The sequence below is a fragment of the Salvia hispanica genome, chromosome 5 (assembly GCF_023119035.1).
Source record: "Salvia hispanica cultivar TCC Black 2014 chromosome 5, UniMelb_Shisp_WGS_1.0, whole genome shotgun sequence".
Lineage (NCBI taxonomy): Eukaryota > Viridiplantae > Streptophyta > Magnoliopsida > Lamiales > Lamiaceae > Salvia > Salvia hispanica.
The window spans coordinates 12,416,984-12,487,096 of NC_062969.1; the positions used below are offsets into that span (position 1 = coordinate 12,416,984).

The following is a 70,113-nucleotide window of genomic DNA, read 5'->3' on the forward strand; positions in this document are numbered from 1 at the left end:
TAAAATTGGTAAAGAAAATGATTAATGAGAAAATGAATCCCCGTGAATATGATTCCTAATAAATTTATCTGTGTTTAAACAATATCAAGATTTTAAATTTTATATATTTAAACCAAACTAAAATTATACTCCTGCTTATTATTATTTTTATTTATAAAGAAGAGTAATAATATAAAAATTTTAATAAATTATTAATTACAAATAATAATTATTATATTATTATATTTATTATTAGTTTAAATATGGATTATCAATCATAATATATAATAATATAATTGTAATTATAGTTACATGGAGTATTATAATCAATTATAATTATAATAATAAATATGATTATTATAATTATAATTTACGGATATTATAACTGAATAAATTTTATAATTTGAATTTTCGGTATGACTTTATTGATTAATTCTAATTTATAAATAATTATTATTCTATAATTTATATTATATAATTATATTTTAATTATTTAATAAATTATTTATTATTATTATGATAATAACAAATATGTATAAATATTATAATAATATTGTTATAATTATGATAATTTTAATTATAGTAATTTATTATGCCATAATAAAGTGTGGTTTATAATTTAAAATTAATTTTAATACATTGTAATAATAATAATTATTAATAATAAAACTATATTTATATTGTGTTAAATATGTAAGAATCCTAAAACTTGGAAAATGAATACCTAAGGAAAGTTAGGATTCAGAATCCTGAAAAGTTGTACTAATTTTCCTTGTCTTGGGATTCTGATTACTTTTTCCAATTAGATTAAAAACCGAAACAAACACAAGATTTTAAAATTTAAGGAATCAGCTTACTTTCTCATATAGAAACCTGACAACCAAACATGGCCTAAGTCACAGATGTAATTATTTGCGGTTGTGAATGAAGTGTGTGTTCATTTTCCCATAAATGGCTAGTTTTGAAGTTATTTTTTTGCTAATATGGCTATTAAATTTACGATAAATCATTTTTTTTGGCCCGCTAATTTTCCTAAGACCCGCACTATTCATCATTAATGTCACAAAATCAAAATTGGAAAGGAGCGTGGTTTAGCAATTCTTTGTTGAAAATTGCACTAAGAAACGAACGTCATTTTCCTAATTTATCATTTCCTAGTTTTATAATATAATAATGTGAGTGTAAATAGTAACAAAAATAGGGTCCATTTACCAAAATTAGTTAAAAAACAAAGTGGACAACTTTTTAGGGACGAACTAAAATGGCAAAACTAGACAATATTTCACGGATGGAGGTATTAATTTATTTACTATAAAATTTAATTAAATTATTTTTCAATTTAATTAAATCACAAGATTCATTAAAAATAAAATATTCACATATGAATTAATTTTAATTAAAAGTTTAAATTAATATTCAAACGGATCATTGTGAGTTATAGTTTTAAAAACCAATTTTTTATAATTAATAATCAAATTTAATAATATAATCTATTTTTAAAAATAATTTTTCAATTGGACAAAAGAAGCCCACTCACAGGGGGCGAGTGGGCTTCACCGCCATGTAGGAATGTGTCATGTGGACACGAGATGGCTCGTCAGTTTTCTATCCGAAAGGAAACACTTCACGGGACGAGACGGGATAGATCATCTGCAATGCCAGCTCGCCGTCGTCTCATCCTAGGAGACGAGCTCGAGGTAGTGACGAGCTGCATTGTGGATGTTCTTATGAATATTTGGTCTCTTGCTAAATGTACTTTTATAAAATCAAAAGGTTGTGCGTTCAAATTCCAACTCCATCGTATTTTAAAATTTTGATTTGATTGTCTTTTTTCTTTTTATTATTGTATATCATTTCTTTTTATTATCTTTTCTAATTTTATTATTGCATATCATTTTAATTTTTTTTTCTTTTCTTTTTAAATTTCATTATTGCATTTCATTTCATTTTATTGTCTTTTTAACTGTATTTTTAGGACATCAACAATTTCAAGCAAACTCCATTTAGTAACATGCAAAACTTTTCATTTTAGCCACAAAACATAGTTAAGCTAGTTTCATTTTCAGTCACAACTAATTTCCAAAACTTAAAATAAATTTAAGCATATATACTAGTATAAGTTATTATTATCATTTTTTCCTTCACAAACACAAAAACATACGTCGGAGCGTCTGACACAGGGACAAATGTAATGCTAGTAACAAGGGGCAATTGCCCTAGCTCAATTTTCCATCCACATGTATACATATATGCATAATATTATTATAATATATTCTAACACTAATTTGTCCCCCTCCGTTAGAAACCAATAAAACTCATTTGCCCCTGACCCTGAATATTCACGCCACTTTTACACACTAATAAAATAGTACTCCTAGTTCTTTTCCCTCTCACCAAATTGAAATACACAAATATTTTATAAAAAGCCATAAAAATTAGAAAAAAAGTTGTAATTGTTAACCATTGAATTTTTTTTGTCCCTTATTATTATTATTATATTTTATTTTATTATATTTTTATATTATTTATTTAAAATATTTTTACCCCTCCTATTATAATTTTTTGGATCCGTCCCTGGTCCGACACCTCTAGCCACTGAGGAAGAGCATAACCGAGACACCTTTATTTTTTAAATTATTTTATGGGAAAATGGTTGGATTTATATCCAATGGGTTGGAGATATACATTAAATTGGGTTACTATTATTTTATTATAATCAGTATTGCTATACACAGACTATGAATATTTTAAAATCTTAATTTTTAATTTTTAATTAATTAAATAAAATTATAATTAATATTAATAATGAATTAAATGTGTATAAAATTTTAGTTATATAAGTATTGAAAATATATTAAAATCAACATTGAAACAATAAATTTAAAACAAATCACATTTTCAAATACAAATTATGGAGTATAATATAAAAATCCATCACAACAAAGAATTAAACAAAAGAGTACTTTATACACTACATTAATTTTAAAATTAAAATAACCATCAATATTGTCATTCCAAAGTAAAACCTTTCATTCTTTAGTACTCATCACTCTTCAACAAAACTCAAAAGAAAAATAATTCATTACCCTGGTTTAAAATAACTTGTCTCACCTAAAATTAGGAGTAATTAAATATTACTATGACTCAGATTTATTGTAAATGGAAACTTAAAATCTAAGGTGGCTGAAACTGAAACGCGAAACCTAAATAAATTTAATTAAAAAAATTGGGCGAGCTACTATGACGTTTGTTTTTTCAATACTATTTGATATCATTTTCACTTACAATTCAAGAATCATGAATAAAGATTTTTCCTCATTGCAATGAAAAAAACATGAGATATTCAGTGGTCCGGACACACCACGTGGCATGATGACGTGGTGTGTCCCACTAATTAGAAGCTGACAAATGGAAGTAGTAGAAATATATAAATTACACTATATAAGGTATCTAGTTCTTATAAATAGAATAAAATTTTGAAATTTAAAAACTTTTCAAATTACAATTTAAACTATTAATACATATATACAATAATAATAAATTTCATTTTTTTATTTATCTATTCACATCGTCATCTTGAGAGGGGACACACTAAATTTATCTATTTGTAAGACTAATTTATGTAAGTGTGTATCTATTTTTTATTAATCTATTCACAATAATAGTAAATTCCATTTTTTTATTTGTGAGCTTCTAATTAGTAAACTAAATTGTCAGCGTATAATTATTTGTCAGCTTCTAAATAGATCCACTAAATTGTAAGACTAATTTATATAAGTATTTTTTATATTGTGTGATGGTAAAATAAATTTATATAAATATTTTTAGTTTCATGCCTGTAGTATTAATATGATTAATTATGATTTAGTTTATTATTTTTTTATTTTTAATTTTTTTCATATATAAATGCAAAATGAAAAAATAGTAACTGAAGTTATTGTATTGTGATTATTTGAGATACATACATTACTAAGTCAATTTTTTTTTTATTTTGTGTAATGGTAAAATAAAATTATATATATATATATATATATTTTTTATTTTCGTGGCTATAGGTCTATTACTTATGATTTAGTTTATTACGGAGTATTATGTTTTTATTTTTGATTTTTTCATGTATAAATACAAAATTGAAAAAATGGTAAATTTAAATTAACGTATTGTGATTTTGGAGATATATATATAATACATTCACATATATAGATATACTCCATAAAATTGAAAAAAAAAGAGAATAATCTCATCAAATTTTTAAAAAATCATTCAGAATAATGTGAATACATAATGAAAGAAAAGATGAAATATAAATATATGTGTATTAATAGTTTATATTGTAATTTGAAAAGTTTTTAAATTAAATTATTTTATTTTATTTATATGAACTAGATACCTTACATAGTGTAATTTCTATATTTCTACTACTTCCATTTGTCAGCTTCTAATTAATGGGATACACTACGTCATCATGCCACGTGGTGTATCCAGACCACTGAATATTTTCTCAAAAATCATAGTTCCATAATGGCGAATTTGGTATTTTAAAACTTTACATAATTAATCAGGTAGCAAAAATATTCCATTGGATATAAAAGTCCATATCTTCAAGACCATCTCGGGAAGGGATGCCTACATAATGTATTTTGGATTTTGAGATGGATTAGCTGGAGTGGTTGTGTTCAAGTGTGATCGGTCTTCATTCTGATGTAGTGCTCCCGCAGGATTCACTGGAACTTGCAAGCTCGTCTGGCAAATCCCAAGTTTTTTTTTTCAGAATTATTGCATTTTTTGAAGGGAATTTGTGCAACTGAGATAGCAGAGAGTAGAATGTAATGTGGAAGAAAAATATAAAAGAATTTGATGTTCTTGTGCATCTATAGTCCATTTATAAGATTCTTCAATAAGCTCTTAACAAAATTGTTGCCACTTATCTAAGTTTAGCAGCCATTGAATTGCATTTCTCAGATGTGAAAAACTCTATTACATTCCCAATATTAACAACTTAATGAGAATTAAAGCGTTGAATTCCAAATACAACTCAATAAACCTGAACAAACATAAACTTATTTTATACATCAACTCAGTAACATGAATAAGCAAAAGACAAAATACTTCCTAAATCAGCATATCTCATTCTCAGTCACATAAACTTATTTCAAGCTAAAATAATTTCACACACCCAAACCCACAGTTGTGAGCGCATTTTCAAGCTAAATAATTTCATAGAGAGAAGATGGCCACCCATTAAGGATTAAGGAGTAGATCAATCCGCCGTTCCTCTTTTCCGCCTCTTCGTCGAACGATTTGGAGAGCGATTCGTGCTTCGGGAACACATTTTTCTCTATTCTCACAATTTCTTCGCCCAATTGAGGGAATTCTATCTCGCAGTTCGCCATAGCCTCCACGTTCAATTTTAGGTCTAATTAAATGAATGTAACTATCAAATTGACGTATTAATTTGGTTAAAAAACTGATAGCCTCCCTCTTCTTCATACTCGGCGCCTCCAATCTTCTTCTCCACACTAATGAACGATCTCTTCTCCAACCTCCCCCTCACCCCCTTAATCACTTTAATTATATATTTTTAATTTAATATAATTTAATTATATTAATTGCATTTACATTCCTCGGCATAAAATATTATTCAAAACCTCTCAAAACTCCCTTTTATATATTGTATAGATTATTATTCCGTATTAAATGCTCAAATTTGAATATAGAAACTTTTCTTTTTTATTTCAAAATAAACCCAATGTAAAAAATTTGTTATTTTATATGCTTTGATTTAATTTTATTTTGAATTTTAATAAAAACTCAAAATATAAATTTCAAATTTTTAATGTATCATTTTAAAAAGGGCAAACTATTGCAGAAGTCGCCATCTTTTCCATTTTTTCATATAATTTTTAATGAATTTCATATAGCACTAAATACTGTTTACTAAGTACTCCGTACTTTTTAATTTTTTCCATAAAACATGAGAAAAATCATTAAGATTTAAAAATTTATGACATTTGGTACTATGTTTGAAATTCTCGAGTGATTTTGGAAAAATGAAAAGTTCATGATTTTTGCAGTAGTTTGCCCTTTTTAAAAAAATACTATTATGCTAATTATTTACAATTATGTATTTTGAAAATAATAATTATTTAAATATGTATACTATTCTTGGGGATAAGATGAATAGAAATATGTTTCAGACTATTTATTAAATTATTGGGACCCATTAGTTTAATACTCTATATGTTGTCATTATGTGTATCATTTGATAATATGGTGTCAAGTCAATGTGTCATTTGAGACAAATATATTTACGAGAAATATGATAGTTGAAATACCTTATCCTATTTAAATACACTATAAATATTTTCCTAAGCATTTTATAATTTGATGAAATAACTTTTTTAAAATCATTTGTTTTAGTAATAAGATTTTACTATTTCAGTATTCACCATGTAACATGTAAAATTACATTTTAGACGGACTTTAAAATATTTTTAAAATTTTAAATAGTTAGAAAATTTATATCCATGATATTTTTAACAAAAGTTACAAAAAATAATGAACACGGTGATAAAACGGTAATATATTTGGGAAAGTGCAAAATTTTATTAATTTTAAATTTTTTCTGAACTTTTTGTAAAAAAATTGAAGTTACAAGACGGGACGAGACACCCTCCACACCGAGAGTCCCCACGGGAACGAAAACCCGCAACAGACTCTCGTCGCCGGCAGGGGTGGTCCAAGCTCTCGGCGGGTTGTCGTTGCGGGTGATCTAATGAGAGATATTGCACCTATGCAAATTTATAAATACAGACTATTTATGTCACTGATTTATTTTAATCGGTAGAAAGTATTATGCATATCTCTAATATAAAATATGCATTTGGCTTTTGATCATGCATCCTAAGTTGTGTTAACTAGTATAACAAATAAATTATATTATAACATATGCTTTGTATCCTCTACCATTAGTTTAATATATATGGTAATATACATCATCTTTCTAACTATCTCTCGTAACCATGAATCCTATCAATTTATTATTATTGAAAATGGCAAACATTTTTTTAAATACCATATAATTAATTTAACGTATATTGCGGTAATATTTATTAAAAACATGCATATAAGATTTTCAATATAGTTCGAACATTAGATATTACTAGTATCAACCCCGTGCGTTGCACGACCTATGGAGTTTTCTTTATATAAAATTGAAAATGTTATTAAATAAATTATGATAAAAAGTAAAATTATATAAAGTTTTTAAATCACTACACTAATACAATAAAAACCATTGACATTTACGAAGCAATCTTAATTATGTTATTAATATTTTTTGGAAATGTTGAAAAATTAAAATATTTTTCAATATTTTCTTGTTTATTTAATAATGTTAAAATTTCAATCTTATACTTATGTTTAAATTAATTAAATTATTCATCAATCCATTTAATTATTAATCATATAACATTCAATAATTTCACTAATAGAAAAAAATTGATTGAAAATAGAAAATTAATCAACTTTATTAATAAAACATTATAGATCAGAATGCAATAAAAAATGAAGAAATCGGTAAAAATAGTAGAATCCAGAATCAATGCTCATGCAGCTCTGGCCATCACACATTAGCATCCATCTATCTCCAATAGCCTACATCTTCTCCGCTCATCGTCTCCAACACTTTCATCGTCCTGCGTCGACACCATTTTCTTCATCATGTCAGTTTGCCATATGTAGATAAAAACTTCAAACAAAAGTCAACTAAATACCCCATATTACAATTTCAATAAATATTTTCATTCACGAATAATGCAAAAATAACTTTGTGTTTTGTACTATAAAATTTTATAAATTACTTACCAATTTCAATATCAAATTTGGCAAGGGGAATGCTTCCATGGTTTCAACCATCCTCTCTGGTAAGAACAAAACAACAGATATTACTAACATAATAATCACACAAAAAGAATGTCTGAAGTGGTTAAATATAAAAAAGATACTATTGATAAAGAGCAAGAACCATAGTGAAAACAAATTCTTTTTGTAGAAAATTCAGTGATGCAATAGATTATAGGTGAAGGTAATGAGAAATTGGGTAAGAAGCTTGCAAATGACACATATATATAGACAAAAAATATAGAGAAATTATAGTGTATTAAAATTTACATTAAATTATTATTAATACAATTAATAATAATGTGGCAGTTACAAAGTCAACTACTTATTATTGAATATTGAAATTTATTCAAAATTATTAAAAATTTGTAACTCCAAAAATTTATATTCAAATGATGTTTATAATTGATGATTTGTAACAACTATATTAAATAATTGAATTAATTTTTTATAGACCAACCAAAATATCTAACATTAACAATACAATCCAAAACTTATAAATATTTACAATTAAGGCTAAAACTCGCCTTTTATATATGTATAGATTATAACTCAATTATTTTGTTATAAGTTATATCCAAAACTGTTTTAATAAACATAAATGTTTATGTTATTTTAATTTTAACTTTTAACTTATTTAATTTTATATTTTTAGCTGTCTAATAAAGTTTTACTATTATATACACATTTCTAATTTCTAAATTCCATGTAATAATATTTTTTTCTTACTGTTTTTATTGATTTATTGTGAATGTGCATGAAAGCTATTTGGTCTGTGCATCGGGTGATTAAACTAGTTATAATTATATCATTATTATTACTACTTTTAGTAAATGTGATGTGCACAGTATTAATTTTAAAAAATTAATGTGTATTTTTATAATTATATTATATGTATATGTATATTATATTTTTATACACATTGAAAATTGAAATTTTTTAAAAAAATTGTAATGTTTTGTTCGATTTGAAAATATCAATTAACTTAGATTAAATATGATGTTAATGAGTTGAAGGGAAATTTGGGAAAGTATAAATGGAGAATGACCTTAAATGCAATTAATGATTTTCCAAATACTTATTGTGATATTTTTTCGAGTTCGGGAACCTTGCGCGCGGACCGCATTTTTCAAATACCAATTTTGAAGGTCACCCTATAACTAAAATTTAGCGATTCTAATGGCAATTATGTTATCTTCTCTAATACTAACTTTTTCTTCTATATATGTATAAATTCGATTAAATAATATATTTATCACGATTCGATTATATCTCATATCAAATCGTACCACATTCATTGAAATCTCAAAACATTCCACAATAACTACTACTCATTCTCCAAATCATATCACAATTTAATCATCTTTATAACTAGTAGGAGTATCCAATTCAAAAATTTTAAAAATTTACTATTTGTGAAAAATTAAATAATTCAAAAATTAAAACTTTTTTAATCAAATTGTTTAAAATTAATTTTTTTAATATTGTAGGATTTTTTTAGATTACTAAAATAAAAATGAATAATTCATATATGAGCAAATTTGAAATAAAAAAACATGCACATTCTTCAACGACCCCTATTGTGGTGCGATCCAACAGGCTACTACAACGTAGCCATTTAGGACCTCTCCAGCGGCCCATAGCCAGCCGGGCCAGTCCCGCTTGTTCCGCCAACACCTGCAACGCACGGGATTAGACCATGTCGTCATTTTTGCAGTTCAATTCTATTTAAGGTGCATGGCGAGGAGGCTCTAACATAGTCTAAAGTGTTATAGTAGTGTATGTAAGGATGCTTCAAATTTTGCGATTGTTTTTATTTGGTTATCAGATAGGTCATTTCTTAAATATCACATTTTACTTTCTCACTATTTCATATTAACTTCGGACATTAGGAAAATATATACAATTTCAATTTTAGAACTTCGTACGTACCAATAGCTATCAAAACAACATACTTGTCATCTATTAAAAAGCGACTTCTCTTTATTTTATTTTTTAGAAGTTTCGTAACAACGGAGAGTGACGTTATTTTGGGAAAAAACTAATCATGAACTGTAAAAAATAAAATATTTTTGAATTATTGGGCAATTTTAACATTTTATAATTTACTACTACTATAATATTTATTATTGTTATTATTTGACGCGTTAAAGCTGTATACAGAGTTTTTGAGTTGGATTAATGATATTCCAACCTGCAACATAGTAATCAACCAAATACAAAAGAGCATTTAAATAAATCCGAAATAGTAAATGAATGTGAGTTTTGAAGTGCAATATATACTTGGAGTAACTAATTTCCGATTTTTTAGCAATCATCCTACATCGTTTATTTATATCTTCTATTAAGTCTTACTCCACATTAGTGGATACGTCAAAACTTGTAGTAATTATTTTAAGCTTGAGTAAAATAATGGTCATTTTATATTAAAGGTTATTTATTTCTGTCTTGTACATCAATTCAAGAAGTGTAGTAATTCAATACTCTATTATTTATCAAGGACTCTCATAATTGATGCATAAAAATAATGAGGCACATTCCGATAATCAAATTCTATATCGCTAAAAGTCAATATTTTAAAGCGGTAATTATTGAGATGCAAGACCTTGATAGTATCCACTTGTCAATTTTTTATTAGTCGGTTATTTTCCTCAGATAATTTTCAATTTCCAAACTCCCCTGTTTTACCTCGAGGCTTAAAATTCCCACAATTGCTCTCAGCCAGAGAGGGAGAGAGGAGTAAAGAAGAGAGGGTGAGTTAGTTACTCCATATGGGGGGAGGCACATTCGTGGACGGAGTTCGTCGCTGGTTCCAAAGACGAGCGATTACCAATCCCAATTCCAATATTAGTAATAATGATCATCAGCCGCATGCATCACAAGACCCCCTTCCCATTGTTCAACACTTTGATATTTCGGGCCTCAAGTTCATTAAAGTCCCCAAGCGTCTCGATTTCCCACTTTCTAACCCCGCCATGGATTCCCACAAAAAGGTTGAATCTTTTTCCCCTTTTCCCTCTCTTTCTATTTGTGAATGATTGCTCATTTGGCGGTTCGAGTGAATGGGGCTTTTACAATCTCTGCCTTTCGCATCTTATGATGCTGAGGTGCTAATTTGATTTTTGGTGATTCTGCTTTATTACTGTTGCATTCAACAAGTTATTGTCGATTTTGGTTTGAGTAATAAAATAATCCAACTTAATCAAATGTTTGGTCTGTATGATTCATCCAATTGGACTATTTATCATGTCACTTGCATTGGATTACAACGTTCAGGAACAGAGCTTTAGCCTTTATGCCTGATTTTGATTTGTGCAGCATCTAATCTTTGTTTGGTCATGTGATTGGACAAGAATATTCTCTGTCTTTGCAATATTAATTGATTGAAGAAATGAAAAATTGGGTTGGGGGATTCTTATCCAGTGACTAATTTATGTAATTCTTTGTGGAATGCTGAAGCACCCAAGTTTTGATTGAGAGTCTGTTTTGACAGGGTAATCTGGAAACCGAATTTTTTACAGAGTACGGGGAGGCGACTAGGTATCAGGTCCAAGAAGTTGTTGGCAAAGGTAGCTACGGCGTTGTAGGTTCTGCCATCGATACTCACAACGGAGAGAGGGTTGCAATTAAAAAGATCAATGATGTCTTTGAGCATGTCTCTGATGCCACGCGGATCCTCAGAGAAATCAAGCTTCTTCGTCTGCTTCGCCATCCTGACATTGTTGAAATCAAGCACATAATGCTTCCTCCTTCTCGGAGGGAATTCAGAGATATCTATGTTGTTTTTGAATTGATGGAGTCTGATCTTCACCAAGTGATTAAAGCAAATGACGACTTAACACCAGAGCATTATCAGTTTTTCCTCTACCAGCTCCTGCGTGGCTTGAAATACACCCACTCAGGTGAACCCTGTTCTGTTGATGTATCTTCGAGAGATGACTATCCTTTGTTAGTGACATGTTTATTTCTACATCTTCAGCAAATGTGTTCCATCGGGATTTAAAGCCGAAGAACATACTTGCTAATGCTGACTGTAAGTTGAAGATATGTGATTTTGGTCTAGCTCGTGTGTCGTTTAATGATGCCCCATCAGCAATATTTTGGACTGTAAGTGTCATTTCTATGCACATGTAGTTTTCTCATGAATTTCACCTTTAAAATACATGTTGCAACTCTCTAACCTTTCTGTTTGATTTGTATTTGCTAAAGGATTATGTTGCAACTCGATGGTATCGTGCTCCAGAGCTATGCGGTTCCTTTTTCTCTAAAGTAAGCTTATTTTTCTTTGAAGGCCTCAGTGCATTATTTATCTCCACAAACAGTGGTGCTGCTAATATGGTACTTGCCCTAGTATGAGTTGGATGTATTGTAAGCGTTGAACATTGCGATATTCACGTTAATAAGATTCCTTATCTTGACTAAAAATCATTACTTATTCAAATACTATGCTTATATCGTACTTTTTGTTGGATACGTACAGTATACACCTGCTATTGATATTTGGAGCATCGGATGCATATTTGCTGAGATGCTTAGTGGAAAACCATTATTTCCCGGGAAAAATGTGGTGCATCAGTTAGACTTAATGACTGATTTGCTTGGCACTCCACCTCCAGAATCTATTGCAAGGGTTAGTTAATTAACCTGGGTTATTTTAGTTTTCTACTTAGATTCCTCATTATATTCGAAGAAAATCCCTTGCCACCAGGGTTATTAATAGTGATTTAAGAAGGTTATAAGAAAAGCTAGTATTTGTTTTGTTCCTGTTTCTTAAAGGAACATATTTCTTCTGAATAATCTTTTATAACACAATCATGTTGCAATTACAATGGCAGATCAGGAATGAAAAGGCTCGGAGATATCTGAGCAGTATGCGGAAGAAACAACCTGTTCCGTTCTCTCAGAAATTCCCTGATGCTGATCCTTTGGCTCTTAACTTGCTAGAAAAGCTTCTGGCGTTTGATCCTAAAGATAGACCGACCGCTGAAGAAGTAATTTTATATGGCCTCTTCATTATTTTGGCACTTGTACACTATTATGTGAAGTAAGCAACTCATGGATGGTTTGTTTGCAGGCGTTGAATGATCCCTACTTTCACGGGTTGTCAAACGGAGAGCGTGAACCATCAACTGTACCAATATCGAAGCTTGAGTTTGAATTTGAGAGGAGGAAATTGACTAAAGATGATGTTAGGGAGCTGATTTATAGAGAGGTCAGCCGTTGATCATTAGTTCTGTTTCCTAATTTATGGTTTTTTGAGTTGTCGACTCTGTCTTATTCTAGTTACTATTTTTTGTGGTTTAATAGATTCTCGAGTATCATCCTCATATGCTTGAAGAGTATCTCCAAGGTGGAGAGCAGACTAGTGGCTTCATGTATCCAAGGTTATGCCAGTTTTTATTTGTTTGATTGCGTAGTTTATTGTCTTTGCCCTTCGTTACTTCGTGTAAGTTCAAGAGATTGAATAGTGTGGGCCCATATTTTCTGGGTGTTGTGCATTACTATATTTCGGTTTTAGTATTAGTTTCTGACACTGTGCATCATTCCATACCAATCAAGTGGCGTCGATTGGTTCAAGAGACAGTTTGCCCATCTTGAAGAGCACAAAGGTAAAGGTGAAAAAAGCACTCCTCTACTGAGACAACATGCTTCATTACCTAGGTATGTAGTGATATACTTTCTTAAATTTTTTTTGTCCAGAATTGTTTCTTTCCTCCGTATATATGTAGAAGTGATCAGATAGTAACGTATATACGACTGTTCTTGTTAAATATGCAATCACCAACATGATATAGACAAAATAAAACTGAGTGCAAAATAGTTATTGCAACAGTTTATTTCTAAGCGAATGTGTTTGGAACCATGAGTGTGTATGATTTTCATTTAAATTGTTCCTTTGTTTTAGAATTGATCCAATATCTCAACCCATATTTTTCTAAAGTCTAAAATATTGAACTTGATTTTTTAAGAAAATAGGTATAGTATTGTTGCTGTTGAATCTAAAATATTCTTTTGATGTATTTATGTTTTAGTATTATTGCGTAACTATGATACGCTCACTTTTTTGTTACCCTCTAATGTGCCTGTAGAGAGCGTGTCCCTGCACCAAAAGAAGAACCCGAAGATAATGATTTTGAGCAACAAAATGCAGCTTCTGTTGCTACGACTCTAGATAGCCCCACTGGGAATGATGGCATGAACAGTAGTGCCCAAAACGGCCACAAGGGAAACGTCAGCGCTCGTAGCTTGTTGAAGAGTGCAAGCATCAGTGCTTCCAAATGCATTGGTGTCAAAGAAAAGAAAAACACCGAGGTAAATCTTATCCACGTCCGTAGTCTTCCGATTGACAAACTAAATTTGCTTAAGCTAAAAGTCCGCTTCTCAAAAGAAAGTGCCGTTGCATCATTAACTTGTCATCTTTGTTCAACAGGAAGAGCCAATCGAAGAAAACAATGAAGAAGATGTGTTATCAGAGAAAATTGCTGCCCTACATGCTTGATCGCGTTTGAGGTAGCTGATGACTTATGTTGGCTCGTTTTTTACTGTGAGATTAGGCTGCTTGGGATGAGTAATCCAGTGCAGCAGCCAGCAACATTTTTCTTAGCATTCATAGATTAGGAAGGAAATCTCTTTTTGGGTTGTACAGATGTATTTGCTCCCATTTTTGAATTTATGTAGTTATAGAATCATCTGTTTTTATGATGGTTAATTTAGCTCATTGCATTGTACTAGGATGATGTTTTTATGGATCTCAAAATTTTCTCGCAATTTTTGTTTAAGCCAGTGAAAGATCACTGTCTTTCCTACTGTTTTTTCTTCTGTTTCTCTATCATTGTCCTCATCAGCCAACCAGTCAAGAATACTTCTACTTAAAAGATAACAATGTCAAGAATAGTAGTAAATGTTAGGATATATAGTGAAAATTGTTGCATAAATTTTCACGAAAATAATTTTTGTGAAAATAATATCGATAAAACCTGACATTAATTTGTTGCATAAGTTTTCTTTTATTATTATTGTTGATTTATTTCAAGAAAATAATATCGGTAAAACCTCTGACATGCTAATTTGTCGGTAAAGTCGACAATCATTTTGGCGCGTTCACTTTGTTAAAAAGCACGTCGAAAATTTGCCGGACAGTTTAGTCCTTCGGTAATTAACAACGAATTATAATTCACCGGAAAATATGTTGGTAAAACCCGTTAATTTTTGCAGCAATTATTCCAATTGTATGTAAGATAAAAAGAGGTAGAAAAAGAAAAGTATGTAAACATTGTGATTGTCCATTTCAGTCAATTGATCAACTACTTTGTGTTAAAATTAAAACAGGTACTGACACTTCAAAAAATGACCAAATCTTGAATAGATTAGAATCATAGTAAAATCTAATTCCTGAATGCTAATTTAAGTGGAGGTGGGATTGAGAAATTTTGAAATGATATGGCCCCAAATGGACAGGCATGTCACGAGGAATTGTTCCATATGTATTTATCTACAATCTATCTTATTGATAATGATACACCAAATAATGGCAGCTCAAGTTGTCCATGTGAATGGCTTCTCTATGTCACGTCGCTATACCTATCTGCCATTAATATGGAGCTATTACTCCAATTCGACACTCATTGTAAATTTCATAAATAACATGTGACTCAACTTATTTCAAACTATAAATATTGTTGTCCTCACTTTATACAGAGATTGAGAGAGGTGATCAGTTCTTTTCAAAATCGATCTCTATACATTAATTAAAAATCAATATTAAATTTATGTTTAAAACTGCAAGATTATTTAGAAGTTGAATGCAACTGGGATTTTTCTAATAAAACAGCACATTTTGGATTAGTTAAATGAAATCTTGTAATTTGTCACCATTTATATATGTCAGGAAAAATAAGAGTAATATGGTGGCTATGATTGGGACGTTAGACTGAAATGGTTGTTAATAATATAACTATGTTTCTGTTAAAAATACTCATTATAGTTGAGTAATAATTCCATTCCTAAAGGAAATATCTAATATAACAGCTAGTTTGGTGAACCCAATTAATGGAATTTACTGCCTGCTTTTGGAATTATTACAACTATGCCCAAAAAATTATTAATTTTAGAGAATTACTCTACATGTTTTAACCAACTTTATGAAATGAAGACATTCAAGCTCCGACATGCATTATTTGTTTTTTATTAGTTAATTTTGTATTTTAATCACGACTAATATAATTGCCATCAATTTAAATTTGTTTACCTATTGTTGGTTGCGTAAACGAATTTTAAAATTAAATTCACAAAATTTAGAGTTTGTTACATTTTCTTCTAATTAATCAACAGTTCTACTAAATCAAACCTTGAGATTATTTCCTAGTACTCTGCAATTGACAGGTTCTTACCTGAGTATATGAGTAGAAAGAGACAATATATACCAACCTTAATATCATTTGTCACCGGACATAGTATTATTGCTTTTTTAGTTAATTGAAATAGTAAAGTTTGATTGCAAAGTTTTTCATATAATTAGCAAAAATCCTTAAATGTTCGTATGATCATAATTATAGAGTAGTAGTACTATTTTTTTTGTTTGTTTTTTCACTTAAACAGTTAGAAGATATGAATTCCGAACGGTCATTACTGATAGTGATATATGCACAAACATAATTGGTCTTGAAAAATGTACAACTACTATTTTAGCTATAATTTTTTGGTCACGTTGTGTTGAGGGTGGATTTTTATGATTACACCTGGACATATGAGTGGCTAAATGAATATTTGGATATACCATATTCATATATGATAACATTTGGCAATAAATCCAATAAAATGTGAGCTGGCAAATAATTTCTTGAATTTAATCTACCACGATTTGATCATTTGTTGCAATGTAAATTTTTTTACTAAATATTGGTGTCTTATTCGAAAATATCATAATAAAAGGACGAAAAGAAAAATTTAGGATGAACATTAGTACTACTAGTATTTTTTAGATTGAGAGGTGAAGAATATACAGTGAACCCACAAACTTTTCAATTAAACTGAGGTTCTCGTTTAATTCATGAAATTAAAGTCAATTTGTAAGTCTTAATAATGTATAGTATATAATAAAATATAATTTATATAAAGTCAATTTATTTACATACAGTAATCAGTCCAAAGAAGTCAAGTTTAAATATTATTACTCCATAAGTGTAAAGTCTCTGTTTATGTCATAGTACAACTTCCTTTGTTGCTCCTAAAGAAGTCACGTATTAAGCTTCATGGTAAAGTCCTCGACGCATTAATACTTCACACTCGTATATGTAACAGGCTCACTGCCTAATGAGAACACATAGCCAGAAGTAAATTTCACCAAACCTTAATTACTTTAAAAATATTTGTCAATGATCAACAAGGATTATCTCATTATTTGTTATGTTCAGTGTTATACCGCATATTTGTCATTTCAAGATTGAGATACTCAAGGGCTAGACTCCATAATCATTCACAAGGTTAGAATATTCAAGGCTCGACATTCCATTCATGATAGACATTCTCTGTCCCATCTAGTGCATACGGGCAATGTTGCCTAGCATTTTGAAAAAGCAACGACACTTCTCGTACACATTCCTCAATCGTTGAACACCCTGCACTGCCAACTTTCTTAAATACGTATCGTGTAATGCTTCAATAAGCATGTGGCAAAATTGTCTGATGACGCGCACTACTTGTCAGAATTGGAGCGCCACCGTAGCGAGGGTCACTAGGTTCGGCTCGGACCGATGCATGTCACGTGTGGGTGTCGTGCAAGAGCAAGAAGATCGTGCACACGCGTGCCGGATGAGCCGCGTTGGTGGCCTGAACCACGCAACCCCCTAGGTGTAGCTCCACATTCTAACCAACCACACGGCCCCACCCCCACCGATCCATCAACATAAAGCAGTCCCGACAAACAACATTCATTCATCATCTTCCTTCTCTCCCAACCCAAAATATTCCCACTTTTGTTTTCCCATTAAACAAACACACAAACACACCTCCCTAAACTCATTCTTCACTCCCTTCCCCCAAAAGCCATGTTCCAAAGCATCACATTCTCCCTCACTTTCCTCCTCTTTATCACACCACTCCCCGCTCTCCCCATCCTACCCGACCCGGACCCCGCCGCCGTCCAAACCCAAACCCTCCACCGCCCCCCGCCGGCCACCATCCCCGCCTTCCCGGAGCAATCCGACGCATCCGCCTGCCCCCTCGACCTCCCCGACCAGCTCTTCCGCGACATCAAATCCGCCTGCGGCCCCAACTCCTACTCGGGGCAGCTCCACCGCAGCCGCTGCTGCCCCGTCCTCGCCGCCTGGCTCTACTCCGCCTACTCCGACACCGCATTGCGCCCCTCCGCCGCCGCCAAATCCCCGCCCGCCTACGAGATGCCCGTGCTCCCCGAAGACTCCGAGACGTGCGTCGATTCGCTCGAGAAGGCGCTCGGCGGGAGGGGCATCCAGCTCCGCCGCCCTAACGACACGTGCGACGTCGTTTACTGCTATTGCGGCATCCGATTGCACCCTTTCACCTGCTCCGAGGCGTTTAGGCTCAATTCGCGCGGGAAATTGGTCGGCGGGGAGGCGGTGGAGAATTTGGAGAGGGATTGCGCCGCCGGGCGCGGCGGTTGCTCAAAGTGCCTCAACAGCCTTTATTTGGTGAGTACTGTTTATGCTTTTCTTTATTTGTTTTTTTTGGTTACAAATTTCATTAATTCAGATTAACGACATGTGAATATATAAGAAATGTTGATTTTTGCTTATTGGGAAAAACTTATGGTAATGAAATATTTGTGTGAAAATTTGTGAAAGTGGGAATTACTACTACTATTACTTTATTAGGCTTTTGCAGCTCGGTATCACATGCCTGTATTTTCTATAAAGTGACGACTTTTGGCTTTTTCTGCGTCACGCAATCATTTCATTTTTCTGCTAATTTTTCATATAAATCCGATTACTAATATTTAATTTGCATTTCATAATTACGAGTTAGTCCAAAATCATGATATTAGTATTTCTCAATTTCGGGTTATATGGATATATTGATCAAATGCATTTAAATAGATGTAGCTAAGTTTATTGATGAAGAGCAGATAATGTTCAATAATGAATAGGTCATTATATGTAACGTGTGATGCTTATATAGTCCGCATGCTGCTTGCTTCAACTAGGGTTTTAAGTCTTTTTGGCATAATAAGCTCTATGCAACATTTTTATGATAAACGTGTATAATAGGGCAAATTATTAAAAGAACCACGAAGGTAGTAGGTTATATTGATTTAGATTTGGGAGAAAATTATATACGATTTGGAAGCTAAAATATTTTAGCCTAATCTTTTGTTATATTTATCACACTGATGCCAATATATGTTTTTGTAAGTGATACAAAAAAATCATGGATTTTGGCTTAAAAATCATACATTATTTTCCTCCAAATATAAATCAATAGGATAATTGAGAAAAATGTCAAGATTATGATATGATTGACTATTTTTTGAAGTTTCAAGATTGCTAGACTTTGATTGGTTTTTGGGCAATTTGCCCTTAAAAATACTAGTATCACCACCCGTGCCATGCATGTACTGATTAAACATTCGTAATAAAGTAACCGAAAGTTCAATTACCATTGGTATTGGTCTCCATTCATAGGGGTAGGTTAACAAGAGGCAGAATTCTTATGCAAAGACTTTTACGAGGATGTGTAGGTTAATAAAACATATGGATATGGGGTTACTTGGTTTTCGTTGTTAACCGAATCATCATCCAAAGTAAACACTTCCTTTCTAATGTCGTGTGTTCGTTCTCAATATACAGCTCAACGGGGAAAGAGGCGGAAGAAGCAACAGAACAGAGCGGACGAACAAGATGCACAACCAGGACTGTCAGCTCATGGGTATCACTTGGCTTCTGAACAAGGACCGATCTGCGTACATACACACTGTATCTGCAGTTCTAAGGGCTCTCATGATGAATACAGACGACGCCTCTGATCCGACTTTCTGCAGCCTCAACAGCGACGGCATGCCTCTTGCAGTCGACTCTTCAGAAATCAACGATCAGTCATCATCAACATTTTTGAAAGTAAGCCTTCACAAGTACCTAGTGCCACTTTGTTTGCTATACATGAGCATTCTTTGGTTTGTCATTTGAGCATTAGTCGAATTAAGCCTTCATTTTGCCGTGCAAAGTTACCACTCTATTCAACGTCTTAGTGTGGGGGCGAGGGATGCTCGTCTGCTGCCATCGTTTCTAGTTTAGAGTCTTTGCATTTTGTTTGAGACTGATCTGTATATAAGACCATTGGATTAAGTATCTTTCTAAGTTTCTTGTTTGAAGCCATACATAAGCTGGGAAGCAACTAATCTTTCAAATACTCCTGAAGTGCTTCATTGATTCATGTGCTAATCGACATAGTTGGAAGTCTATGCCTCAATGATATTATGTTGTTACTTTAATTTTGCCATGGTGATAGTAATTCATAGAAAATTGACAATGATATTATATTGTCACTTCAACTTGCCATGATGATGTTAATTCATCATAAATTGAGAATAGTGTAAAAATGAGCTCAATTGAAAGTTTTGAGATATACCACGTGCAAAATCATAATTGGGGTGATGGTTCTGTGTATTTAGGTGCAATTACCTTTAAGCTTTAATTAATGGATTAGGACATAAATTGTGTAGCTTTGGTAGCAACTAGCAATGATCACTTCATCCTCGAGAAGGAAGACTTTGTAATTTTCAACTCTTTGTCATGTGCGTTGACAACAGTGAGGTTGTAGTGATGATAAAATTAACGAAAGAAGCAGAATTTTATACTCCACCCTATTTATTGATTTTGTATTTGTTTAACGAGCCCACCCTATTGTAGTGCCTAAAATTTGAAATCTAATTATGATCGCTCCAACGGGCCCCGGACTATGGGAAGCCCACTAGACTCTTTCAGTCACACGATAATTTTTCAATCCAATAGATTGACTTATGGCAATACTGATAAAATTTAAGATTAGGAACTTATTTATGGAAAAATATACTAGTAGTACCATCTTTGAGAATCATTATGCAATAGATAATGTCATACAAATTGGCAATAAATTAATGATCTTAAATGGTTAGAACTTTCGTATATTTATAAACATAGAAAAATTATAGCTCGAATAAAAGGGAGTGACTCTTCAATGTTGTATGTTGATCTTTCAGACTTTTGTTTTAGCATCAAACCTATACTCCCTAATGGTCTATAATCTTTATTAAGGTTATCTCTCTCTGTATGTATCTCCCTCTCATGCTTCCTCTTTGTTAATTATTCAATTGGAACTGACAATCCTTTTACAATTATGATATCTTTCATATTGTATCAATTGTGTGTTAGAGCATCCATAACTACGGATGGGGAAGAATGCGTTGTGGAAGAATAAAACTCATATTGTCTATTATCAAAGATTCAAGACTATTAGCAATGGATAGAACTAATATCTTTTTTCTCAAAAAAGTGTTATGATTGAGAGATTTTTTTTGAAAAAAAAATTATGAATGGAAAGGCATGTTCATTTCATGCCTCTTAAGTTGGGAAACGCATTTCAATTTCGCATCTCTACAAAAGACATGTAATAAATTACAAAAGACGTGACTAATTTTTTTTTATTGCTCATGTGATACGGCCTGAATTTAAAATCTTGTTAACCAACCAAATTACATGAATTATAAGTGATGAATCGTTATAATGCATCTGTAGGGACACAAAATTAAAATGCTGAAGCTGAGAGATGCAAAATCCTTTATTGAGAGTTAAAAATCCCCAAATATGAAATATTTTCCCTATTTGTTGAGAAAATTCCGATTACAACAGAAAAAATAATAGGTCAGCTTATCCAAATGAATTTCATACTATTAACTAAAATTGAAGTAGCAGTTGTGACATAATTATTAAAAAAAAAAATATATAGAGAGATGTTGAAATTGATGAAATAACATGGGCGCACGCTTTTCTCTCTCACAACCCAGGGAATCCTATAAATAAACATTTCCCAAATTCTGAATCCTCAATTTCAATCTCAACCCACTTTCCCAAAAAGCCAATGGCGGAGCTCAAGGAGACTTTCGCGTGCGTGCCGTCGACGGAGCGCGGCCGCGGCATTTTGATTTCAGGCGATCCGAAAACGAACTCAATCCTCTACACCAACGGCCGATCCGTCATCATTCGCTACCTCGACCGCCCGCTCGAGGTCAAGGTCTACGGCGAGCACATGTACCCCGCCACCGTGGCGCGCTACTCGCCCAACGGCGAGTGGATCGCCTCGGGCGACGTGTCCGGCACCGTGCGGCTCTGGGGGACGCACAACGATTTCGTCCTCAAGAAGGAGTACCGTGTCCTCTCGGGCCGGATCGATGATCTCCAGTGGTCTGCCGATGGCGAGCGCATTGTCGCATGCGGCGACGGCAAGGGGACATCCTTCGTTCGCGCATTTGTGTAAGCTTCTCTTCCTAAAATGTGGGTTGTCGATGTTTTCTATTTGAATGTGCGCGAGCTTTATGATTGGAGATGGAAAAATTGAAGAATAATAACCGAGAAGCTAATGGTTCTAATGATTGAACATTGTTTCTTTCAGTTTATTCACACCAGAGATATGTCTACCTAGAGGGCAATTTGACAATCAACATTGATAATTCAAAACAAACCATGTGTATTCCTCTCAAAGACCAGCCAATTAGCCGTCCTCTACTTTTCACCAAACAAATATGCATTAGGGGGTCTACCTTTCACCTGTTTCCTGTTACCGTGAAGGATGGGAGCTTTTATTTTATGAGATTTACAAGTATTATTTCAAGAACTTAGTTTGAGCTGGTATTTTATCATAAAAATTAAGTCATGCTGTTTCTGTATTACTTCTTAGGTGATGGTCTGGTTTTGGAAATGGTGAGATTTGAGCAATGAGATTTAGTTTTATCCTCAACCATTTATATATGCTTTTCAAATTGACTTTTATCACTATCTATGTGTATGTATGTATATATATTTGATAAATGAGCTCCGTGGTGATCGCTGTTTATCTTTTTAAACACATCAAGATGATAATTCAACCTTACCAGGATCTTGTAATTCATTTTGTAATTTGCAAACTGCTTCAATTTTTTGATATAGAGCAGACATTTGTACAAAAGTTTCCACTCTTTGCGAGAATCATCTTATTTCAATTATTGGTTATTGATGAATTCCCTCTGTTACTAACACTTCAGGAAGTTTTAGGTATAGGAAGATAGGCTTTTTCAGTAATAGTGAGTGGTTCATGGTTAGAAATGTGTTAGAATAAGTGATAACACACTCATAAAGTTTGTTTCCATTAAAACCTAACTTAGAGGATGTCTTTCTAGTTTCTACATATGACTTTAAATATATATGCTCAGTATTTTTTTGGCCTTAGACACATACTTGAAATAATTTTCTGATACTAAGGAATCAAGTGTGGGTACCTTGAGAATTTCTTTTCAACTGCAACTGAATACAATTTTCCTTGAAGTCAAACTATTTTAAGACAGATCCGACTACCTTTCAAATTTATTTTAATTCTGAATGAAACTTGAATTTGTTAGTTCCATGCTAAATGCCTAAATCTGAGTGTATTTGCAGGTGGGACTCAGGAAGCAATGTTGGAGAATTTGATGGGCATTCAAAAAGAGTTTTGAGTTGTGCCTTTAAGCCAACAAGACCTTTTCGAATTGTATCATGTGGCGAGGACTTTTTGGTTAACTATTATGAAGGACCTCCATTTAAGTTCAAGATGTCACACAGGTTTTGCATCTGTGCTTATTCACTGAATCAGAGTCTGCATGTCATGTTCTGTAACCTGTATTGAGTATCTACCCAAACATGAAATGAAATTAGTCAAATTTTAGTATGATCCCATCCCATCATAGGCCGCGTGGTTTATATGCCCCAGAGACTCATCACGCTGTAAGCATGCTATCTTAACAGAGGTGGTAGCATTTAGGTCCCATCTGTGGTTAGCACTTCCTCTTGACTCTTCACGGCTTAGAATAATATGAGGTTCACTGAGATATTCTGTCATTACAGGATTATCTTTTCCCTTAGTGAGATAAATGGACAAAGTTGCTTTTAGGCTACTTTTTTTATCCTCTGCGTAAGCTGAATTTTCTGTCGAATTATTTGTTCAGAATTATAAGCAAGCAACTTCAAAAACTCAGATGGCGATAAGGGAAATAAAATGTGTGTTATAACTATTTGAATTAAAAGCTATATTTTGTTGTTTTAGACAAGCTTTTCACTAGATAAAAATAAATACTAGTATATCTCACTTGATATTTAGACAGTTCCTTACCTAATATATAATCTAAATTGGTCCTTTGAATAAGACTGCACATATCTTTTTTCATTGACTACCTGAGTGACAATATCTAATTTTAAGTCTATCAAATATGTTTTGTTTGTTTATTGTTTATTGCTAAGATCCATGGAGGTTGTCAAAATGTTAATAACTTGGAAAAATTCCTCCTTATACACTGATAAATATTAATTACTTCAATTTGGAATTGTAATTTGAATTTTATTGTGGCAGACCTTTATGGTTTAAATTACTCAACTAGCTAAATGATTTTTTTCCCCTTCAAACCATGCTTGAGAATGTTTTTATTCTCATTTTAAAATTATGTAGATCTCACACTGCGATATTTTTTAACATATCAGGTGTTTCAAAAAACCATTTATTATGAAGTTTATTTTCAAGCCGTTTGTTAGTTTAGGGATATGCCTGGGCTTATTATAGGGGTTATTGATATGATTCACTATAACTATCTTAGCTAGGGTCTCCATTATTTTTCTAATATATCTCTTGGTTTGCTATATGATATCCTTGCATGTTAATTGACCTTCAGGGAACACTCAAATTTTGTGAATTGCATTCGCTTTTCTCCTGACGGGACCAGATTTATTACTGTAAGCTCTGACAAAAAGGGTGTACTTTATGATGCAAAGACTGGAGAAATGAATGGGGAGCTGACTTCTGAGGATGGTCACAAGGGCAGTATATATGCAGTTAGTTGGAGTCCTGACAGCAAAAGGGTAATCCCTGCATAAACTAGTACACTGTTGCGGAAAATCTTGATTATTTACTACGGCATGTACTTATATCATGATTTCGTTCACATCACAAACGAATTACTACATATACCCTGTCCTAGGATTTGTTTTATTATTCGAAAATGAAATTTTGCACGAATTTCCTCTTTTTTAGTGATTATTAGAAAACTTTAGAAATTTTAAATGGCATAAAAGTTATAGAACCATTGGGTCTGGGATTGGTTGTAACTACTTCTCTGCTCAGAAGAAGTATTGTTTCTAAAAAGGTTTCCTAATTACCACAGTTGACTTTGTTGTCTCAAAGTCGCTGACTTTTATTTATTAGTACTACTTTATACTGGAGACTTTCTCTAATGAGTTGAATGAAACCTTGAGAATATTATATTTTGTCTTGAAACATGTAGTTGCCCTTAATCCTGGAAATTTATAATGACCAATGTCCGCATAAACATTATGGGATGTTTGTTTGCTCTGATTACTAAGTCAGGTTTTCAACCCTAATTTCCACATATTTATACTACAAAGCTAGATTGTACAAGGCTGCAGAAACATATGAGCTCCTAGAAGATAAATTATAAAAGTATTAGAGTCTAGACTACATAAATTTTCCCGGCACCTCTCAGGAATTAGTGTCTAATTGATGATATTATTGCGTGCCAGAACTTTTATTTGGTCATGTCATTCATGCATACATGCATGTGTGCGTGCGTGTGTACGTGTGGAATGGTTTTAAGTCAAATTGAGATGACATGGAGGATCTGATGCCAATTTACTGTAATACAAGAATGTTAAATCCAGTATGAATATGACATTCATTATTAAAGTAGCCATAATAATTTGTAACTGGCCAGAATCAAAACCAAGTATCTGAAGTCTTGTTAAGTTGAATAGCAAATTGTAAAACAAGCAAAATACCTATTGGGCTCCTATCCTGTGGTTCAATTTAGTTGAGTCTGCTTTTACATTCTACATTCATTTTGTTCTCCATATTCTTTTGCTCAATTATTACCAATTTCTCCAAACTAAAACTTTCTAATGTGATAGTTTGTGGTATTTGGTAATACAATGCGCTTTGTGTGATAGGGTGTGAGCACGAGTGCTTGATCATATGGAGCTTTTTTATTATAAGGACCACCTTCCCGTAATTGAGTGGGAGAGGGATTGTCATCTTAATTGATCTTGATTCTTGTGATCATGGGGAACTACCTACGTATGCACAAAATGTATAGATATGCATGGTTTATGTGTGTAGCAAAATATGCAAAATGGAGATGGGTGGAGGCAATTAGGGGAAGGTGGTACTTATAATAAAAAAGGTCCATATGATCAAGTAATTGCAAGGCAATACTATTGTGTTCCATTTTCCATATCAACAACCATGTATTTTTCTTTCTATTGCTAATGACTTATTTTAAGCAGTGAAATGCAATATGATGGTTTTAATAGGCAGCTCCGAACCTGCACCTAGGCCCTCCCCCCAACATGCAAGTGGTTAGAACCATCACATACATTCTGGAAAAATTGCATCTTTTGACATTGTATATGAAAGATGCATTGAACTAAAATCAATTATAAGTCTATGTGGTGAATATGCTTGCACATAATTGCTTAATTATATTCCGATATTCTAGCTTCACTCTGATGATTGAAAACAAGTTCAGCTGACCCTCCCCCCAACACACACCTAGCTGTGATTTCTTGTATTCTTGATATTTGTATTGTTGTGTTTTACACTGAATCCCATTTCAGGTCATAACAGTGTCTGCTGACAAAACTGCCAAGGTGTGGGAGGTATCTGCTGATAGTAATGGAAATCTGGTAAAAACATTGACGTGTCCTGGATCTGGTGGAGTAAATGACATGCTAGTTGGTTGTCTATGGCAGAATGATCACATAGTCACTGTTTCTCTTGGTGGCAGTATTTTTCTGTACTCTTCCACTGATCTTGACAAAGCTCCTCTAGAATTATCTGGACACATGAAAAATATTAATTCACTAGTACTGCTGAAAGGTGTCCCCCAAATTATACTAACGACAAGTTTCGATGGCCAAATAATTAAGTGGCTTCAAGGTAAAGGGTTCTCTGGAAAGCTAGAAAGGAATGTTAGCACTCAAATTAAATGTTTTGAAGCTCTTGAAGGAGAAATAGTGGCATCAGGATTTGACAACAAGGTTAGAAAATAATACGTAGTATAATATTTCTCATCATTATAATTCAGCAATAGCTCTCATTTCACTTTGTGTATAGTAAATTTTATATTTCATATTAATCTCATGTATACTTAATTTTAACTTCCTCGACCTAGACTTGCACAACTTTCTCAGCATCTTTTAGCCATGTAATTCCTCCAGCGAACATAACTTTATCAGCAACTTTACAAGTATATTGACGGAATAATGTGCTTTCATGGAATTTTTTATTAAAATTGGACTTTGTCTTGGAGCTTAATGCAATCTGCATATCTTTACATCTGTTTACTGCCTGATTCTAACACTTCTTAAGCTCCATCAGATAATCAATCAACTAATTAGTTTTGTTGTTCAAAATTATAGAGCGAATATGTGGCACTTGAGCTATTATTTTGCATGTAAGAGCCTCTTTTATGATTCAATTTTGCATAATTTTTGGTTGAAAGTTGTTAAATTCTTTGATGTCCTTGTGCAATATATAAATGAGTTTATATTCTGTGTTATGTTTCTTAGGCATCTCTTGTATTGATGCTTTGGTTTGTTTTTTATTTTGTGAAGGTTTGGAGAATTCCTATGCTTGGAGACCAATGTGGGGATGCAGATAGTGTTGATATTTCCTGTCAGCCCAGTGACTTGAGTCTTGCCATTCTTTCTCCTGATCTTGTAATGGTTTCACATGATACTGGTGTTACACTCCTCCATGGTACAAAAGTTGTATCCACTATTGATCTGGGGTTCACTGCGACAGCATGTAGTATTGCACCTAATGGAAATGAAGCTGTTGTGGGTGCTAAGGATGGAAAATTGCATGTCTACTCTGTCCTGGGTGATACACTGAAAGAAGAGGCTGTACTTGAAAAACATCGAGGTCCTATCACTGTCATTCACTACTCACCTGATATTTCCATGTTTGCATCTGCTGATTCTAATAGAGAAGTTGTCGTTTGGGATCGTGCTACTCATGAGGTATGTTAACATTAATTTATGGTTTGGGTCTTTCAAATTCAATACTTTTGATTTTGGAAAGATATAGTTTGCTAAATATTTCCCAACCTTTTTGACCTTGTTGCAAATTAGACCTAACTTTAAAACGTTTTAGCAATGTCCCCTCCTTTTTTTTTTGTGTGAATTTGGACTTGAGATTTATACATCCATTTGAGTCTTTGACATCTTAACTCGAGAATGATGGATGACTTTTTTGAAGTCCTCATGTGTTGTCAATTTTGTCATTGGACATCTGACGACTGAGTTATTAAGTCTAGAGTTGGTGCGGGTGAGTTAGGGCTTCCCGACTGTTCGACTTGTACTCCCTGATGTCTAATAGCAAAATTGACTTAGAAGAGGACAGTCAATAATACAATGGGCTTCAAAAGCCCTAATTTTCCAAGTTTCAGCATCTAATGGAAATATAATTCTCATCTTTAGTTGAAGATACCTAGGGGTAGTAGTAATTCTCTTCATCTGTGTAGTTGCTATTATGATGATTTACTAGTCTATTGCTGTAGTCACATTCTCTTTCTTTTGCTTTGTTAATGATGTTATTTAACATTATCATCACTATCCCCAAAATGAAGAATGTATCATCGAGCCTTTTTTTACCTTGATATTGACAAATATACTTATTGACATTTTCTCAGATAAAGCTTAAAAATATGTTATACCATACGGCTCGAGTAAACTGCTTGGCCTGGTCTCCTAATAACGAGTTGATTGCAACTGGATCACTCGACACATGTGTCATTGTATATAAAATAGATAAGCCAGCAGATCAGCGGATAACTATCAAAGGAGCTCACTTGGGTGGAGTTTATGGATTGGCTTTTAGTGATGACAACACTGTAGTTAGTTCTGGTGAGGATGCTTGTGTCCGCATATGGAAGGTGACACCGCCACAGTGATGTTTGAATTCTGTGCTACTGGTTCCTTGATACTTTGTTTCCTGTAAATTAGATGGATAAGTTTAAGTCTGTTATTCTACTTTTGGAAGGGAAAGACATTATAGCTCGCTTGAGATGTCCTAAACGGATTTTGCTCTCTTGCTGCCATTTTTGGTCGTTTGCTGACAACTTCATCTTATTGATATCGGAAGCTAGCTACAGAGCTGTCTGGGCTTTTGTGATGAATAAGTTATTGTACGCATGCCTCTCTTTCCATCTCCATCGTTAGAGCTTGTGAAACGCTGCGTGTGGTGCTCGTTTTTGAAGGGCTCCAAGATTCAGCATCTTGGATTTGCTTTGAAGGTTAGATCAAATAATATGTTGATGCCTTTTGAGTTTATTTTTGTTCTTTGTCAGTTCGTTTGTGAGACTTTTGTCTTTGTTTTGAGTTGTAATGAGTCATTTTGGTGATGTTATTTGTGTTATGTAATTAGTTTTGGTTGTTTGGGTTTTGTAATTGTTGGCATATAACTTATATTACATTCAACTTAATGTCATCTCTCTTTTCAATTTATCGTAAGAAAATATTCGTGACAGATCTATGCATATTGTCATTAAGGGATGATTGTATTAATTTGCCTCGAAATATCTTTAACGTCGATTATTCATATGCATTAGACGATGGTTAAGAGTCACTAAAACTGATTTCATTTACGTTGCTTAATAAATAATGGTTGAAAATTTTGAATTCTTTTTGTGATTTTTAACCTCTTGATTTCACTGTTGAAAATAAAAATTCTAGATAAACATCACTGAAAATACATCGTAATTTTCATAGAAAATGTAGATTTGATTTCGTAATTATCAAAATTGATTATGTCCTATCTATTATGCATACGTACACATACAAAATGTAACCAATCCGAAATATGCATATGTACACACAAAATTAATATACAAACACAAAACGTAACCAATCCCAAAAATGCACATATACAATTCTACACACAAAATTAATATAACAATCCAAAAAAATGCACGCCTATACACACACACAAAAAAAATACTCCTTGTAATTTATTTTGATCATGTATTGCAATACCTATCGTGATATTTAGCACTCCCTCATCTCACATTACTTGAGTTTTATTCTATTTTGAATTGTTCTATATTACTTGTGTTATTTTATTTTTTGACTAAATTCAAAATCCAATTTCTCTTAATTGTTCACTCATCTACTTTACCATCTTTAATTTTATTTTATTATTAATTAATTTATTAAAAACTCATTTTTTTTAATTCACGTGCCAAAATGAAATACCTTGATGTACTATTTAAGTCATACAAAGTTGAAAAAAATGTGTAAAGGCAATTATGGGAATCCTAGCTTGATCTTGGTTGAGAATGGCAATCTAATTAGTTGAAGTATATTGGCAGCTAATTTGATCCAGCTAACAACAATATTGATCATATAGAAATAATGAGGCAGGGCTGCCGGCAATACTCGGAATTTTTAGAATTTGGTATAAGGTGCTAAACTGCTAATATAATGGTATCAACTTGCATATTTTTTTATTTGTACAAATTCCAGAATACATATTGGTTACTTATCCAACTTTTACAAAAAGGAAAGGATTTACTGACTTTGCTTCAAATTTCTCATCACGTCACTTAAATAGGTAAAATAATTCACAGCGATGATGTTTAACTACTAAATGCAAAATTTTGTGTTACACCAATTTGAGAGGATCAAATCAGTTCATGCCGGATCCGGAGCGAATCTCCTAAACCACCTTTCCTACTCCATTCCTAATCCACACTCACAACTTAATAAAATAATCCTACCATCACTCAACCATCACTTACATGTTAAGATTACTTTATTAAGTTGTGAGAGATGGATTAGGAATGGAGTAGGAAAGGTGGTGTAGAAGATCCACTCCGGGTTCCATATATTCCCCTCACAAAAAAATGTTTTATTTTGAGTAAATTTCAAATTTAGTCCTAAACGTATGAGCAAAATGTGAATTTGGTAAAAAACATTCACTTTTTGAAAAAAAGATCCATAACAAATGAAATCCTTGTTGGTTCTTTTTTGGTCGGTTCCATAAAAAAACTAATAGTTATGTTACTGTGTAATTAGCGTTGACCATTCGTTTTTTGACGAAACTATCAAAAAAAGGACTACTTCATCGACATTTTTATTTATTATAGATCTATTTTTAACAAAATGAATATTTTAGACCAAATTTATATTTTAGTCACATGTTTAGAACTAAAATTGACTTTTTAGTCTTTTATTTTTCAATGCAACAAATTTGAAGTAATTTATACTCTTCAATGCACGGGTTTAAAGCTATAAAAATGAGAGTAATAAATAATGACTTGGATTTTTCAAGTATAAAAAAACTGAAAAGAAGTATTAGAGGCCCAATTCTTCGAATTCAGTTAGGTCTCATCTTCTCAACACAGCAAAGCCCGCCCGCCTCTGCCTCTGCCTCTGCCTCTGCCTCTCTCCCTCTCCGGTAACCAAAATTCCCTCATCTTTTTCTTCTTCCATTGCCGGCGATAGTCTCCCTGTCTTCTCTTTCTTCTCCTCATTTCCTCTCCTCCCGCGGCGAATCGCATCCATCGCATCGCCGCCAGGCCGCCTCTGAGTCTATCCTTAGCTCTCCGCTCTCAACTAAAACTATAAATTTGCCACTAAACTATTGAGTGGAGCTCACATACAGATACAGCTGGAGAATCTATTGGCTGGAATATCTCAGTATTTTGCCTTGGCGGGAAAATAGCCAAATCGCAATAGATTCGAAAGCTCCCCCAGCTCAAAATTACTCGAGATGCCGTCGTCTAAGGAAGAAATCTCTGATTCAGACTCCGACGATGGATTCAGCGAAGACATGGAGGCGCTAAGAAGGGCTTGTCAGCTAATTGGCGAAACACCTACCTCTACAACCGCCGCCTCCGGCATTGCTAGTCTAGGTTCCTCTTCCGAGGGGGGCTCTGACAGTGAGGGAGACGATGACCTTCAATTAGTTCAGAGCATTCAGAAACGGTTCGCCTTTCCTACGGATTTGGGGGAAGAACCTCTCAAGACGAAACCGTCGTGTACCGTGTTACCTGATTGGTCTGACAGCGATGATATTGAGGATGATTACGAAACCCTCCGAGCTATTCAGCGGCGGTTTTCTGCCTATAATGATGGTATATGCTGTCCGTTACTTCAACTAATTGAATCGATGCGGTTTAGTTGTTTAATTGTGTTAAATTCGTGTTCAATTCAGTGAATTGGCGCATTATTTTTCATTTAATCCTCTTTTGTTTACAGAAGTCTACTTACGTATTGCCGGTTGATTTGAAATTCTAGTGTTTTTCTCTTTCCTGTTGGTATTTGTTTCTTATAGCATCATTGTTTGGGTTATTTGATGCAGGCAGCTTGAAGGACAACTTTGAGGAATTTTCGCACACACATGAGCAGGTGGGTGCTACTATTATAGACTCGGAAAAGGAAACTTCGAATAGCTTTGTTGAGAGAACTAATGCTCGAGAAGGGTTTCTCAATTGTGTAGATACGAGCGAGCCTACTGGAAAGAATGTAGAAGCATGTGATAATACTGGTGGGAGTTCTGATATAGCTGAATGGAATGAAACAGGTGTTGATGATGAGGCTGAATTGCCACTCAGAACTTCTCAATTTCCTAACTCAGCCCTAGCATTTGTTGATGCTATCAAGAAGAACAGATTGTGTCAAAAACTTATAAGGAGTAAGATGATGCAAGTGGAAGCCAGGATGGAGGAACTTGATAAGCTAATAGAGGGTGTCAGAATCCTTAAAGACTTTCAGGTTGATAGCAAGAGGAGGATTGGGAGATCTTTTTCACAGAAAAAAGATCCTCGTGTTCGGTTAATTTCAGTGCCAAAGCTGAAGGCAAACATGAAGGTCTTTTATCCTCCTATTCTACTTACGTGATCTACTTTAGAACTATTACTATTATGTTGGATATGTTGTTCTGTATTGCTGGAACTCTTACCATTTTCTATTTTACACACTTTACTGACATGTGCAGACCAACGAAAATAATGTTCCTGCTTCGTGCAAGGGACCTCCAGAGAATGTACATGTTCCCAACTATAAGGAGGCAATGGCAACATTTTCTATCCCTTGTAATAAGGAGAAGTGGTCTAAGGAAGAGCGGGAGAATCTTTTGAAGGGTGTGAAACAACAGTTTCAGGAAATATTGCTCCAGCAATGTGTTGATCGACTCAAGTATGATTTCACTTGTAGTGTAAATATTTACTATACAAATGACTGGATTGTATGTTTACCTGGCATGCATTCATGCAGGAGTTATTGCATGGTCTTTTTCCCTGGTATACGAAGCACATGCTTTTTAGATGTATACAGCTTTTCCTTCTAAATTAGCAAGATACTGCTTTGGCAAAATGAGTGATAAGATTTTAGAATGTCATGTGTGCTTGTAATGATTATCTGACACATTATTTTTGTACCATTATGCTGATTTGATTTCATGGGTTTTTTTTTCTCTTGAAAAGATCTGGTCAGTGCATTTGCCTCAAAGTGTAAAACCACAAAACTCTTTTGTGTTTGGTTTCCATTCACAACAGTGAACTAAAGGAAGAGAAAACACACCTGTCTCCCTGGCAAGGGCTTCGAAGATAATGACTGCATGAGATACTCACATGCTTGAGAGTTTTTTTCATGTTCTTTTTGGGCTATGAACTACTTAGCTGTCATTATGTTGTTAGAGAACAACTAATTCTTGAATAGTGTCGTCCTCGTGTTGTTTAGTTTTCACACTTCAATGAATGTCTTGTCTTTGGTTATTTAATCATGGCTGCATACAGGCCTAATTTTTTGATTTGTGGATGATGACAATGAGTTTGAGATGGATGATTTTAATGAATTCAGTGGGGGATTTTTTGCCAATCAGGATCTGAGAAATAGATGCAATAGGCATATTGGTATACTCTGTTATTTTTTTTTTTTTACATTAATATAAAAACACGAGGGAAGGGGGTGCATGGAAATAAAGACAAGTTAAACTTCGCAAGCAAAAGAAAGAATGGAATATTTTAAAAGGTGTTACGAGAGAATTAGATAGTGAAATGTGTTCCTACTTTTGGTGCTTGCTAGTTGGCCTTCTGAAAGTCTCTGTGTGTATGGTTCTGATTAGCTCTAATTCTTAATTGTTTCCTTCTGTGTCATTTTTTTGGGAGAGGGGATGGGTAGGCGTAATTGATCTTTAAACATGTTAGTTTCAGTCTTATTCAGTATGCTGTTTTTTTTTTGCAGTGAGGCAGATGGATATTATGAGTCAAGTAATGTTGACAGCATCATGGAATCAATTAAAGAAACTGATCTAACACCTGAGAGAATGAGACAATTCTTGCCTAAGGTTAACTGGGAGCAGCTAACTGCTATGTATCTTCCTCGACGGACTGGTGCAGAATGCCAAGTGATGTAAGTTGGTGTAGTTTCTTTGATTTAAGATGGTTTCATGAAAAGACTTGTACTCTCTGTTTAAAGCTGGAATTGTTTGGAGTAGTAGGGAAATAAATGTTGTGTGATAAGTTTGCATTTATTAATATAAATCCTCCACAAGAACTCTTGATAACATTGATTATGTCGTTGAATGTTGGTAGAAGATCATAAAATGGTAGCTTTCAGGTGTTTGTTTGTATCAGGCACAGATTGAGTATGGAGATTGGATTCTAGCTATACTCTTCATCTGATCTCTTTATATTAATTTTATTTTTATGGCTTTAGGTGGATATCTTGTCTAGTTTACAAGTGTCTTTATGGAAGTGTCATGAGCGTCAAGACAGAGTATAGTAGACAGCCCACATTAGGTCGTTTCAAACTTTTGAAATCCAAATTGCTAGATCATTTTTCCTAGAGGTGGCTACTTTTCATTTCTCTTTTCACTATGTAATTAGGAATAATATATATTTTAAATTTGTTATATCTATTCTAGTTGTCTAGAAAGGTGACTGCCAGATCATTGAAGCATATGGATGAACACTATGCATGTACCTTTTAAATGATGAGCCAAATGCTCATACTTTGCAGGTATTTAAACCATGAAGACCCCTTAATTAATCATGGCCCTTGGACTGCGATGGAGGACAAGAATATCTTGCACATTATACAAGATAAGGGTTTTATTAACTGGATTGATTTTTCTGTAACACTTGCGACAAACAGAACCCCGTTTCAATGCTTATCACGCTATCAAAGAAGTCTTAATGCTTCAATACTCAAAAGAGAGTGGACCACGGAGGAGGACAAACAACTTCGAGCTGCCGTAGAGACGTATGGTGAGAGCAATTGGCAGGTCGTTGCTAATGCATTAAAAGGAAGAACAGGTACCCAGTGCTCTAATAGGTCAGTTACTATGCTTAACTCTAATTTTAATATTAAGCTTCTGATTAAGTCGTGAGTTTATGTATAATGTGATCAAATAACCAAATTTCATATGTTTAAACTTTAAAGGTTGTTTGAGCTTATAAGCCCATTAAAACAGCTTATAAGCTGTTTATGAGCTTATAAGCATTTGTTTGGAAAAATAAGCTCCAAAACAGCTTATGAGCTTATGAAAAGTGCTTAGCAAAATAAGCTTCTAAACAGCTCATGAATGTAAAAATAAGCTCCCCACAAAATAAGTTCTTTAACTCAACTTATATTTTCATTATCCTATAAGCAACAATTAATTCGCAAAAACAGTCATACTATGGGTTGTTATCTGCAACAGATACCCTTTCCATCTCATCTGTCTTAAGTTTTCTCTCTGATTAGGATTATGTCTCTCCAAGTCATAATTATCACTCTAGCTTATAATCTCAATTATCCACTTTGACAACTTATAAGCTCTTGACATATTACATCTTGAACATCTTATAAGCTCTATAACATAAGCTTAGCCTAACACCCGAGTATCTTGAGTATGTAATCTTAACTGTTGCTCTTTATTTGTTTGTTATGTTGGGGATTGGGGCGTGGCGGGCTATAATCATGCATAGAAGACTTGATGTATTATTTTGATAAAATGGTTTGTTAAGCTCTTCAACTTCATCATGTGAAAGCAGATGGTTGAAGACCCTTCATCCAGCCAGGAAAAGATCTGGAACATGGACTCTAGAGGAAGACAAACGCTTGAAAGTCGCTGTAACACTTTTTGGGGCAAAAACATGGAGAAAAGTAGCCAAGTGTGTACCGGGTCGTACACATGTACAATGCAGAGAAAGGTATTATTCCTTCATTATACATCTCTGGTTGTGCGTGTGCATAATAGATAAATGTAGGTTAGAGATATAGTATATCTTAATTTTATGTGCGTATAATCGTGGGCCTTGAGTGCTACAGATGGGTCAATTGCTTGGATCCGTCCATCATTCACGGCGAATGGACCAGAGAAGAAGATTTATTATTGCAAGAGGCTATTGCAAAGCATGGATACTGTTGGTCCAAGGTTGCTGCCTGTATTCCTCATCGCACTGATAACCTTTGTTTGAGGTATCTCTCTTACTGCCAGAGTCTGTTTAGAGTATTTTTTTAATCTTTGTAACGGATAGGATCTCACATCGGTTTCACACTTACGTGTGGAATAATATATGAGAGGGAGTCTAACTCTTTACCTTTGACCATGGTTTTGGGTTAAGTTAGGGCTTCCCATCTTGTATGCTTATCAATTTGGTGCGGTGAACGTGGATCCGAATGTCTTACGGAAAGGGTCTACCCGTGGGTGTGACCAAAAGGTGCCACCAAAATATGTGGGCCCCAAGGATTGAAAAGGGCAGCAAAAGGGATGGTTGGTCCGTGGCTTTGGGTTTGCCATCCGGTGTGTGCACGGACGTCCCTCTTTTAAACCGGACGGCACACGCTAGGTGGCACGGGCCCACGTTCCTTTTGCTGCCCTTTCCCTTCGGGCGCCATTTTTCTGTGGCACCCCTTTGGTCATACCTATGGATAGGACATCTGGATCCATGCTCACCGCACCATGTTGGTAAGCATAAAAGAGAGAAAGCCCTCACTTAACCCAAAGCCATGGTCAAAGGTAAATGGTTGACTCCCTTTATATATTATTCCACACTTAATGTGAAACCGATGTGGGATTGTAACTGTTGATATGTGTAATTTTTCTGCTCCAATTCTCAAATGTTTGCATGAATTTAGGAGATGGAAGGTGTTATGTCCAGCTGAAGTTCCTCTGCTGCAAACTGCTAGAAAGATACAAAAGGTTGCTCTGATATCAAATTTTGTCGATAGGGAGTCCGAACGACCTGCCCTTGGACCTAAAGACTTTCTATTGCCAAAGCCATTATTGTGTATTACTGGAAATGAAAATGTTGATCCTTCTACGAAAAAAAAGAAAATATCAAGAAGGTATGACTCGCGGATTGTTCTTAGTCATTTTAATACAGTTTGAACCTGATACCTGTTTATTGATAATTTGTAGGCGAAGGGGGGCACGTAAACATAATGAAGAAGACGACCTTTCCAGGTAAAAGGATAATTCTAAATTTCCCGTTTCGTGTGACGCCACCATGATCCCATATACTTTTAACTTGCATTGACCTTTTTTCATGTCCCTCCTTAATGCAGTGAAAATTCAGAAGAAGTTCTGATGTTGACTGATGGGAACGAGCTTGAAATGCAAGGAAGCTCCGTTCACAGAGAAGGAACGCGTAGAAGTACACGTTTGCGGAAGAGAAGTACACGGTTACTTGATGCATCCGAGGGGGAAGAGATTACAGAGCCTCGTGATAGTGATGGTAACAATACGAGAAAATCTAGGCCACAGAAGAAGAGATCAGGGTATTCCCTTGTCCATTGCAATAATAATATGATTTTCTTTTACAAAATGATTGATGATTGTGTTTTCCGTTGCAGAAAGGATGCTGATACTACATCTGCTGCAGTTACAAGTGATGAAGCATGCTTTGAAGAGTACAAACATCTTGATCCGGTAGAAGAACCAACTCCAGAGGTTGAACTTGGAGGCAAGGATGCCATCGTCACACAACCTGCAAAGGCTTCTAAGCTGCATCCAAGAAAGCGGAAGAGTCAAGTGCTCAAGGAAGTTCAACAGACGAAGTCCAAAGCGCCAAGGCAAGCTGTGACGAAAAGACGAATGAAAATGGATAAAAAACTGACCAATGCAACAGATGATCATCCATCGTCTTTCCCTGAGCCAAACATTTTGATTGATGATACGAGAGCAACAGAAGCTGGTTCCACAGAAGGGAAGAACATTGAAGAGATGCAGCTAGCTTTGGTGGAAATAAAAGGGGACGGCATGAATCCCGCCTCATCCCTTCAGCAACCAGGAGATGATGCAACAAGTCCGTCACCAGTAATCGTTGATGACTTGCTGAGGAAGAGAGAGAAAAGTTCCCAGATACATATCTTTTACCAGTGTAAAAGGAGAAAAACTGGAGGCGGGGATAGTTCGAAGCAAACGCTAGTGGAAGAGGGATTAAGAAGAGATGATCAAACATGCAAGAATCAAGCTGAGGCTGGAGATGATATGACTATTGCTCAAATTTTGCAGCAAATTAAGCAAAAGAGAAAGTGAAAATACCCTTTGATACTAGTATGCAACCACTTTTGGAGAAGGGTGTGTTTGGAAATTCTTTTATAGGAATTTAGTCTTAGAAGCAGGTATATAGTCAAAAGACTCGTTACCAGTGATTTCATGATTGTCAACTTCTGAAACTTTTGTTAAGGATAAACATTCTTTCTAGTAATTGTCTCTATTACTTTATGAAATGGGATTTTAGTGCTTATTGTAAGGTAGCATTGGTTTCGGCGAAGTAATTACCAAGGTTTTATTCAATGTTTTAAAAACTGGACCGGAGAGCGAACCGGCAAAGCTACTGGTTCACGGTTCAACCGGTCGGACCGGTTTAACTACTGGTCGAACCGTTTTACTAATATAAATATATAAAATTAAATATGTAATATATAAAATATGTTAAATTTTGCAATAATAAAGTATAATTACAAATATATATAAAAAACATTAAATCTCTAAACTATAATTAGTTATATTTGTGAAATATAAAATATGAAATATAGTGAATTATAAAATATAATTAGTTTTTTTTTTAGTAAATATATAAGTAGTGTAGATAAAAGTTAATATTTTTATACAAAAATAGATAAAGATCATAGTATCAGTTATCATATACTATATATATAATTAAAATATGAATTGCGAGTTAGTTTTGGGTAAAAAATACTTCATTAATATTAAGAATTGGTCTATAATTAAATACTACTATTGTATACTTAAAAAAATATATAAAATTACACATGAATTATATACAAAAAACATGTTTAATGTATATGAATATATAATGTTTACATTAACACCAAAAGTTCATGGAGTGGAAGAAGTGTTGGTCTCCTTAAGGAGAACTCTTGAGTTCAATCCCTCCTAGTAGCAAATTTTAAAATTTTTAGCATTTAATGGTAAAAATCGGTTTCCGGTTCACGGTTGAACCGGTTCAACTGGCCGGTTCAACATGCTACTAGTTTAAAGAGGTGAACCGGACCGGACTGCTTGTCGGTTCGCGGTCGGATCGGTCGAACCGGCCGGTCCGTCCCGATTTTTAAAACATTGGTTTTATTGAATAGAATAAATAAAAGCTAACTTTTTAGTGCTGAAAAATAACTAATACTATATCACTAAAAATAAATTTAGAAACTGCACAAATTAATACAAAGAAAAAACACATTAGATACATATTGGCACTAAACAAAATGGGTTAAAGCTAAGTTTATGTAAATATATAAATGCCTAAAGCTATATTGTCAGCCAATATTCCTTTTTATAATTACTACACCACTGTATAGTAATTTCAGTGAAAAGCATAACTAACAAAGAGAGACGAGAAAGTTAGGCCAGGCAAGAATATTTGAGTGAAAAAAGAGAATTATCAGAAAATATTTATCCCACATTGATTTTTGATAGAATGAAAAGAGAATCTTTCATTACTATGGCTATGCATGTTATAAATTGTGAGTTTCTTGGTCCTTTTTCCCCCCACTTAAGTCTCGTATTTGGGTTGCCGAACCATCAGCCCATCTAGTTATTAAGTTTTGCTATATCAATAATTATTACAGTAATTCTTTAGTTTTACGTTCACTTTTTTAATCAATTAATTTGATTAAACCGATCATATTAAAAACCAGGAACCCGAATCCAACTGAAGATATAAAATTATGGTTATCACAGGATAATCGATAATCGTTTATTAAACAAAAGCATATAACATACACTCCCTTGTCACGTAATAATAGCTACATTTGAGATGACATTGTTAATGGAGAATAGACCCTTTCAATAGAGCTAAAAAATTACTTGAAATAAAAGTGGAGTATGTGACGAACCAAAATAAAAAAAGATAAATATGATAATTACAGTATTTACGTATTTCCACTTTCTAATCTAATTGAATTTTTATTGTTTTGTAGTGTTTAAATGAAAAGATGTTCTATAATAGTAGTAGTATTTTTAAGGAACGGCTAAAAATGAAAATAATTGAGGGAAGAGTAAAAATAAACCTACCTTCATGCTATCAAAATGAAATACTGGTACTAGCGTAACAAATTTAAGACAAGCATATAAAATGGGCCAGTGCAGTCCAAAACCCTAAATCCCAAATCTCTATATAAATTCAGCTCATCACCATTTAGGGTTTCCTATTTCCGCCTCACTCTCGAGAAAACCCCAATCCGCCGCCGCAATCCTCAATTCCACCATCAATGGCGCAGGAGCAGCTGATTCTCCGCGGCACCATGCGTGCCCACACCGACTGGGTGACCGCCATCGCCACCCCGATCGACAACTCCGACATGATCGTCACCGCCTCCCGCGACAAATCCATCATCGTCTGGGCCCTCACCAAGGAGGACCGCACCTACGGCGTCGCCCGCCGCCGCCTCACCGGCCACTCTCACTTCGTCCAGGACGTCGTCCTCTCCTCCGACGGCCAGTTCGCCCTCTCCGGCTCCTGGGACGGCGAGCTCCGCCTCTGGGACCTCGCCGCCGGCACCACCGCCCGCCGCTTCGTCGGCCACACCAAGGACGTCCTCTCCGTCGCCTTCTCCGTCGATAACCGCCAGATCGTCTCCGCCTCCCGCGACAAGTCGATTAAGCTCTGGAACACCCTCGGCGAGTGCAAGTACACCATTCAGGATCAGGACGCCCACACCGATTGGGTCTCCTGCGTCCGGTTCTCCCCCAATACCTTGCAGCCGACTATTGTCTCCGGCTCCTGGGATCGGACCGTTAAGATCTGGAATTTGACCAATTGCAAGCTCCGCTCCACTCTCGCCGGCCACTCTGGGTACGTCAACACCACGGCGGTCTCGCCTGATGGTTCTCTCTGCGCTAGCGGAGGAAAGGACGGTGTGATTTTGCTGTGGGATTTGGCGGAGGGGAAGAGGCTCTACTCGTTGGATGCTGGATCGATTATCCACTCCCTCTGCTTTAGCCCTAACAAGTACTGGCTCTGCGCTGCCACGGAGTCCAGCATTAAGATTTGGGACTTGGAGAGCAAGAGTGTTGTTGTCGATCTTAAGGTCGATTTGAAGCAGGAGAGCGAGATGGTTGCCGAAGGATCTCAAACCGCCGCTGGAAAAACTAAGGTTTATTCACATTTACATATTTATTATAGTCTATTCAAGTAATTGTTGATAATTCATGCGCTCTTTGTTAAGCTGATTGTGAAAAATTGAATCTTGTATACGAACCAGCGCTTGTTGAATTGTATAATTTTTCTATTGATATTCCTGTTCCACAATCAAGACCCTTAGTTACACCTTTGACATATCTGAAGAATGTGTTAAGGGCTGCATATTTTTTTGATTAATTTTGCACTGATTCTTAATAGAACAAATAAATTTATAGTCTTTTGAGCTTATTAATGTTTCATAGTTTTAGCATACAATCTTTCTTAGTCTTCTATTTGATTTTGTTGCTATAAAAGGATGAATGCTATTTTTATTTTGCATTGGATGTTGGTAGATTAATTGCATTATTTTTGGGGGGTTTGATTAACAAGTAGTTGATGTGTGTGATTGTGTTTGTGTTTGTGTTTGTGTAGGTGATTTACTGCACCAGTCTCAACTGGAGCGCAGATGGAAGCACCCTTTTCAGTGGATATACAGATGGAGTTGTGCGGGTTTGGGGTGTCGGACGATACTAAGTAGCACGCTCGCACACATGTAGGCTGTGAGTCGATTTTACAGTGAGCTTAATTTTACTTTTAGATTGAAGCTCAGAGCATATGGTCTCTCTGTGTTTTATTTAATGGTTTTGAGGTGGATATTTAAATTTTGAGCACTTTGTTGTTTAGTTTGTTAAACGAGAATGAATTGTTTTTGCTTAATTTGAAATCCCTTTCGAATTCCGCATATCTTGCTGTATTCTCTTGTTGGTTCATACTTGCGCAATGTCTTGTTATCAAGTGTCAAATATTTGAAATATTCCTAGCATGGATTTGGAATCCTTAAGGATTTGAGAATAAAGGAAGAAACATAGCACTTCTAATATTTTTCCATTTTCTGTATTGGGCTGAATTTGTAGTCGGTTTTTTGATTGAAATTAATCTTTTATTGGGCTGAATTTGAAGTTGACCGAGACTGATTGAAATTTGATCGTTTGGGAGATCAATTTGTAAGAAGAGTAAGAGCCACATGTGTTCTTAAATATATTCTGATTTTGGTTCTAGTACATTATGTTTTGAATTATTGTATCCCACACATTTGAACTCGGGTTGGAATCCATCCATTTTGGACGGCTTCCCTAAAAAGTGACTGATATTTAGTTGATTTTCACCGAATTAAACATTTTTATTAGAATTTTTTAATTATTTCAAAAAATAAAGTATTATTATTAGATTTCTAAATCCCCCTCTCTCGTCTTTCTTTTTTGGCCTCCTCCCTCCACCTCTCCCATGTCGGAACCCTTGACGATTACTTCTCCAAAAAAAATCGATTTCGATCTCTTGCTTTTCCTCCCACCACCTCTCCCGTGTCGGAACCCTTGACGACTACTCCAAAAAAAAATTCTATTTGGATCTCTCACTATTCCACCCTTCTTCAGGAAGCATGTCTCTAATACCACCTTTGTCGTTCTCAATCCAGATTACTGATTATCTAATTTGGATTTGGGTATACTCGAATTATCCGGTTTATTTTTTTAAAATTAATAAATTATATTTTTATTATAATTAAATGTAATTTAATTTCTTAATTATATGTGGATGGATGAAAGATGTTAATATGTCAATTTCTTATTGTGAATGGATGAAAGATGTAATTTAATTTAATTTACTTTAATTTCTTATCGTGGATGGATGAAATATGAAAAATGTAATTTAATTTCTTAACTACATGTGGATTAGTGGATGGAATAAAGATGTTAATATATAATTTAATTTTTTAATGTAATTTATTTTCTTGTTGTGGATGGATGAAAGATGTTAATATGTTACTATAACTTATGAATTTTGTATTTCTCAAAGTTTGTCGTTATTTTTCTCTTCAATTCGAAATACTACAAGAATTTCGTATGTCTAAAAGTTTGTAGTTATTTTCTCTTGAATAATACTTCAACTTTGTATTGAATTCATTCGAACTAAATAATTATTAAATAAATTATAAAACTATAGTTAATTTTCAAAAAAAAAAAAAAATCAAAATCAAAATTACAATCGGGACTGATACCCGATCAAATTCGGGTATCCACAGTTACCCAATTTGATCGGCCTAGATAACAATATTTCTTTCCCCAAATTGATAAACCTGAGTTTTTTATCTATTGGAGGAGTATGATTCCAAATTCGTCAAGAGCAGGTTGGATGATGGTAAGACAGTGTTGAATTTGGATTACCTGATCAAGGGTTTTGAATTGGGGAATCGAGATGTCGTCGCTTTTCTTCTTAGCTGGTGTTTTGTCGGTTGCTTATGAAATGGGCTGAGGGTCAGGGATGCTCTAGCTCTACTAATGGGGATATTATTCTTTGGGGAGATTGAAGATCAATATGTTTTCTTTAAAGTGTTATTGAGAATGAAGTTTATGCCATTTGTTGGAAAATATTAGATATATGTTGGAGTAATTTAGTATGGAGGAAATATTTGAGAGGAGAATGGATGGAATATATGGGAAATGGTTTAGGAGAGGTGATGTGGGAAGACTAAGAAAACTTTATTTCTCGAACTTTCTCAAGTTCTCAACTTGTTCAACTTATAGAAAATGGTACAACTATGCCATATTTATAGCCATTCATTTCCTATTTTAGAATTCTCTACTAGATTCTTAAATATTTTATATCTAGATTTTTCTCCATAAAAATCTAGATATTTTACTGGGAATTTTACTAAAAATATCTAGATATGCTCCTACTTAATTATTTTATATTCTAAATATCTATATTCTAGAGAACTCTATCTTTAGTTAATTCTACCAAAATATCAAGATATTTTGTCCTCCTATCCTAGATAATTCTACATAATATCTAGATATTTGTATAATATCTAGATATTTATAAAATCAAGTTTATATTTTAATATTCCGACACCATTTGCCAATGTAGCGTCGTGGGTGATCGGGCATGAGTGGGAGAGCACAGGGTTCGTGGCGGTTTGGTTCTTGAGCGATGTGTTACTCGGGATGTTGTTTGCAGTGGATTTTGGGTAGCCATTGTCGATTCGAGACGAGGTGGGAGGGAGATTGTGAGAGAAGGGTGTCACATGCTTGTTCTGTTTTATGCCTTGCATTTGAGATGAGATGGATGTAATTGTTTCGTTGAATCTTATGTTTTAATATATTTTATTTTTATGTATTTTATTTTCATTTCAGAATAAAAACCAGCTTAACATCCGCTCACCATTTGTTTTCTACGGTTCCGTCCATTTTGGACTGAGTCCGGCCCGAGTTTAAATGTGTAGGATGCAATAATTCAAAACATAATGTCTAGGACAAATATCGTAAAATTGTCATATGTTTAGGACCACTTTTGGTTACTCTTGTAAGAATAACAATTGTTTACCCATAACATTTTATAAACGCTGTTTTTACGTTAAGATTAAATCAAAGGACACGCTTTTTTTTTCGAAATTAAGAAAGAAAATAGAGTAGTTTCAGGGGCGGAGGGAGGGTGGGGCCGGGGGGGCCCATGGTCCCCCCACCAATTCTTAAAAAAAATTAGGGGTATTTTAGTAATTTCACGTTAATTATAATTTATAATATATATAATGTTAGGATTGTGGTTCGGTAACACCCGTTTTTTTAGTACCTTTTCACGTTGAGTTTTGTTTTGAGAACGAGCGAGTGATAGACCTTGATTAAAATACTGTCTTTGTTTTGACTAGTTGCGAATGGAAACAGTGGATGCTTGTTTTGGTCATTGATTAATTGTGTGGTGAAAATAATCGATGAGTTTGACGTGAGAGTCATCGGTGGAAAATTGTGCGTCCGTCTATGTACTTGAAATAACACCAAAGTACTTAAATAATGAAATACCACAATTTAATTAATATACTAAAATCATATATATTTTTGGGCCTATCACTTTTGTCTATTATTATTATTCTCTCCTACGCCATTTATCCTAATTCAATTGGGATACTTTAATATAGCCATTTATTCATAATCCCTATTTAATTCCTGCAGTCAAATCTTAGTCAAATAAATCTCTTCCAATCCCATAACCATACGGTTTCTTCCATATCCCCATCTCCCTTAAAAATCTCCAACCAAAATCCATTCCCTTTCATATATATATTTTCCCCAACGCAACTTCATCATCTTTTTATGAAGAAGCCGTTATCTTATTCCTCCTAGCAAAGAGGTATTTTCTTTTCTCCTCAAGTTCATATATATGAAAATCTCCCTATTTCTTGATTTCAAATTTTCGATATCACAGTTTGAAAGAGAAACCAAGAATTGTGATCTTTTGTTTCAATACCTTCTCTTCTGCAAGTTTGGCTTCTTCCTGAAGGTATACACTATACACACAAATTCTGAAAGTTTCTGCATTCAATTTCATGACATAGTTCACATGTTCACAGTAGCTCCTTTGATTAAAAACTCGTGAAAGATTAGTGATTCATAGTTCTTGATAAAGCCTCGATCTTTAATGCAAATAGAAATTGCCATTTTGTTTTCTCTATACTTTGGTCTGCCCATTAATATTAGAAACAGAATAATTAGAGAAGTTAATAAAAGTTTAGATTTGGAAAAAGGGGAGACGGGGACAGCAGCTGCGCAGCCGGCGGCTGCGGGTATAGCATCGAACGAAAGGAAGAGATTTGAATGTTGAGGGAGAAAGAATCTGTTTTGAGGATTTTGTGTTAACATGGAGATAGAGACGAGAATTTGAGGGAGAGCATTGTGCTTTTCTTTCTGTCATTTTTGAATTAAGCAGTAGGGAGAGAAAGAGTTTTACTGATTGAAATTTGAGGAAGACGAATTGGGCTGGGAGTATTTATGTAGTACAATTCCTTTTAATTGTTATATTATTTCTTATTATTCATTCTGTGATGAATGAGAATATATATTCTTTTTCTTATTATTTACAGCACACATAGACGTGCGTTGTGTGGGAGTATATATGTGTACTGATTTGGGAATAGGCTACTGTTTATTTTGATTTCTTTATTTATTTTGTTGGGTACTTTAATACTTTTATGGACCACTACTATCCAAATAATTTAATAGGGTAATATCTAATTAGTAGTGAGTTTCGGTAGATATATATATATATATATATAGATAGGATTGTGTTAAAATGACAACACCTCTTAAAGTAACACCATACCACCATTCTTAGCCAATCATTTGTACATGTGGACGAATAATAAGCTGCCATGTGGCAATCGTAAAAATTGCTCAAGGGTAAATTTTCACGGACTGCAATATCCAATACACTAGAGCTGCAATTTTTCGCAAGTGCAATATCAATACGCTAGGCTGCAATCTATAGATTGCGGTCTAGCGTTTATACTATTGCAGTCTAGCATATATAATATTGCAGTCTAGCGTGGTGTCACAGTGTCATTTTAAGAGTGTTGTCATTTTAACGCACCCCTATATATATATATATATATATATATATATATATATATAAAAGGTGTACGTGAGTTTGGCTGGGAGTAATATATTAAATGACTAATGCTATTCTTTTCCTTAGTTCTTGTTTAATAGAGTTGACCGATTGGTGTTGGGTTAGTTTATTTTATTAAGTAATTCAAACTTATGTGATTTAGAATTTAATCGCTTGGCCTCTTTTTAGTAATAACCGAGAGTTCAAGTACGTTGGCCACCATTGAGTTTTGTGCTTGATTGATGAGTCTGTTTTATTATCTGTGAACGAGGGATAAATTTTTTCACACACACAATAGGATGCATGCATTGTCTTTAATTAAATTATTTAGCAAAGTCTGATTTTTGCATATCATGTTATTTCAAAAATGGTGAAATTTTGCACGTTGTTGAGGTTGGGACAAGAAGTTTGTGGAGGAGCTAAGCTTTTGAGGTGGGCTTTCCTTTTAAATAAGGACTATGTCTTAAATGCTATTTTTTTGTGAAAGGAGGTGAAAATTGTTTGTCTTGCCATGTTTTGTGTTTGAATGAACCTATCTGAAGTGGCTATGCCATGTATGTTTAATCGAATTCGGGTCCCAGTAGGGCCGCAAACCCTGCTCGGACTAGTGTACACCCAGTAGATCGTGCGCTATCTCTTTGGAGTTGGCCGGTCTAGTGACTTGGTTCGTGGCCACGTTCCTTGTCATGTATGTTCAGATATGGTGATGGTGATGTGGATGGAAAATGGTTGCAACCAAAGTTTATGTGAAATGTTTTTTTAGTGACTTGGGATCTTTTCAATTAAAACCCCCAAGATCACTCGTTATGGCTTGACAAACTGATTTGGCATGCGTCCACTGAGTGCATCAAGTACTCAGCCCTGCATATTTGTTTTTCTTAATGTGCAGATTGAGCGACGACGGGCGTGGAGGATGTTGAGCACAATTCATGGATTATTTATGTTTGGCTTAGTATTGTTGGATATGCCGTGTCTTCATACTCGGCATTTTCCGTGTCTTGAACGCTTCCGCTAGGTGTCTTTTCTTTAAAATTGTTTTTGTATTGAGAATCTAACTCTTTTCAAAATTGTCTACTTTCTAGTCTTTATTTCTTAGAATTGGTACTTTGTTGAAATGATACTATGTTGTTTTCTAAGTTATTTCAATTATTTAAATATTTTGGTCAAAGATGTGTGTTTCCCCCTTTCTTCCCCGCTTCTTTAATCATCTCCTAGTCGCGATCAACCGTGTTTTCTATCCTTAGAAAATACGGGGCGTGACAGGTTCGGTGTGTGTGTGCGAGGCAAGAATTGAGAGATTAAGATGAGTTGCGAAAACGAAGAGAGAGTTTTATTGATATGATTTCTGAGCTTAGTTACAGAGAGATTGAGATTGGGGAAAAACAGAATTAACAAACTAAGAAATTCTATTTAAACCAAATAGAGATCAACGGCTGAGTTGATCCAATGGTCTAGATTTAACCATCTAACTAATACTCAATCTGACGGCCTCTGAAGCTCCAAAGCTCAAGTGAGCTCCTTTCTTCACAAATCTCCACCTTGATTGCTCAGCCGATCATCAACATATCTTGCATAAACTTACAAGCTTCATACATGATTCAAGCTTGCTTCTTGACACCGGCTTAGTAAGCATATCAGCCGGATTCTCAGTGGTATCTACTTTGAATACCTTTACTTCGCCTTCATCTATCTTCTCTAGGATAAATGTAGGCGCACGTCTATATGTTTACTTCTCTCGTGGTATACTTGGTGTTTGGACAGACAAAGCGCACTGTTGTTGTCACAACCAACAGCCACTGATTCTTGAACTACACCAAAGTCTTTCAAAATCCCCCTCAGCCAATAGCTTTCCTTCACCGCAGTTGTTAAAGCCATAAACTCAGCTTCGGTTGTGGATAGTGCATCCACTGCTTGGAGACTGCTCTTCCAGCTTACTGCAGCTCTATAAAGAGTGAACACATATCCAGATTGGGATCTTCTTGTGTCTATGTTTCCTACAAAATCAGAATCTGACCATCCCACCAAAGCATCACCACATACTTCCTTTGCACCATCAAACAGAATCCCAATGTCACTGGCCCCTTTCATATATCTCATCAACCATTTCAAGGCTGACCAATGCTCCTTCCCATGGTTCGACATAAACCTGCTGGTAATAGAAACAGCTTGGGCTATATCCGGCCTTGTGCTAATCATGGCATACATAATGCTACCAATCATGCTAGCATAAGGGAGTTTCTGCATCTCATTTATTTCTGCCTCAGATCTTGGAGCTTAATCAACTGACAAATTGAAGTGCTGGCCCATAGAAACTGAGACCTCCTTAACATTGTCTAACCCGAACTTCTTGAGCATCCTTGATACTCCCTCCGTCCCATAAAAGTTGAGTCGTATTCCTTTTTAGTCCGTCCCAATAAAGTTGAGTCATTTCCTTTTTTAACAAAAGACAAAACATCTAATCACTCTTACTCTATTCCATCATTTACTTTACTCTCTCTTATCTTTAATATAAATTCTTAATCTCCGTGTCCAAAAGTTTTGTCTCAACTTTTATGGGACGGAGGGAGTACATAATCTGCCTGAGTCAACCAGATTTTCTTCTCCTTTCTATCTCTGATTATTGTCATGCCCAAGATTCTTTTTGCTGACCCAAGGTCCTTCATCTCAAACACTGCACTGAGATCATTCTTCACTTTCTGCACTTCATTCTTGCAAGCACCAGCCAGCAACATATCATCAACATAGAGTAATAGATAAGCTACAGCAGCTCCACCTTGACTCTTGATATGCACACACTCATCATATTTTGAGCTCACAAAGCCACTGCGGATCATATGGTCATCAAACTTTCTATGTCATTGCCTACTAGCTTGCTTCAAGCCATAGATGCTCTTTTCCAGTAGACACACCTTTCCCATATCCTCTGGCTTGACAAAGCTCTCGGGTTGCATCATATAAATTGTCTCTCTGATCTCACCATGCAAGAAAGCTGTCTTCACATCAAGCTGTTCAAGCTCCCAGTCTCTCCTTGCTACAATGGCTAACAATAATCTGATGGAAGCATGTTTCACCACAGGGCTGAAGACCTCATCAAAATCTACACCTTGCTCCTGTGTGAACCCCATTGCCACCAACCTGGCCTTGAATCTCACTCCATCTGGTTCAGCAGCCTCAATTTTCTTCTTAAAAACCCATTTACAGCTCAGAACTCTTCTCAGAACTCTTCTGCCATCAGGTTTCTCCACCAAAACCCATGTTCCATATTTTAGCAAAGATTCTTTCTCCTCAATCTTTGCTTGCATCCATCTTTCCCATTCTTTACTTTGCATTGCTTCATTATATGAACAAGGCTCTGAATATTCAACTTCCTCAGCTACTAGCAAAGCATAGAATAGAAATTTTGCACCTGAGTACTTGGCTTGGCTGGTGGTTTTGAGGTCCTCTTTGTTCTATCTCTAGTCAGTTTCCAGTTCCTCAAATTGTCTGGATCAGGTTGTTGGCCAAGTGGATCAGTTGATGGTGATGGGGAATCAGAAATTTCATCAGCTTGACTGTGACCAGGGGTGAGATCAGACTGCTCAGGCTCCTCCTCAATTGCTGAAGTGACGCTGACTGCAACTTCATCCCCTGAACCTCTCTTGAAAGGCAATTATGTTTCCCAGAAAACCACATCTCTACTAATGATGATCCTTCCATTCCCAGGCTCTATACACCACAGCCTATAGCCTTTAACTCCTGGTTGATACCCCAACATGATACATTTCAATGCCCTTGCTTCCACTTTTCGCCAAGCGGAAAAATACATCTTTAAACCCCCTCCAAAATTGTCCTATTGGGGTCTTTTCTCCCCCACCTATTTTTTTTGGGAATTCACAAATTCCCCATGCCTCCTTATACCCCCTTTATCCCTTTCAATAATCATCAAACTCCTTTTACAAATATTCAAGACCATTAACCCAAAAATTTCAAGCTCACTCCCCTTTTTAGCCTCTATTTCCACACTCCATTCTTTAAAAACCCCTTTTAAAACCCCTGATTTTCCTTCAAAATATAAAGCCCTATTTTTCCCCAGAATAGTCATCAAAATTTTACCAATAATACCCCCTTCCCCCAATGAATTTCTTTTTGCGGGCCCCATAAATCACTATGTGCAGTTTTAAAGGTTGTTGAGGTTGGGCCGTGGAAATAGGAATTTTTGGTTCCCAAAACAATCTTCACAAGAAACGCTTTTTCATCATTCGGGGTTTCAAGACTCCTTTTCAAAATTCCTTTAAAACCGCCGGGGGAAAAAGGGGCCCCCGCTTGCCCTCGGGAGGAAGAAACTTAAACATTTAGTTTTTACCGCCTTTTTTGCCCCAGCAAGAGCACAAAAAAAAATTTCCCCTTTTTATGGGTTTCATAATTTTTCCGATTTCAAACTTGATTTTTCCATTCCAGAAAAAGAACACCTCTTTCTCTCAAGAAAACCAAAAACAAAATTTTTTTTCATCGAATTACCCTTTTGAAAAGGGCTTTTCAACTCCCCATCTCACCTTTTAAATTAAACCCTTGGTTTTTTAAGAAACGGGGCCCCGGAGTTTTTCAATGTTCAAAAACCCAAGAAGGGTTTTATGTGAAAACTACAATTTTAGTCCATAATTCCCAAAATGACAAGATTTTCCCTTTTCCCTAACATTGGTGACTTCAAGCCCCATCATTTTTTTCCCGAGTTCCTTTTTAAAGGGGTTAATGTTCCCTTTCCTCATTCTCCCGCTTTTCCAAGATAACAATCCCCTTGAGGTGCCCCGGGTTCTTGCACCAACGGCAAGAGTGAGTTTCTTCCCCCCGAGAGGTATTTTTTTTGGGCGATTCCCCAGGTTTTCAATACTTTTTTTCCCCTTTAAAATTCTTTTACATTTAGACTTCTTTTGGGCCCCCCATTTTCCCCACAACACCTTTTTCAATTCCCCTTTTCCATAAGAGCTGAATGAAACCCCCAGAAGGTGATCTCCTTTTTCACAAAAATACAAGATCGCATCTCTCAATTTGATTGGAGCCCTGGAGTGCATCGAGATCCAAAAAGACCCTTTTCCTCATCACTAACCTTGACATCACAAAGCCACCAAACCCTCATCGCTTTTTTTAAAGTCTTCTAATTGGTCAAGAATCGATCTATCAAAGAAAAAATATAGGAATACACCCTTTTCATATATAAACGATTCGCTAAAACTTACCCAATAGATTTCATCCAAAACTATCAAGAAAAGTCCGCCATGTCTTTCCCCCAACCCCCCGCAAAAACCTTTTCTCCCCAAAGGGTTTAAAATCACCGACCATAGGCCTGAGGACCCCCGCCGCCCTTTGCATGTGCCTTTCGGAGGAGTGTGCCTTTTTTTTATCCGTGGATCTTTCCAAGACCGGCCCCGCATCCCTTCTCAATCGATCGCCAAACCTCATCTTTTTATAAAAGGGATAGAAGACAAATGTTATGATGTGATTGTATTTAACTTTTACATTTTGAACCTTATAATTTAATTTATATAATTTGTTCCGAATTTTAATTTTGGACCCCCAATGATTAAATTTTTAAATATTTTGGAATTTTGCATGGGTCTATTATTGTTGCTGTTGTTGTTATTGTTATTATTATTAATAACATTAGGTAGTAGAAATAAATTGATTTTTAATTTCTATATCAAGGATAATTACTACCAGAATCCTTCCATATACTTTTTAAGTTTGTGTGCGTTTATTCGTCTTAAGCCTAGCTGGTCAATTTTTGGGGGATTACCGAATTCACTATTTTTATAGTCGCGTTTATATACACAAAAAATGCTTGATAATCCATGGGATTAAAAATGATAAATTTCTTAGGCCCTTTTTTTATGATAGGATTGAATAAGAAATGATTAAAATAAATAAGAGAACGAAATGAAGATGAGAATGCAATGATAATTCTATTCCATTTTCTTGTTTAATAGCAATAATGAATACAAAAGGAATGAAATTGTTATATATGCATGGTGATTACAAATAATATAAGAAAAGAATGCATGAAATAAAAAGTGAACAAATAATACTCCCATCCGTCCATAAAAAATAGTCACATTTGTAGTAGATACGAGTTTTAATGATTAATTAGTAAAGTAAGAGAAATAGGGAGAAAAAAGGGTAAAGTATGAAGATATACCCTTAAAAAAAGTAACAAAGTTCTAAAAAAAAAAATAGTACAAAATGCATTCCAAAAGATATAGATATAATACTTTCACAAATACCTTCCCCTTTTGAGAATAAATTTTCATGAAAAGAAGGCAAATATGATAGATTAAACTTTATCTTTTTAAAATTAGAAAAATGTAATACATTCTGACTACATTTCCCCTTGGAGAATGACTTTTTATGAAAAGAAAGCAAGTCATTGATGAAAGAGTAAAGATATCACGTTAAAATGGAAAAAAGTTAATATAATACCTCTCCATTTACCTCTCCACTTGAAGATGCTCTAAGAGATTATTAAGGTCAACGATTGGGCAGGAGCGGCGTCTCCCCTAGATACGTAGATTGTTATGGATGCAATGCTATATTTTACTCCCCCCCATCCGACTGTAAATGAGACGTATTTTTTTTTGGGTTGTCCCATTATAAGTAATGCATATTCTTTTATAACAAAAAAGCAATATTATATCTCTTTTACTTTATCTTTTGTCTTACTTTTTCTTTCTTGATTTAACCACTGACAGGCCTCTAGAGTGCAGTGCAGGTGCGGTGTGATATGTGTCACTCGATCTAACAGGTCCAGAGGATTCGACTAGACTTCAGAGGCTAGAAGATCATGAAACTATCAGAAAGGGGTCGTTGGGTGCACTCTATTCCTTCAAAAACCTCAACCCACTATACTACAACTTAGCACAGGGAAGTAAAGGATCGATCCCACGAGGACGAAGGTGCTACAAAACTGCATTTGAGGATCTTTAGGGAAAAAGGAGTTGGCTGTTGCCACGCAATTTTGTGGGTCGAGAACTTAAAACTACTGGGTTTGAGAGATAAACAAAAACTTTACTCTACCTATTGGGTCTAATTGATCAGAAGAACTTTACTCTACCTACTGGGTCTAAGAACTGAGAGCGTACGGAACATACATGACTTAGAGAAACTGAGATATTTTAAAGTTCTAAGACAACTGGAGTAAACTTAACTAGACAGACTTTCCTAATTTGGACAAACAAGCATAAAGCGAAAAGTAAAGACAAATTTCCTTAAACTACCAGGGTCTGGCAAGCATGCAGAAAAGTAAAAGGACAAGCAGATCGTACTGACATGTCTAGGGGACATGCAGGAAAAGCAAAGTACATGCTTTGAAAAGTACTGACATAAAGCAGATCTGGTTCTAACTACCAACAACTTCATCTTCTTCGGGAATCAAACGAGAATAGCAGGTAAAACAGAGTTTTAAACACCATGAAAACAGAGCAAACTTTAGATCTAGACTTAAAACGAGAAATTAAAGCCTAAACTAACAGATCTACGCTACTGGACCTAAAGGATGCAGAAACAGAAAGTAAATAGCCATACTCATGCACAACGTAAACATCAAGCACCAAATATGCGAAACTTCAACTCCAAAACACCAAGATTCAACAAAATCCAAACATCTCCATACGCAAATCCCCAACCTCCAACAACAAACCAACAGATCTCAGCTCCAAACATCCAACAACAAACAAAGAACGAAAGCTAAAAGCAAGAGATAAACATAAACTTAGAGATGTCCAACCAAAAGCAAACATAAACTTCCATAATAACTAGAAATAAGTCTGAATCCAGCAGATCAAGTCAGAAGCTAAAGTTGCGAACTAAAAAACCACAAAGTACTAAATGAAAGCAAATAAGATTATTTCTTCGCCTTCACAAGGCGGTGTTACACAACAAAATAACGATGACGATGAGAACCACGGTGGCCAGAATCCTCCATGTCCAAGTGCGCAGCAACACGAAATGAAAATTTGAAGTATGGAACTAGAACTAGAGCTAGGAAAGCGTAGAAGCGGCTGTTCACGGTCTGTCTTGTTCTTCAAGGTTGAGCTCCTTATATATGCGAGGCTCGATCCCTAGGGTATCCCCCCGGTGATTTGACGCTCTTGCCCTTGAATAAGACTCTTTAAAATAATCTGCTCTCGCTCCATTCTGTTCTGTCGCCAACTTTTGATTCTCCCGAGTCCGAACAACGACTTCGATTTTTGCTTCAATTTCATCGCTTTTGCATCTGCCGGGTCAGGTAACAAGCAACTCCTGGGTCCGGCAGATTTACTACGCACCTGAACTCATAAACGCACATTAGCGCCCCAAATGCACAGAATTTTAACCCTAAACCAATGCATGAAACGAGCCTTATCAACCACAAATATAATATCTAAAAACCAATGTCCAAAAGAAGTCATAAGGATTATATAGCAGACTGAGGGATTATAATGCAATTTGATACCATACATTGTATTTATGCATCCAAGATATAGACATTTTTATCGATCTATATACATACAATAATTAATTCTTGTTTAATTAGGGCATCTCGTATCTAGTTGACTTCATATGAAAAAAACATAATCACTTGCCAACACACTTAGAAAACCAAGCCTATGAGATCTGACTTAATAAATTAATGATGAATAAAATACTGAAATAATTACTAAAAAAATAATACTCCCTCCATTCTCCAAAGTTTATCCCAATTTGACCCATCACGAATTTTAAGAAATTAGTTTGACTTTATATAAAATAGAGGTGTGTAGTAGAATAAAGGTCCCACATTGAGGAGATTGATGCATGTATTTAATGTCTATTTTTGGAAAGATTTCAATTGAAACAAACTTTGTGGGACGAACGAAAATGGTAAAATAGGACAAACTTTCAGGGACGGAGGGAGCATGACGTAATATAAACTCACACACATTAGCAATTAATATAAATAATAAATAAGAAAGCAATAATAAAAAGCAATTAATATAAAACTTATTTTTTAGCAGAGTCCAACTTATAGACTCAAACTTATAGTTCACTAATTGTCATTCCCCATTGAAATCTATCAATATATAAAGAGACAGTTTTTTGGAGGCCCATGTGGCACACTTTTGGGTGGGAAAACTATCTATTGGGTAATCTAAAAGACAAATATTATTGGATAAAAATTGGTCCAATGAAATGCAGAAAAATTGGCTTCTACAAGAAGTTTAAGACATTTATATAGACAACATTAATTGAATCTGCATTTTTGTGGACTGATTTTCTAAATTTTGATTGCAGCATAGTGTGGTGCTTGGAATCCGGCGACAGCTCCGACGAGAGGGTGGCAGGCTGAGGGAGACGGGGCGGTGGCAGAAAGGCGGCGGCTGGCCGAGAGGATAGGAGGGATCCGGAACGAGAGAGATGGAAGGAAAGTTGAGAAGATGAGAAAGAAGAGGAAGGAGAGAGAGAAGTACGGCGGCGGCAGCAGCAGATTCATTCAAAGATCTGATCTTTCTCGCTGGAGAATAAGAAAAAGGAGAGTAAAAGAGAAGAGTGCCGGAGTCGGGAGATGGAGCTGGCGGGTGAGGTGAGCCCGGCGGTGGCTGAGGTTCGGCTGTGTGTTGAAGGGGCACAAACTGGAGGTACTACTGCGGCGACATGGAGATTGTTGTTCAGTGGGCCGAGGACAAGAGGAGTTGCCCGGCGGCGGCGGCAAGTTGGTGTTTTGCGGGTTCCACCGATTAGAGGGAGAGATAGAGAAGGAAATGAGGGAATGAAGGAAGCAGTTGGCGCTGCTCACCGGCGAGGTGTGTGAGGCGGCGGCGGTTAATGGAGAGAGACGGTGAGAGAGAGTGAGAGTGGCGCATCATTAGTTTAGGGTTTCATAAAATGTGGCTGTTGTATACTAATTGGGCTCTAATTTGGGCTTTTAGTGTATGATATAATTTCAGCTGTAATAGTGTAGTAGTAGTATAGATTTTATAATTAATGTTTTTATTTATTTAAATAGCATTTTAATTTGGATGTTGAACTCTATTATTATTATTATACTTTAAATGGTTCTAATTTAGACTTCTAAATTATTGTATTTTGTATAATATATATTTTATTAAGTTAAATTATTTTTTAATTGAATAATTTGAGTTTTAAATTTGGGTGTCATGACTATAATATTATTATGTCTTAAAAGTTTGGTTTTATTTGACTACTAAGTATTACTATTATTTATTCGTTCAAATAGTTTGGTTTTATTTGGCTACACTCATATCAAATATTAAAGGGATATTGGCATCTAATATCACGAAACTTTCAAAAAGTTGGGTTTTTCCTACGAACTTTAAAATTGACAAATAATATCACGAACTTTACACCGTGTTTGTTTTTTCCCACGAATGAAAAAATTCCCACAAATAATATTATGATACAGATTTTTTTTCGTAATTTCTCGACAACAATTTTGAAAGCTTCAAGTTTTTCAATCTTTGAAGATAGTTTTTCTTGAAGCACACCCTCCAAAATTATTCTTCAATCTATTAAAATAACATGAATTTTTTCATTCGTGGGAAAAAACAAACTCGGAGTAAAGTTCATGATATTATTTGCCAATTTTAAAGTTCGTGGGAAAAACCCAACTTTTTGAAAGTTTCGTGATATTAGATGTCAATATCCAATATTAAAATAGTATATAATCATCTGCTAAAATATGAAATGTTTCTATTCTTTTTACTTCTCAAAAATTTGGAATATGTTTATACTGAATTCAAATATGGCTAAACCAAATAATTATGAAACACCAATAAATAATGATATAAAGTGAAACTAAATTAATATCATTATCAAACAAATAACAATATTGGTATGTCTTATTCTATTTCATCCACACATCTCCTCTTTTGTTATTTCTTTTATTTTATACTACACTCATATCAAATATTAAAATAATATATAATCATCTACTAAAATATAAAATGTTTCATTCAGAGTGGGTCGAGAGAAGTATAATTGCACAAATAATTTTTTGTCGTTGTTTATAATATTACAAATACTTATGTTAATTACTCCCTCCGTCCCCTATTAAGAGTCACACTTTTCCATTTCGTTCCGTCCCCAATTAAGAGTTACACTTCATTTTTACCATAAATAATAAGTAGGTCCCACATTCCACTAACTCAATTCACTCACATTTTATTATAAAACCAATATAAAAAAATGGGTCCCACATTCCACTAACTTTTTCAACAACTTTTCTTTACATTTCTTAAAACTCGTATCCGATCAAAGTGTGACTCTTAATCAGGGACGGATGGAGTAGTTCTTATCTATAAATATATTTTTATACTTATTTACTCTATACTATTTATTATAAATTAATATATCTTCATTATTTAAAAATCTTTTGTCCTGTGCATAGCACAGGTGTAAACACTAGTTTAATTCAATTAAGAAGTAAGTTCAAATCAAAGACATGAAATATTATGATTTTTTTTCTGGCTAGGTCAACAAAGACTTGAAATATTATGATTTTTTTATAAAATTAAATGTATTTATCCAGACTAATACATGATTTTCTTTTAATCTTTCTAGAATCGGGTCTTATATTAGGAAGTCTTGCAGTAGCATTACTTCCGAAACCAATTTATTCGGCCTTTTCCTTGGAATTGGTTCTGAAAATAAAATTTAGGGCTTACGTAGACTAATTTACAAACTATATATAGAATTTAGTAAATTTTGAATTGGTTCTGGCAGTAGTATTACTTCCATCAAATGAAAGACAACTTTATATAGAATTTAGTAAAATTTGAACACATACCTTTAGTGTTAGTGGTGACCCACTCAACTACTATATTTATGTGGCGTGTTTGGTTTGATGGATGAGATAAAGTGTTGGATTCTAAATTGAAAATTCATGATTAAAGTGTAAAATATCACAATTTTTGTGAGTTTTATTGAAATGAGGACGGGTAAATTACAATCCCAATTGGATTACTAGGGTGTTAGACGAGCAATACATCAGAGAGTTAATTACACAACCCACACATTTATTTAGTAAATTAATATTGTGTGATTGTAGAATATAGCGTTTTACATTTGTTGTTAGAGCATCCGCATCGCTGTCTCGATGCGGGCTCGATCTCGTCTCGGCGAGACGAAACCGCATCGAGACAGCGATGCGGATACTCCGTCTCGTCCCGTGTCACTCCGCCGAGAGGAAGCTGGCGAGCCAGCGCCACTTGGTGAGCTCTGACGCGAGGCGTGATGCCCACTCGCCGGGCCGCAAGTGAGTGTCGTCATGCTGACGCAATAAATATATATTTTTTTAAAAAAAATTAAAATTAAAATTTTCAAACGGTAATATTACCATTTAAAAATTTTGCAAAAATGTCCGATGACGGAAACTCCGGCGGCGAGGGCGGCTTCGACTTGAACGCGTTTGGCGACTGGGGAAGCATGTACAATGTTTTGGGTGCTTCCGGTTCCGGTTCGTCGCCGGGCACCCAAGGCCAGTCGATGCCAGCGTACCAAACACAATCTTTTCCAATTGATGCATACTATCGTCCCTCCGGCCCGAAGTATGGGCAGACGCAGGATTATCCCAAATTAGTGAGAATGTTCTGGAGGAACACACTCCGGAAAACCTTCCGACTGGAGCTAGAAGAGGAGGAGCCGGAGGAGGACGAGCCAGCAGAGGAGGAGGACGAGGCAGTGGATGCTCCGCCACTCACGGATCCGGAAACGAGGAGGAAGAGGAGAAGAACGAGCCAGTAGAGGACCTAGGTCGTCATCCATACAGCTCCGCGGAGACGATGGCTCTGTTCGACGCTTGGATCAACACGTCGTACGATCCCATTGTTGGGAATCAACAAAACCGCAAGTGTTTTTTGGGATCACCGACGTATACAACAAGCAAAAGCCGAATGGGACCTTCCGCCGCAACCTGAAGATGCTTCGCAGTCATTTTGAGCGAACCGACAAAGATGTCAAACTATTTTGTGGGATCAACAAGCGTGAAGCGGAGAATTACCAAAGCGGAGCCAGTGGAGCCGACATTCTGAGAGCTGCTTTGCTAGTCTTTAAATCCGACACCAAAAAAGATTTCATATATGCCGATGTTTGGCAGTCTGTCAAAGAGCTTGATAGGTGGGCTGGCGGTGTCCAGTCCAGCACGGGCTCGAGCTCAAAACGCACGTAGCACACGGCGGGTGGCCAATACTCGTCTAGTGAGGGCGGGGAAGACAACGCCTCACAAGAGGTTGAGTTCCCGACATCCGAAGCAGGGGGCTCCTCCGGTACACGACGTCGGCCGCATTGGAACAAGGCGCCTAGAGCTCGTGCAGGGAGGGGCCGAGGCGAATCAAGCCAGGCGGGCTCCCAAGGTCCGCTGGCCTCCCTAATATCCATGTACTTCACCGCCACGATGGCTAACACTTTTCGCATGACGCCTGCCCAATGTCAAGCTCATCTTGCCGGCATTGCGTATCTGGCGGGATAACTTGGTATTCCGCCTCAATTCGGTGCACCGCCACCGCCTTCGGGGGACGATTCGCCGGCAGAGTAGTTTTTATAATTTAAGTGTGCAGTTTTTAATTTCTAGTATTTTAAATTATGTCTTTTTTTTTTATTTTTTTTAAGATTTTAATTATGTGTTTTTTTTATTTTTTTAGGATTTTAATTTGTATTTTTCTTTTATTTAATGAAGTGTGTTTTTATTAATTGAATTTGTTGAAAATAAAAATAAAAAATGAAATTGAATGAAATTGAATGAATAGTTAATGGATGAGATGGTTAAGAGATGAAGGATTGCAAGTACTGTCTCTTAGTTAAGAGATGGGGTAAAAAGTATAGTGGGGTTTATGAATAATGAAGGGATAAGACGATATTGAGACGGTATTGAGACATGGATGCGAATGACCTTAGTATATGGAGGAATATTGAGATGAAATTGAAGATTGAGTGGAGTAAGTATGATTGAGGAATAGTAGGGGTGCTTAAACGGTTCTCTGGTTCTCGGTTAACCAAAATCGAAACTGGATCCGACCGGTTAATTGAGAAACCGGAACCGGAAAAATCGGTTCCGGTTCCGGTACCGGTTCCAACATTTTAAATAAAATCGGTTCCGGTTTCGAACCGGAACCGACCGGTTCGTAACCGGGAACCGGATTATAATTCAATTTTTTTATAATTGAATATACTAATAAATCTAATTTAATTGAATTAATTTTGAATTAAAGTAAAATAATTAAAAATTTGAGTGATTTTTAGATTTAAATAGTGTTAGATTTGCTAGCTTTGTTCTCTAAAGTATTTAAAATGTTTAAATAGCGATACTTTGAATCTACAATTATTTTCCCAATCTATTTTTTATGAACGTACGATATCATAAGTTTGTTTTTAATTTCGAAAAGAACTTTTACAATTACAATATCATTTCATATGATAGAAATTTAACTTTATAACAAATTTATATAACAATTCATTTCACATATGATTTTAACTAGTTTGTGAATAATTTATTAACTGTTCATTGTAAACCAAAAAGTCACAACAAGATCAATTAATATTGGAAATTCCATTGAATATGTGTTTAGCCAAAAAAAGAGAAAATCGAATTCAATTTTAAAATCATTTTTTTAGAAATTGCTAAGTTTGCAACTCCTATTTTTGCATTAAAAAATTGCTACCATAAACTAGTACGACCTACTACACTTGACATCACTCTTATCCATATATGAATATTATTGTATTGTTAGTTTGTAGTTTTTGTGTATTTGTTTGAATTTTTAGGTATTATTTGTTATATTTCTAGATGTTGGATTATTATTTTTTTAGTATTGAACTATTTAAAATTATAAATAAATTCGTATTAAAATTACACATCGGTTCCGGTTTTTAACTGGTTGGTTCAAAATCGGAATCGATCAATTCCGGTTCTAGGATTTATGAAAATTTAAAACCAGTTAATCGGTCAACCGGTCCGCTTAAAACCGGAACCGACCGAATAACCGGTCAAATTCAATTTTAGATGGGCAGCGATTATTAAAATAATAGACGATCAAATCCCAACAACAATTTGGTACTACAAATTAGAAAGGTGCATGGAAAATCAAAGGACAATCATTTAATGACGCTACTTATTTTTTACTGAATACTCTCCATACACCATAGCCCAATACTTTAGAATATATAACATGTAAGGAGTAAAGTATTATGATTGAATCTAAATATAAATTTTATTTTTCATACTAAACTAAAATTCAATTATATACAAGTTATAATTGAGGAATACTATAAAAATTAAAATCAATCTTATTTATTAAAATAGATTAATTCTGATTATGGTCATAAGATGAAATTCTGACAAAATTTGCACATTCATACTGATTTTAGCTTAATAAATTAAATTAGCCAATTTAAGAGCATCCTCATCCGTACTCTTAAATAAGAGCACGGAAGTGGGCCCAGACCCAATTTGACTCATTGTCCTTAGGCAAGAGCACGACAGACACATCCATGCTCTTCCACAAGGACAAGTCCAAGGGTCCCACATTTCTATCATTCAATTTAAATATTTCAATTATTAAAAACATTTCTACAATATAAAAATACATTAAAATATAACAATTACATAATTAAATCCTAAAAAAATAAAAATTACATAATTGAAATCCTAAAAATTAAAAATTACATAATTAAAATCCTAAAAAATAAAAATACATAATTAAAATCCTAGAAAATAAAAAAATACATAATTAAAATCCTACAAATTAAAAATTACATAATTAAAGACTAAAAAATACCCCCGTGGAAGATTAGTCCTCTATCCTCAATGTTCTTCGGAGATCCCGTATAATTGGGAAAATTGAAAAATAAATTAAAAGTGTGTAGAAAACGGATATAATTTATTGGGAAGTGGAAAAATATTTTTTATTTAAAATTGATTTTTTAAAATTAATTTCAATTTTTTTAAAAAAAATAAAAGAAAAAAACAAAATCTATGCCGTTGGACAATCGCAGCCCGCCACATAAGCCTGCTCAGCGGCAAGGACGTGCTCTTATTTAAGAGCACCGCTCTGCCGCTAGCAAGGACGGACAACGTGCATTGGTGAGCAGCGGCGTCCTTGCTGCTGGCAAGGACGGACAAACTTACCGATGTGGATGCTCTAAGACTAATGGTACAATTAAAACTTAAAATGGAGTAGACAATTAGCTCAAATGGTACACCAAAACCAATCTCGAATAAAAAACTATTTTTAGGTTCACACTAAAATTAAATAAAAAGCTTTTCAAATTTTATAAGTAAAAGAGATACACCGTAATATAGAGAAAATATTCTTTTGGAGTAAAATCATATTTTTGATTTGATATTTACACTAAAATTAAAATGGTATCAGAATTTTCAAGTAGCTAGCCCTATTAGTATTAGAATAAGTATAAATCTAACTCATTAGTAAATCATTACAATTTACACTAAATAACTAAAAACAGGAACTGTGAACCAAATTTTAATTAAAGACGCTTAATCAAAATTCAATAAACTACAAACTATTATCAAGAATATTTATGGTATATTTGACCTCGACTACATTGTAGTAGTACATTATTTCTAAAAACATAATACCCAATTTATCAACAATAGAGCTTGCGATTAAATAAATATAAATAATTACTTGGAACAAATATATTCACAACATTATTACAAAACAAAAATAATCTCAGATCTAGTATAGTACTCCTACTATAGAAGAGGCTAAAGAAGGCAAGATCCAACAACAAATCTAAAGCAAATTCACTACACACTGAAAACAAACACAAACATAGGCAAAAATCCATCAATCTCTAACAGAAATCTTCCAACCCTTCTATGCAGACAATGCTAGCTGGATCCACCTGCACTTCATAGGCAGCAACAAAACAAATCTACCTAAATCATTGAAGACAAAATATCTCAATTCAAGAATTTGACTTTCACCCATAACCAAAAATAGAAAAAACGCCCTTTTTAAAAAGGTGACATTTTCATGATTTTCAAGAAATTCAGTTTCCATACAGAGTAATGAAATGTCATTAAACTAAAGTTGGATATAAGAACACATGAAGTGTCAATGGAGAAACAAACAACAAAGCAACAAACATACAAAAGCATTGAGTGTAAATTTAAATTAATTAAAGGCAAGATATGTAGAGCTCCCTTCAATCCAAAGAAGGCTCAAACATGGGCAACAGAAGCTCCTGACATATGCAATCCACAAACCAATCCAATTTCTACCATTTTTTTTGGATGGAGCTGAGGAATCCATAGATCAGCAGCTTGTTTTTCCCTGCAAGATCCTCTTTTGGACTTCAAGGAGCTCTACTTCCATACCTCAAATTCTTAAGAATTATTCCTATTAATTACTATAAAAATTATATATAAGCATTTTTAAAGGAATAAAAAAGCTCTTTTTTGTGAAAAACATGGTGATATCAAAGCTTAAAGCAGATTTTCCAGATCTATAAACTAGAATAGAATATCTGAAATAAGCAAGAAGAGAGAAATTAGGGCTTTCTGCTTTGAAGAAAGAAGATGAAGACCAAAGTGGAGTATTTTTTTTCTGGCCTTTTGAAAACGTGGGTTTTGAAGTAACCCTTGTGAGTGAGTGAGTGATATGGGTGTGACTGTGAGGAGTATATATAGAGAGGGAGGAGGCAATGGAGATAAGAAGAGAGTTATTATACATTGCTTTTGATAGTATTTTACAGCACATGAATTAGATTCCATTCAATTAAATTCAAACTGACAAGCGCTTGTTTTCGAAGCACATCACTATCACTGAATTTAACGTTGCCTTCATTTCTAACGTTAGCTTTGACTACGTGCAAAAACAGTGGTAGGTTTTGGTGTAAATAGAGTGGTAGAAGTACTAATAAGTAGAGTGGAGGAAAAGGGTGATTATGTAAAAGTATATGAGCACTATTTAAACCAATTATTTAATTATTATTATATTTTTCTATTATTTACAAAACTGCTACTGTGTGGCCAGCCACGTTGTGGCTACATAGCATTATTCTTTGGTGTAATACTAGTAGTACCGTTTAATATTAATGCACTCATTTCATTAAATTAAACATTCTAAATTTTCAACATCTCAAATGCAATTTTGTCATGAATTGGTGTGTAATTGTTGTAACACCAACTTCAATCAAACTTTCAATAGTACAAACCAAGTTACGAAGTCTTTTAATAGAGTATATGTGCTAATTTCTATGTATTCTATAGTTATATTCACGAAGGTCCGGTATTTTGCTCCATATTACTATATATATTATTCAAATATAAAATGGTAATTAACAATAGAATATACTAGTAATAAATTACTCCACTTCATTCTTTGTATGAATAAGTTGAAAAACTACACAGTTTCAAGAACCACCATTAATATAGGGCAGTGTTAAAAAATAAACATAGAAACATATTTATTTGTTAATATATACTACGTCCGTCTCCCAAATATTGACATTGTTAGTATGCCTTGAATTTGTATAGGATTAGGTTTCCTAATTGGGATAGGATTATGTTTCCTAGGCCTAGTTTGTCTAATGTGTGCCTATATATATGGGAGTAGAGCACATAATCTGTATCTGAAAACTGCAGTCATAATACAATTTGTTCTCCATTTTTGCCCGTGGAAGTAGCCAACACAACGTTGGTGAACCACGTAAATTCTGTGTCTATTTACGTTCTTTTGTTTCTCGATTCACAATTGCCCTATTTGTCATAACAAACTGGTATCTAGAGCCTTGGTTTTCGAACTAGGGTTTTGAATTCCGCTGCGAGGATTTTGTCTGGTAAATCGAGATGTCTGCTCTGAACGTAAAGGTTGACAAATTCATCGGGAGAAATAGTTTTGGTTTATGGCAGATCAAGATGCGATCTCATCTCGTCTCCGGAGTATTTCAACACTTATGGGATAGATGGAAAGGGCCATGGCCCAAAAAAGGCTTTTCAAGGGGGTTTGGCTGGCTCAATCGATTGGGATTTTGAGGGGTCTTCCGACCTTAAACGAGTTGGGCATGTTCCAATGGGAATCCATATCCCGAGACATTTGATAGAAAGGGGTTCGGATTTGGTAAGGTGGATACTTTTTTAAAAGGTTCAAGGTGGTTCTAAAAATTTGAAACGAGGTCCCAAATTTGAGAGGTTGTAGGCCCCGATTTTGCATCACCCGGGTTTTGCAACCAAGGATATACGGTTGGCATAGGGGTGGGCATATCCCAAGGGTAGGAACGTCAAATCGTGATTTTCTTTTGGGGGCCCTAAGGGGCGAACCCGATTTTGCAACCCGGGTTAAAACCTCGCGAAGTTTCCAAAGAAAGGTGTTCATCGAACGGGGGGCACTTGACTACATTCATTTTTGGGGTCCCTCACGTGTTGGTTTTTGGGGACACAAGTATTTTTTGAGATTGGTAAAAATTGGGTGTTTATGATGAAACATGGGAGGCATTCAAGAAGTTCAAGAGGGGAAACTTAATTTAAAAAGGGGGGAAATTAAAGGGGAGAAGGGGTAATGTCAAATTTTGTTTTCCCCGTTCGATGAGTTCGAGGGGTGAAGGGATGTCTCCATACCGTTTATACACAGCCCGAATGGGGGAAGTGAAAAGACCGGGGGAGAGAGAAGATGCATGCTCTTCCGGGCCTTTCTAGGGAAATTTTGGGGAGGTAGTGAACACGGGGTTATCCGATCCCGTGGACCCCCCGCCCCCCAAGAAACCTAGGGTTTGGGCCCTCATTGCATATTCTCTATGTTGAGAGTTTTGGGAATCGTTCACATGTGAGTGAAGGTAAATTAGAGCCAAGAGCCGGGGGAGTATTTGTTTGGGTTTTGGAGAGGAGTTGGGGAAAATTTGTAACGACCCGCCCATCTTGGGGATAATAAATGGGGTTAATAGGCGACTTAAAGACAAAGATCATAAGGTACCATTTAAAAGGATTTGACCAAAGCATTTAATGAACAATTAAAAGAGAAGAATAAGCCAGAAAGAAATCCAAAAAAGGTTTTGAAAAATTCACGAGTTTCCAAAATAATTCCAACGTTTCATCCCAACCAAAGATAACAATTTTTCATAAAATAGCAAAGCATCAAAGAGAAAAAGGTTTGGAAAAGGGGCCAACGACACTTTGAGTTTCAATTCTTACTCACAACACCCCCCCCTTGCACCCTAACCCGCACATGGGGAAAAAAATGCGGGGGATCAAAACATACCTGGGGCCTGCCGGGCGTTTACACAATTATATTTTCGCCATTTTCAAGTGTCCATCGGGGTTTTAACTTTAGAAAGACCCGAGGCCCCAAAAAATATATTCTTTTCAAATATCACGGTCGCGAACCATTTTTCTCATCGACTTTTACCCTACCCCTTTTTCACATGACAAGGAATGGGGCCGCAATCCAGCCCGGGCCGGGCCCGGGCCCGTACGCCGGACCCCCGGCCCCAACATTGGTGTACACTAACCCAAAGTAGAGTTTGCGGCTCTACGAGGACCCGGGGTTCGATTAAATCAATAGTGGCAAAACCCGAGGGAAAAACCGACAAAACAAATCAAGGCATGATAACACTATCTCATTTAAATTGGGGTTTAGGACAATGCCCTTTTTTTTAAAAAAACCCCATTTGTGGGGCAGCTCAAAGCCTTTCTCCCCATCACTTTTTTGGGGCCCGGATACCTTTTTTAAATTAGGCGTATTATAAATCTTTTCCAATCATTGATTTAAAAATCATGCATGTCTCCCTTTTTCCCCTTTTTTTTCCCATCGATTACTTTCAAATCATCAAACAAAATCAAAGTATGATTGGGTCATTCTTATTCAATGAACAACTCCAAATTCACCATTAAATCTGTCAAAAGAGTGCTCCACCCACCCACGCACGATCAAACACAGGGCCACGCCCGGAGGCGGGGCACCCCACCCCACACACGGTCTCGCACACACACACTTGAAAATATTTTCCCGAAATTCCCCTTAAATTTCCCCTTCACTCAATCTATATGCATGTGGAAACAAGAACCCCGTTTTGATGGGAGAAGAAGGGGAAAGATCAAAATTAAAGTACCTTTTCCAAAAAAACGAACGGTAGAAAAAAAAAGGGAAAGGGGGTTTGATTCTTCAATAATCTTTTAAATTTTCCCTTTGAATTCTTCTAAATTTGATGAAGAAATCTTGAAGAAAACTTGAAGAAAATATGGAGAAAAGGGGAGAGAGTTTTTTAAATTGTTGAGGGGGGGGCCCCGGTTTTTTTATTTTTAGGGTTTGATCTCTCTTTTTTATATTTATAGAGTGCCAAAATAATAATACCCAAAATTAAATAAACCAAGATTTGGAAGATAGGGGAGAGATTTGTTGGTTGTAAAGGGCCCAAAATTTTGGGAGGATGGTTAGGAAAATTTCAATTTCAGGCAAATTTAATTTAGCCTATGATTTAAATTCAAATTTTTCCCCGGGGGTAGAATAATATACCCAAAAAGCAAGAAAATAATAATCAAATCTCCCAAGTATAGCCAAAAGTGGTGTGAAAAAATCAAATTTTCCCAAGGGGGTTTTAATTTAAATCCAAATTTTAAATTTAAAAGGATATGCAATTTTTTAGATTTGGCAAGATTTTTAGGATACAGCTATTTATATTTTTTTGGAATAGAATAAATAAGAGGTCAAAAAAAATAAATAATTCCCTCTTCCCCAATATATGAGATTTTGAAAATCTCATGGGAAAATCAAAGGTGGAGTTCGAAAATTCCATGTAGGAATTATAATTTTTTTGGACTTTGGTTTTAAATTTTGGGATAATTATCCCAAACAAATAATTAAACCCAAGAATAATATTATTTTTTCCCCAATAATCATGAGGGCCCGAAAATTCCACCAACAAATAAAGAAAAAATCGGATTTTGGGATTTAATTTGGAAAATTCTTCCAACCAAATAATTAAACCCGAAAAATGGGATTTCTTCCCCAAAAAATAAAAATAAGAGGGATCGAATAATTCCACATGATTTAATAATGCCCCTTTTATTTAATTTCACTCATCCCTTAGGAAAATAATTCACCCAAAATTTAAATATTTCTCCGCATCAAATATTCACACCCAATAAATTTTCTTTCTTCCTCCCCTTTTTTTAACGTTGGGCCTTTCCCCCCCCCGATTTTTTAAATCTTTGACTATTCAATAGCCACGCCAACATTTCAACAAGTTGACTATTAACTCAATCTCAAATCTCATACGCAATTAGGTCCAAAGACAAAATGCCAAATTTAAATTCTCATCAAATAATCCACATATCATAAAAATTTAAGGCATTTAATGCAAAAAATTTTTTAACCCAAAAAATTTGGGTTTGAAAAAGGCGTTAAAATTTGGTCATCTTGGAAAGGGGAGAAATTCTCTTTGGAATGTGGTATTTTTATGAAAATTTATGCTTAACTCTTTTTTGGGAAATCTAAATTTCTAAAAGGATTTGGGTGGTGTTGAAAGCGGGGGGGCCCCAAGTCACTCACGATTTAGTGAATCACCAAATCCAAATGGGGGAAGATCAACCCTTTGCCGGCCGCCCATCTTAGTTCGGGTGCCCTCCCGGGTTTGCCCAGGCATTCTTTTGGAGCTAGGGGGGACAAAAGTGAAGCCTCCCCCTTTAGGTATGGTTTTTAAGATATGATGGCATATGCATTGCAAAAATTTCCCCAAAAAAAGGTCGAAGATGAGCCTTTGGCAAAAAGAACCACACAAGGAAGGCTGGGGGCGGGGCGTGGGTGGGGTTAACGAAGGAAAAAGATAGAATCACTTTTGAAGGAACCCCACTTTGGGGAATTGGGTTCCCCCGGCCTAAGGGGAGAAAAATTGTCACTTGCAAATGGATTTTCAAGAAGAAGGAAGGCACTACACCCCATGAGGGCATTAGATAAAAAAACTCG

General features: G+C 35.0%; 5 protein-coding genes and 1 long non-coding RNA gene across 8 annotated transcripts; all 6 read left to right on the plus strand.

Moving 5' to 3' along the window:
- Nucleotides 1-10,586: 10,586 nt before the first annotated feature.
- On the plus strand, nt 10,587-14,660 carry LOC125190122 (mitogen-activated protein kinase 9-like). 2 transcript variants are annotated; one of them, XM_048087324.1, is made up of 11 exons: nt 10,587-10,874; nt 11,375-11,783; nt 11,861-11,988; nt 12,091-12,150; nt 12,362-12,511; nt 12,717-12,872; nt 12,956-13,093; nt 13,189-13,265; nt 13,441-13,542; nt 13,971-14,193; nt 14,312-14,660. In XM_048087324.1, exons 1-11 carry the CDS (start codon nt 10,653-10,655, stop codon nt 14,378-14,380), a joined length of 1,734 nt encoding a protein of 577 aa, XP_047943281.1. In that variant the 5' UTR covers nt 10,587-10,652; the 3' UTR covers nt 14,381-14,660. The 2 variants fall into 2 exon arrangements, with proteins under 2 accessions (XP_047943281.1, XP_047943282.1); XM_048087325.1 differs by having other exon boundaries at nt 10,736-10,874; nt 11,403-11,783.
- A 3,177-nt stretch (nt 14,661-17,837) lies between these two features.
- LOC125186996 (uncharacterized GPI-anchored protein At4g28100) lies at nt 17,838-20,230 on the plus strand. Its single transcript, XM_048083492.1, has 2 exons — nt 17,838-18,548; nt 19,704-20,230. Exons 1-2 carry the CDS (start codon nt 17,928-17,930, stop codon nt 20,037-20,039), a joined length of 957 nt encoding a protein of 318 aa, XP_047939449.1. The 5' UTR covers nt 17,838-17,927; the 3' UTR covers nt 20,040-20,230.
- Nucleotides 20,231-21,903: 1,673 nt separating this feature from the next.
- Nucleotides 21,904-29,649, plus strand: LOC125188601 (actin-interacting protein 1-2). Of its 2 annotated transcripts, none has more exons than XM_048085546.1 (6): nt 21,904-22,361; nt 23,520-23,681; nt 24,782-24,968; nt 26,736-26,804; nt 27,735-28,142; nt 28,814-29,649. In XM_048085546.1, exons 1-6 carry the CDS (start codon nt 21,970-21,972, stop codon nt 29,072-29,074), a joined length of 1,479 nt encoding a protein of 492 aa, XP_047941503.1. In that variant the 5' UTR covers nt 21,904-21,969; the 3' UTR covers nt 29,075-29,649. The 2 variants fall into 2 exon arrangements, with proteins under 2 accessions (XP_047941503.1, XP_047941501.1); XM_048085544.1 differs by having other exon boundaries at nt 21,908-22,361; nt 26,736-27,158.
- A 1,842-nt stretch (nt 29,650-31,491) lies between these two features.
- On the plus strand, nt 31,492-38,866 carry LOC125188735. The gene is made up of 11 exons (XM_048085761.1): nt 31,492-32,257; nt 32,485-32,993; nt 33,121-33,320; nt 34,368-34,535; nt 35,145-35,459; nt 36,161-36,319; nt 36,438-36,587; nt 37,248-37,457; nt 37,531-37,575; nt 37,677-37,889; nt 37,965-38,866. Exons 1-11 carry the CDS (start codon nt 31,894-31,896, stop codon nt 38,647-38,649), a joined length of 3,018 nt encoding a protein of 1,005 aa, XP_047941718.1. The 5' UTR covers nt 31,492-31,893; the 3' UTR covers nt 38,650-38,866.
- Nucleotides 38,867-40,757: 1,891 nt separating this feature from the next.
- Nucleotides 40,758-42,497, plus strand: LOC125188771 (guanine nucleotide-binding protein subunit beta-like protein). Its single transcript, XM_048085821.1, has 2 exons — nt 40,758-41,729; nt 42,188-42,497. The coding sequence occupies exons 1-2, from the start codon at nt 40,845-40,847 to the stop codon at nt 42,287-42,289; spliced, it is 987 nt and encodes a 328-aa protein (XP_047941778.1). The 5' UTR covers nt 40,758-40,844; the 3' UTR covers nt 42,290-42,497.
- Nucleotides 42,498-45,889: 3,392 nt separating this feature from the next.
- On the plus strand, nt 45,890-48,331 carry LOC125186223. The gene is made up of 3 exons (XR_007170387.1): nt 45,890-45,937; nt 46,013-46,087; nt 48,081-48,331. It is a non-coding gene; the product is annotated as an uncharacterized LOC125186223 (long non-coding RNA).
- Nucleotides 48,332-70,113: the final 21,782 nt, after the last annotated feature.

What these genes read in the sequence shown, in the direction of transcription:
- LOC125190122 (XM_048087324.1), top strand. Translation starts at nt 10,653, where the DNA reads ATGGGGGGAGGCACATTCGTGGACGGAGTTCGTCGCTGGTTCCAAAGA. An exon ending in CTCCAGAATCTATTGCAAGG is followed by an intron (nt 12,512 to 12,716) that starts GTTAGTTAATTA and finishes TTACAATGGCAG; the next exon opens with ATCAGGAATGAAAAGGCTCG. An exon ending in AGTGGCTTCATGTATCCAAG is followed by an intron (nt 13,266 to 13,440) that starts GTTATGCCAGTT and finishes ATACCAATCAAG; the next exon opens with TGGCGTCGATTGGTTCAAGA.
- LOC125186996 (XM_048083492.1), top strand. Translation starts at nt 17,928, where the DNA reads ATGTTCCAAAGCATCACATTCTCCCTCACTTTCCTCCTCTTTATCACA. An exon ending in GCCTCAACAGCCTTTATTTG is followed by an intron (nt 18,549 to 19,703) that starts GTGAGTACTGTT and finishes CTCAATATACAG; the next exon opens with CTCAACGGGGAAAGAGGCGG.
- LOC125188601 (XM_048085544.1), top strand. Translation starts at nt 21,970, where the DNA reads ATGGCGGAGCTCAAGGAGACTTTCGCGTGCGTGCCGTCGACGGAGCGC. An exon ending in TCCTTCGTTCGCGCATTTGT is followed by an intron (nt 22,362 to 23,519) that starts GTAAGCTTCTCT and finishes GTGTATTTGCAG; the next exon opens with GTGGGACTCAGGAAGCAATG. An exon ending in GGGATCGTGCTACTCATGAG is followed by an intron (nt 28,143 to 28,813) that starts GTATGTTAACAT and finishes ACATTTTCTCAG; the next exon opens with ATAAAGCTTAAAAATATGTT.
- LOC125188735 (XM_048085761.1), top strand. Translation starts at nt 31,894, where the DNA reads ATGCCGTCGTCTAAGGAAGAAATCTCTGATTCAGACTCCGACGATGGA. An exon ending in AGCTGAAGGCAAACATGAAG is followed by an intron (nt 32,994 to 33,120) that starts GTCTTTTATCCT and finishes TGACATGTGCAG; the next exon opens with ACCAACGAAAATAATGTTCC. An exon ending in CCACAGAAGAAGAGATCAGG is followed by an intron (nt 37,890 to 37,964) that starts GTATTCCCTTGT and finishes TTTCCGTTGCAG; the next exon opens with AAAGGATGCTGATACTACAT.
- LOC125188771 (XM_048085821.1), top strand. Translation starts at nt 40,845, where the DNA reads ATGGCGCAGGAGCAGCTGATTCTCCGCGGCACCATGCGTGCCCACACC. An exon ending in CCGCCGCTGGAAAAACTAAG is followed by an intron (nt 41,730 to 42,187) that starts GTTTATTCACAT and finishes GTGTTTGTGTAG; the next exon opens with GTGATTTACTGCACCAGTCT.